The sequence below is a fragment of the Pituophis catenifer genome, unplaced genomic scaffold (assembly GCF_029215685.1).
Source record: "Pituophis catenifer annectens isolate HBS135680 unplaced genomic scaffold, rPitCat1.0.hap2 SCAF_1, whole genome shotgun sequence".
Taxonomy (NCBI): domain Eukaryota; kingdom Metazoa; phylum Chordata; class Lepidosauria; order Squamata; family Colubridae; genus Pituophis; species Pituophis catenifer.
Window position 1 is genome coordinate 243446753 of NW_027256881.1, and position 55941 is coordinate 243502693.

At 39.5% G+C, this 55941-nt stretch overlaps 2 protein-coding genes across 2 annotated transcripts; both read left to right on the top strand.

Annotated features, from left to right (window-relative positions):
• Positions 1-354: 354 nt before the first annotated feature.
• Positions 355-33570, top strand: PHRF1 (PHD and ring finger domains 1). The gene is given in 19 exon segments (XM_070932639.1): positions 355-430; positions 2864-2978; positions 4812-4925; positions 5520-5743; positions 6280-6363; positions 6851-6972; positions 8234-8334; positions 8710-8882; positions 10616-10745; positions 12129-12253; positions 12444-12631; positions 14812-14934; positions 21823-21977; positions 24696-27383; positions 28343-28494; positions 28908-29171; positions 32222-32350; positions 32578-32670; positions 32672-33570. Coding segments are annotated over 18 exon segments (5004 nt in total). The 5' UTR covers positions 355-430; positions 2864-2887; the 3' UTR covers positions 32720-33570.
• A 4229-nt stretch (positions 33571-37799) lies between these two features.
• LOC139308800 (malignant fibrous histiocytoma-amplified sequence 1 homolog) lies at positions 37800-53072 on the top strand. Its single transcript, XM_070932651.1, has 11 exons — positions 37800-37818; positions 39058-39925; positions 42352-42643; positions 43001-43190; positions 44974-45155; positions 46455-46939; positions 48212-48369; positions 49290-49449; positions 51123-51193; positions 51843-51943; positions 52985-53072. Exons 1-11 carry the CDS (start codon positions 37800-37802, stop codon positions 53000-53002), a joined length of 2544 nt encoding a protein of 847 aa, XP_070788752.1. The 3' UTR covers positions 53003-53072.
• The last annotated feature ends 2869 nt before the right edge of the window (positions 53073-55941 follow it).

Genomic DNA, 55941 nt, shown 5'->3' on the forward strand with positions numbered 1-55941 from the left:
GGCAAACGCCACGGCAGCAATCCTATGGGTAGCCCTATGGCCAACTTCACGCCGAGATCGTCTCCTGAGCCACCTGCGGCGGGAGCAGATTCGAAACTGCAGCTTGAACGCGAATCTTCCATAGGAATTGGTACAGCCGGAACAACGATCCATGCTTTATCACGATCCGCTCCTCCCCCGAAGCAAATGGAAGAGTCCTATAGACTTTCTCTTCCCCGCATCTGGCGGATTAAGCAATGTGACCCCGGAAGAGAATCCATCCTCTTCCGGGTCAGCGCAGCGATTGGAGGCGTTTTTTGGCCTTCAAAGGAGGCCCAGCTTCGCGTCGCTTCGGTTCCTTCCGTTTACCGACGGTAGTAACGGCAACGGGCGCCCCCGCGCACCCTCCGTCCGCTTTTCGACATTATCCCTCGGGGTCGCCTCCTGGCAGGTGAGTGGAAGTCAGCCGTCCGGGTAGTGGTGCGTTAGTGCGCCCACCCATCCCCGGATACGACCCCTCCAGGCTGTCCGGGAGGAGAAGCAGCCAGGCGGCCCGAAATTAAAGATGCGGGCAGGTTCCCTTACAGATGTACAACCGGCGACGGGCTTTGGGAGCCTTGCGAGGTTGCAATCGGCGGCTGCTGGCCCAGAAAGAGCTGGGAGTGGGGGGGGGGGGTCGAATCTGCGAGGACTTCCCTTTCCGTGTCGTTGTGTTTTATTGCCACTCGTGTTTCTGAGCCCGGCGTGGATTGGAACTTGGGCGACCGCCCCCCCGTCCCTCCCTCCCTCCCCCACTTTTCCCTCCGCGTTTCCCTCTTGGGCAATGTTTTCGTCTCGCACTTAGTGACGTGGCCGCAACGCTTGTGCTCTGCCTTGTTTTCGCCTGGGAGTATCGGCCACTCGTGCCACGGAACTCTCCATAAAGACCGAGCTGAAACAAATGGAGCGACTTGTTCGCTCCTCAGTCGAGTGTGTAAAACGTGCGCACTTATTATTTATCTTCGAAACGCTCCAAGGCCGCTTACAAAAAAAATGGTAGGAAAAAAAAGAAGAAGAAGAAAAAAAAAAAAGCGGCAGAGATACAAGAGTCACAGCGGCGGTTAATAAAAAATGCCAGGGAAAATACCAAAGGTCTCAGTTTGGGGCAGGAAAAGATGTTAAGTAGGAAGGGCAGTGTTGACTGGGAAGGTCTTAAAAGCTTCTATTCCTGGAAAATGTCTTTTAGCTTCGCTTGGCAAGGAGGGGTTTGCTTGAAGGTTTCCGAGGATGGTTGGAGAGCCTAGGCAAGCCCATGTGGTCCCTTGAATGGTCATTCAGGGCTTTAATATACCATATGTTTGCTCCATATGCCGAACAGATTCGGTATAAATTACAAACAATTTTGGACTGAGATTCTTCAATAAAGATTTAAATATGAAGATTGATTTGTGTTTGTGTAGGTCAGGACAAAACCAGAAGGCTTCCAGTGTAGCAGGAAGGGAGTATGTTAGAGGAAGGTGTTAAAATATTAATCAGCAAGGACACATAATTTTTAAAATAATTTTGCAACAAAATCCTAATGTATATAATTATCTGAAAGTATATTATGAGTAGATTCATACATGTGTGTACACACATATAATCCCCATTATGTTCAGTAGGACTTCCAGATAAGTCAGAGCACCAACAGATAAGCAACAAATATCCCCTGATTAATATGGGTTTAGATGAATTGATTGTGGCATGCTGTTTCTTAGCATACACTTTATTAATTTTTAACTGCCTTGCACACACAAAGAATTTAATCACCTGAAGTTTTCATGTAAAATCCTTGCAGCATTCTAGTGTATTAGTATTGTATTTGCAGGCATATCTTTTCCGATATTTCATTAAACTGATTCCTGCAAATGTGAGTAAGAATCTAATATGGACATACAAATGTATGCTTTTCAAATCAACAGTTAGAAGCTACTTTGTGTGTTTGTCTCTGTGTGTGTCTTACTTTTGTTCAACAAAGTTGAAACCTGCATTTACAAGGAAATCCTGAAATAATGTGTATTAGAACTGAGGAGAGTTCAGTTTTTAATTTTCATTCAACATATTTTTGAAAATTTGGCTATTATAATCTGGTGATGTAACTGTAGAACTGAAACAGAAAATCTTATTGTTGGGTTCATTTGCCCCTCTGCTATATTTTGAACTAGAATCCATAAAATTAACATGTTCTTTGTTGCTTTTGAACGGTCCTCTTTTTCAATAGAAAAGAATGTGTCTGGGTCATGGGCCTCAAATGTGTGAAGGAACCCAAGTCCTGGCTGTATGAGTATTGTTGGCTGAAATATTTCCGCAGCAGCTATGCATTTTAATTTTTGTATTTATAGCTATAATTGCTGTTAAATAGATTAGAAATAAGGAAAAATATGACATTTGCTAGATTTATATTCTGCCTTTCATTTAAGGTAGCAGACATATTATTCATTCTTTGTATTTTTCTTCACAATTGTCCAAAGGCACCAAATGAGCTTCTGAGGACGGACTAAAGCAGCGGTCCCCAACCTTTGTGGCTTGATGGCCCAGCAGGAGTGGGGGAGTGGGGAACCAGTCTGTGCAAGTGGTGGGCTGGTGTGCGCGTGTGAGAATGCAATGCCGATCCACTACTTGTGCAAGTCAAGCTGCACGCACATGCGCCAGCCCACCACTCAGACAGCACAGTTTTGAATAGGCCATGGCCAGTAGTAGGCCATGGCCCAGAGATTGAGGACCCCTGGACTAGAATATGGGTCTCCCTGATTTCAGTTCACCACCCTAATCATTGCTCTACAGCAGGGGTGTCAAACTCGATTTCATTGAGGGTTGTGGAAGGTTTTTTTTTTACAAATAATTTCATTCTGCTCTACGCTTGTAGGAAGCCAGTTCCAAATGCCCTGCAATGGATGAAGACAGCCAGGATGAACTCATAAACAAGAATGCTGCAGTAGGCAAAGTTAAAAGAACAAATGCGCTGCTCTTTAGTGATGCAGGTAAATGAAATTACTCGGTGTGCATTCCAACTTTCTGGTCTTTTATCAACTAGTATTTATAATAAAATATCTCCTAGTGGTTTTGATAATTCCTTGGCTCCATGGTTGTAAACATTTGAACATAAACATGATCTTGTAAATGTTTAAGAGGTCAAGGAGCAATTTGCAGTACAAAATTCATACTGTATGACTCCTGCCTATTCTTTTACTCTAGGCCTTAGCAGCTTTATGGGTTAAGTCTCTTAAGGTATTGACATAAACGCATTCTTGATCAGACTGGAGTCTGAGGAATTTAGTGCCAGAAATTATGATATACATCCAATAATCTCTAGCACTCTCCTAACTTGGCAACCAATCTCCAAACCATCTTAAAAGTGGTAAAATTACTGGAAGGGACTTCATCTTCCCACAAGTATTGAAAGAAAACCCTAATTGGTGGGCTGCTGTTTTGACCCCCTCTATTTACTAACATCAACATCTCTCTGCAGATCTCCAAAGAATGGACAGATTCTTTTATTTTTGCCCATTCAGTCATGTCTAATTTTCAGAGACTGCCTGGATAAGTCCCTGCAGTTCTTGGCCTGATTTTCAGAAGTGGTTTGCCATTGCTTCCTTCCGAGAGCTTAAAGTGAGAGGCTCAAGGTCACCCAGTTGGTTTTGTGCCGAAGTCCTTCCTTTTCTAGCCTTGTGCCTTAACCATTACACCAAACTGGCTCTTAATTAATTAATTATAATACCTCACAAAAAGGACAACAAAGCCAATCTAATCACCATCCTGTCGGCTTACTATGTATAATTAGCAAATTATATTCTAAACTTCTTTTTTATAAGCTTGCTGATTTACTGGTCGAAAAAATAATCTTAGCAGTGCAGCAACTCAGTTTCAGATAAAGTTTTTCTATTGTGGTTCAGTGTGTTGCTCTGCAAAGTGTATTAATCTTCCTGGAGGTTCTATCTTACTTTCATTGATCTGAAAGAGGTATTTTTTCAATCTTTACATTCATGTGAGAGGTTGTGGCAAAAAGTAGCAGCATAATCTCCATTGACCAGTGGCTCCTGCAATCAATTATGATCTTGCATGAATGGACTACAGTGCAGGTCCAATATTCAAAAGGAGAACTGACCGACCCTATTCCAATTTTTAAGGAAGTAAACAGGGATGCCTCTTGTCCCCTCTATTATTTAATTTATGCATTATTGATTTTGTTCAAGCCCTTACTAAAACCAAATTTCACCCCTCTGCTCTGACCAGTAAACCAATCTCCATTCTGTTATATGCCTATGCTGCTGCAACCTTGTCTGTTTCCCAAGTAAAGCTGCAACATAGCCTTTGGGCCCTAGGATCCTACTTCCAATCTGAAATGCTAGAAATCAACCATGTGAAAATTAAGGTCCTTGTATTCACCAAACTACCTGGAGGATCAATAATGATCAAACTGAGGAGATCAAAGCTTTCAAATGTCTTGCCATCTATTTCCAGTCATTTTCCCAGGAAGCTTCCCTTTCAAACCCTTCTTTGCGATCCCAATCAGCACTAATGCAATCCTTAGATATTCAACCCACAAGGGTAACAACTATGTGCCCACAGCAATTAACCTTTTTGAACCCAGAGTGCTAAGTGTTTTGTTATACGGCATACAATATTGCATTTTCAAGGACATTGGTGGGGCCTTAGAAGCTGTACAATCTTAATTTCTGAGATCCTTACTCCAGATTCTCCATTTGGTTGCTAACACCCTTTTCCAGGTAGAATTCAGTCAAAGCCTTATTTACTACTTTACAGTCTAGTTGATAATGTCCTTTCTGGATTTTCTTTACTCTGTTTTTCAAAAGAAAGCAGCGATGGAAATAGCGGAGATTCTGATGACACAGGAAGTGAGGATGAAGGTGATACTGATGAAGATGGAGACGAAGAGAATGAAGAAAGTGAAGATGAAGATCTAGAAGGTGATTATAACAACTCTTTCAGTAATATTAAAGAAGTTTTACATTCAATAGGTGAGCTATTTTTAAAGCTACTTCAGATGAGAGTTGTTGCTAACTTGCCTAATTTGCATCAAATCACTATAATTGAACTGTAGACAAGCACATTTCTCTTGTAACTGTTTTGTTGCTTGCTAGTCATTCATAGTATTGCAGGTTGCCATCCAGGCATGGAGTACATATGTTTTCATGCATGCATGCGCACACACACATACACACACAGAGATATGCTCTTTGTCACATACAATGTGAGTCTTATACCTTGGCCCTCATCTTTGTTATTGGCAATCAGGATTTGGGAGGAGATATAAATGTTACACCTGATTCAATTATACTTGATTTGTGCATTTCTTGCTAGTAAGTCTGGGTCACCAATGACAATGGAGATACCTAATAAATATGTATCCAGTATTACACAGATAGTTTTCAACTATTGTATAAACTGCCTTACTCTTTTCTACTCTCTCATGTTCCAAATAAAATAATTTTCCAGCCTTCCAGAACAGGTTTGGTGATATGTATGTATGAGATTTTTTTTTTGGTTTTTTTTTGGGTAAGATACTGAAGAGGAGGAGGCAGAAGATGACATGGAAATGACTTCTGAGCAACCAGAATATTCTATTAAAACAAAGCCCGAACTTAATGGAGAAATTAATTCTTCTACTGATGAAGATGCTGAAAACTGCCCAATATGTCTCAATACATTCAGAGATCAGGCAGTTGGAACACCTGAGAATTGTGCCCATTATTTCTGCTTGGATTGTATAGTTGAATGGTCTAAAGTAAGAACTCATTTAATTGATAAAATTATGCTAGAGTTGATGCTATTTTGTGAGCACTGTGACTGTTTCATAATGTGTCTTTTTACAGGTCATATTTGGTTGGTAGCAAATAATCATTAAAGATCCTCTAAAGTTCCCCCAGAAAGCTAATTTGTATATACATGAACTTGGATTATTTTAATTATCATTCTTTTTCAATTCTTATGATTAATAATTGCTGTCTGCTCTTAAAATAGTTTACCGTTCTCTGGTTAGAATTGAGAAATATAAAGCCAGATGTTATAGCAATGAAACAAATGCTGACAATGTACACACAATTATTTCAGTTCAGACTTGTTAAGCTATGAAAATAGAAATATGTCAGGTTTTTAAGGCAGGTCCTCAGCTATACAATCAGTAAGAATTGAATCAGTTCAACATAACCAGTTGAACAACTATGAATGTTTAATTTATTTAAAAATGGAGATGCTTTTGAAATTGGTAACACTGTCCCTTTCTCCTCCTCCCGCCTCCCCCCCCCCCCCCGTTTTTTACAGAATGCCAACTCTTGTCCCGTGGATCGGATCATTTTTAAATCTATTTGTGTTCGTGTGCGCTTTGATGGAGAAATTTTGAAGAAAGTAGGTATTTTGTTTTCTTAAAAATAGCAAAAATCAGAGTGTGTTTTGCAAAACATAAACAGCGTTTTTGAAGTTCTTTTGAAATATATATACAATAAATACCTTACTGCTCCTTGTTTAATTTACTTTCATTGACCCATTCATGAAATAGAAACAAGCAACAAGTAAGAATATGTAGAAAGAACACTTAACATTTGGAAACTCTGATATTTAAACTGAAAATGCTTTAGTTTAATTTTTTTTAATGATAATCTTTGGGCACTCTTGAGAAAAAAAAATCCTTATAAAATGGAAGGAAAAAAAATCCATATAAAATGGAAAGAAATTAACTTTATAATGTGGTGACATCTTAAATCTGACATCATGATGAAAGAATACACAAAAAGTTCATGTTTGGACAGAATTAAACAAAGATGAGTTGTGGCTACATGAACTGTAATTGTTTTACAGTGAACAATGCAAAATTTCCTTAAAATGTTTTCTTTAGATACCTGTTGAGAATACAAAATCTCAGGAAGATGGTCTGGAGGAAGATCCCACCTTTTGTGAAGTGTGTGGTCGAAGTGACAGAGAAGATCGCTTGCTGCTTTGTGATGGATGTGATGCAGGGTAAAGGAGTCCTTGCCTTTAAAAATCTTTCTTGATTGTAACATTTGTCAAATGCTTCTTCAGATTAGGATTCCACTTGAGGGTGTTAGTTTACTTTTAATATAGACAATATCAGATTTTTGCTGACATACCTGACCAGGTGTCTCCTTTAGATTTTTCCAGCTATTCATAATTTGTATGTTTGAAGAGTGACAAGGATACCTTGCTGTATCACTGGAAACCTTAGGCAGAAATGTAATTGCTTTCAGGTGAATCTGGTTATAAAGCTTCACACTTGCATTGTGATTTCTGATGAAAGGGCACTTCGTACTTACTTGTCTACAATTATAGTTTTACTATTAGATCTTTTGACAAAGACGGGTTGCTCAAAGATGGACAGGGTGCAACCACAGTGAGCTTTCTTGTTTTACTCTGCAGTTAGAGGTCATGAATATCTAAAGAGGTACCCTCATACAGAAAATTTCAAAATATATTTTATCTCTTTCCTTAGCACCGCTCCTAGTTAACATACCTTATAAATGTGTTATGTTTTAAGTAAATGATCATTCTAATTGGAACATACAACTTTTTCTGGTTTCTTAGATTTTTGGTGTTTTTTTCCGGTGAGACCGGTCTACCAGGGCAACCTGATCTACCCAAATAACGGACGGAACATACTGCTTCCGCTTTCACCTTTCGGCCCCAATCCAGGAATCTTCGCAGGTAGTAGTTTTCCCAACAAACCATCAAAAATAGCTTGTCGTGAAAGCGACTGCCTGCGAAGGCTCCTGGATTGGGGCTGAAAGGCAAAAGCATAAGCAGTATGCCCCGTCCCATATTTGAGTAGATCAAGTTGCTCTGATAGATCAGTCTCGCCATAAAAAACACTTAATCTCTTCCCTGGAGTAGCCGACAAAGTGAAGAGACCCCGTGGCTTAGAGGTTAATACATCTACCTAATATGTAAGTAGCCCAGGTTCGAATCCCAGAAGGGTATGGCTTGCTGATGAGAGCTAAAAAGCTTGAAATGGATCTATACTAGCCTCCCTTTATTTGTCAGTAAATATAAATTCAACACAAAAATAGATTTTTGGTATTTTGCTAGCTCTTGGAATATTTGTTAATTCCGATATCAATGAATGTTATGATATGGTTTGAGTAGGAAATTGTGCATGTACATCACTCTCTGTATGAAGGATTAATCTGCATAATAGGCAAAAGGGCCTGGTGTTCTCTTCTACCTTTACAGTTTTGTAAGAATCCCTTGTATACTCTTTCTTTAGTTACCATATGGAATGCCTTAATCCACCTTTAAGCGAGGTACCTGTGGATGAATGGTTCTGTCCACCATGTGCACCTGCAAATGCTATGCCTGCTGAGGCTGGCAAGTATTTTCTTTATAACATATTTTTAGTTTGAATGACAGAGATTTGGACTTTTTTTACCATTACAAAACATACTGGAATTTAATTTTAATGTTACTGTAGTTTTATAGAAGTATGCTAGCATGAAAAATCTTGTGAAAAGATTCATTCTATGTAGTGCTGTTATATGGCAGCAAAATTCAGTAACCAAATGTTGTTGCTTAGATATAGACAAAGTTTTCAGAATGGTTGAATGTCTTGCATACATAAATTGTTAATATAAATATCTATATATCATCTCATTTATTTGTAAACTGTGTAGCGCTTGGTCTCTGGAAAGGTGCTCAAGTGATGGTTGAAATATAGCTGAAAACTGACACAGATCTTCTTTTAAGAAACAGATCAGGTGAGCGAAGAGGAAGTTGCTTCACTCATCGCTGATGTAATCCCTACCACCAGTCGCCTGCGCCCCAGTGCCCGGACACGAGCTATTGCTAGAACACGTCAAAGTGAGCGTGTGCGGGCCACGGTGAACCGAAATAGGATAACAACTGCGCAGAGAATTCAGGTACAGTTTAATCTGATGGAATTATATAGACTTCAGACATCTATTCTGTAAATGACCAAGTGTACGCAGCGTAGCACTGTTTGCCCATAGGAAAGGAATGGGGTGCAATCATTTCTGGCATGTAAATCAAAAGTGTGAAGATTCCTGGTAACAGTTCATTGGTCCCAGTGATTTACGTACAAGTTTAACAAAAAATTAATAATACTATGTTGGTATTCAGTACTCATCTGGTTCTGTAGATTTGTATAGAAAACATAGAAAATCATTCCTCTGATTTTTTTTTGTACTTTTCTGTCCTTATATTCTAAAGTACTTTTAGAATGGGATAGATTTTACAAGAATCTTGAAGCTCCTAGGCTGGCTATAACTTTGCAGGACTAAGGTAATATGTACAGGTAATCCTTGAGTTACAACCACAATTGAGCCCAAAATTTATGTTGCTAAGTGAAACGAGTTTGTCCCATTTTACAACTTTTCTTGCCACATTTGTTAAGTGAATCACTGCAGTTGTTAAATTAGCAACACTGTTGTTAAGTGAATCTGGTTTTCCCACTGACTTTGTTTGTGAGGTCACGAAAGGTAGTCACATGACCCCGGGACACTACAATTGTCGTAAATTTGCATCAGTTGTCAAGCATCTGAATATAAATCACGTGACCATGGGGATGCTGCAATGGTCATAAGTGTGAAAAATGGCCAGAAGTCACTTTTTTCAGTGCCGTTGCAACTTTGAATAGTCACTAAGTGAACTGTTGTAAGTTGAGGACTACCTGTATTTGTGTCACTGCAGACATTCAATATATAAATATATTTCTAAATCTATAATTTCATTTAAATGTAGGCGTGCACACTGAACAAACAGTTGTAATTGATCATGTTGTGCGGGTCACCACATAATTGTGCCTGATTTTACAACCTTTTTTGCAATGGTTGTTAAATAAATTACTGCAATCATTAAGTGAATTTATTGTCTGCAGTATTTTTTTCTGGAAGCCAGGAGTAAACACCAGTTACCAGTAAAAAAAAACCCAACCCATAAATTGTGGTCTCATGACTGCAGAATAATACAAACAGCAGTAAATGTGGGCCAGTTGTTGAGCACCCAAAATATGATCACATTATAACTTTGAATGCTATGTGAATAGTCTGAGAACTGTGTGTGTGTGTGTGTGTGTGTGTGTGTGTGTGTGTGTGTGAGAAATCAAATGCCTACAATACTACCTAAGCATCCAGAGCTGCTCCACTTCTAAAATTAATCATGCAGTCAAACTTAAAATACTTTAAAATGTCAACATTGGCAAAAGTACCACAATGGTCTAAAGGTAACTTTGGTTAAATTGTAGAAAGAGAGACTGTTTGCCTTGGGTTTATATCTTCTTCCTGCAGATCAGTGCAGAAGGTCAAGAAATGCTTAAAATATTTTTCACACAATCGTTGTGTGGACAGGACATTATGTTCACTTGTGTTTCCTAATGGAATGATTGATACATTGACCTGATTCACCATTCATTTGCTTTACCAATAATTTATGGTAGAGACAAATTTATGGCTTCCTGGGCTGAAGGACTTTGAAGTGATTGAGAGGGAAACACCTGCTGGTAACAAAGAGATGACATAATTTGGGAGAAAGGTTAGAGGGGAAAGGTTTTCTCTTCCATCTTTTCAAGCGAGATTTACAAATTTAGCATTAGTTAGCTTCAGCCAGTAATCAAAAACATTTGTCTTGATTTTAGCATGTACCAAGGTACCTTATGTCTTCCTTTCTTGACGAAGCAATTGAGGCAGTTGCGGCGGGTCTGAGTACAGCTGTGTACCAGAGACCATTAACTGCTCGGACCACAACCAGGAAGAAACGAAAAGGAGGTAATTCAGTCATAATGATGGCACTTAGTCACATTTTCTATGGAAGCTTGTCATGCATTTCCCTCCCCCCGCCTGTCCTGGAAAATAGAATTGGAGGAACGTGCCTGACTTGTCCACCCATTGTGCCAGTACAGTTCTGATTGAACTCAGATCTCTTTACCCTTAAACTCAAATGCCCCCCTCCCTGGTAGATTTCATTATTTATGTAATGTTTTCATTCTACAATGTGTGTCCCCAGTGTAAGTTAAATAACTTCCATTTAATAATGCAGAGGTTGAACAAACAAGACAAAAACATTCTCATGAAACATTCTTTTGGGGAGGGGGGGGGGAAATAGCAAACGGCTCAGGATGGTAGAACAGGTAGAAAAATTTTCTTCCAAAATTTTACAGCTGAAAAATACATGCGAGCAGCAGACTTTCTGTGTGATGACCGTAGCTTTCAGTAAAGAATAAAGCAATTCCTGTATACAGAAGCTTATTAATTAATGGTGATAAGCTTTTGATAACCATACATACGTGGCCATAGATCTAATGAAATCTTCACATCCCTATATTAATGCATTATAGAATTGCTTTTGATGAGAAAAACCATTCAATTGGAGATTAATGTAGGTTGAAGATTTATAAGGAGTGTGAAACTTGTGCTGCTTGGTAAATATGGGAAATGTGGCATGAGCTAATATTTTGCATTATGCAGTCAGTGAAATTGTCAATGCACTCAGACGATCAGATATCTCAATCCTCCTAATAGTTTTGGGCAAATAGATGTTCCCTGTGGGAATTTTAAGCACACATCCTGTGTCAATGGGGATGCCATAGAGACGTGGCTGATCACAATGCATGTGCTTGTTAGAACACTGTGTAGCTGATGGGGATAATAGTCCCTACCATTCCCTCTAGCTCCGATTTATATTTCTCTTCTCTCTGAGGAAACTGGCACATTTTTAAACTAAAAAGTGCACAGCAGCCACCCCCGTTTTTCTTTTCTAAAAGAGACTGTGAAGCATTCCTGAAAATAAAATGAATGCTGGCGTTGAGTTCTTTGTTTTGCATCATAGTTTAACTAGTGGGTAAAGAAGAAATCTGTGAGGGTATGTGTTAGCACAACAGCCTGTTGGGGACCTTGAAATTTTCTCACTCATGTAGATATCCCAGAAAGTCTGTCTGAAATTGCCAACTGGGGTGGTGCAGTATAAGAGTCCCAACAGAGCATCATCTCTTTATTGTAATTTCCATTTATTCTACATTGAAGTGTAAGGCTGTTTAAATTGAAGTTGACATCTAATTGTATATTGTATATTATTTTAAGCATGGAGATGTGCCAAGCATCCGTGTTTGCGGCTACTTAATATTAAAATCTTTGATATTTTGCTTAATTCAGGCAGGAGAAGAAAAGCCACCAGTAAAAAATGGCGCACAAAATCATCTGCTGGGAAAAAAGGCACTGGAACTTGGATTAAGAGACGCAAGCATCGGACAAAGCGGAGAAAGGGGAAAAAACCCCAGGTATTCTCCCACACTGTTTTCAGGAGTACAGAAATATAGTTGATAAATCAAGTAGCATGTTTTATTGGGATTTTTAAAAAAAATCAGTGATAATTTTTAAGAGGATGTTGGTGGCTGCTGTTGTGTATTTTCTGTTTTGCTTCTTAAGTTAACTGGACATTTTTAGCTTAGCTAACAATGTTCTATCCAGGTGAAGGCTGAGGTGACAGCTCGTTCTCGAATAGCAAAAACCCTTCATCTTGGCAAGCCTATACGTGGTACTTCAATCCCTTCCATCTGCAAGCCGATAGAACCATCACTTGGGTTTATGAGAGCTGATATTGGAGCTGCCTCCCTCTCTGTCTTTGGGGATCCCTTTGAACTAGATCCATACAACAGGTAAGCATAAGATAAGTGGGAAAATGAATGTTTAAAGAAACCAGAGTAAGACTCCAAGTGATGTCATGTTTGGAATTGCTTTGAACACATCAAGGCTATTATCTGATGTTCACTTTTCTTTAAGAATTTGCAATGCCTTATTAAGTTACTCATTTTGAAGATTAATGTTTTAGTTAATGGAATCTCTCTTTAAAGAACAGTCAAGGTTGCTCAAATTCTAGCATAAAATCTGAGTGTAGCAATAGCAATGGCACTTAGACTTATATAGCGCTTCATGGTGCTTTACAGCCCTCTCTAAGCAGTTTTCAGAGTCAGCATATTACCCCCAACAATCTGGGTCCTCATATTACCGATCTCAGAAGGATGGAAGGCTGAGTCAACCTTGAGCCATTCAGAATTGAACTGGAGTGAGCAGTGAGTTAGCCTGCAGTACTGCATTCCAACCACTGTGCCAGCACGACTATCTCTTCTTTTGTGTATTTTGATATTTTCAGTGGTACATATTTCACGTCTGAGTATATTACACATTTACTTCTCTTCCTTTGAGAACCTCATACTGATGCTTCCCTCATATTGAACATTTTACTTGGCATTTTCTTCCTCTTGAATTTTTTTTTACTTTGCTTTACTTTACTTTTATTAGATTTCTATACCGCCCTTCTCCCGAAGGACTCAGGGGGTGTACAGCCATATTAAAACAGATAAAATTTACAAAATTTAAAAACCATTAAAATCAAATATACAAAAATTTGGCCCACAAATTAAAAACTAACATACACTCATTAAAATTCATATTCATATTAGGCCAGCCCGGCTTGTTGAAACAAGAGGGTCTTCAGGGCGCGGCGAAAGGTGCGCAGGTCGGGGATCATACGCACATCTAGGGGCAGTTCATTCCAGAGGGCTGATGCCCCCACAGAGAAGGCTCTCCCCCTGGGTGTCGCCAGTTGACATTGGCCGACGGCACCCTGAGGAGCCCCTCTCTGTGGGAGCGTATTAGCCGGTGGGAGGTTGTCGATGGCAGAAGGCAGTCTCGTATATACCCCGGTCCTAAGCCATGGAGCGCTTTAAAGGTGGTAACCAACACCTTGAATCACACCCTGAAGACCACTGGGACCCAGTGCAGCTCGCACAGGAGAGGTGTCACGTGGGTGCAACGAGTCTTTTTTCTTCCTCTTAACACAATGGCTTGTTAAATGTTTCATATCAATACCTCCAATGTAATGGGTTTTCTCATTTTGTTTTGCTTGAAACTGAAAATTTGTAGAATGTTCCATTTCCTACTTGGGCCTTGCCAGTATGACCACTCTAGGTGTGATCTGATGATTTTCCAGAAATTAATTGTCCAACTGGAAGCACTTTGATGTTCTGAACATGGCTCCTCCTTGAAGCAGACTTGTTTTATCAAAACACTATGTCTGGAACACCATAAGCTATATTTTGTTCAGAAAATTAACTTCTAGAAAAATGACAAAACTCACAAATAGCTCAATCAGTATGCCAGAGAAAAAATGTTATGTTCTAGAGTTTTCCAGAATGTTTCACTCTCTAAATGTTAAATTGTGTACATTCCTATTTGGGATTCTTAAAAAAAGTTTAATGTATTCCTTATGGCAATTTCGACAGTTCTCAGAAAGAAATATTTGTGTCTTTTTGAATACTTAACTGCTAATACAGCGCTGGTTGCACGTTGCATTGAACGTACCAGGAAAGAAAAAAAATTGGGTCTAGTGCCAAAGTACATCCTGAAATTTACTCAAGAGAAATTAATATATTGCACGTGTGCTTTCCCTCAATTACAAACATTTTCCATCTAATTATTTCAATCATCATCATCATCACAACAATAACAACAACAACAACAATAATAATAACACCACTTGAACACCATCGGCATTGACAATCACCATCAGTCAATTGCAGAAGGCAGTTCTACTTAGAATAGCTGACATCCTGCAACAATTCCTTGAACAGCATCAAACAATACCTATCCAGGTCCTTGGGAAGGACTCCATAGGTGGGTCAAAATCACCAAATCCAATCTAAACATCTGGTTGACTTGGGACTCACCATAATAATAATAATAATAATAATAATAATAATAATAATAATAATAATAATTAATAAAAATGAGCTATGATTGGACATTTTCAGTGATTTTTGAGTTTTTCTCTCCTTAGCAATGAAGAACTTCCTGTTGCTAACTCAGCCTCACCAATGAGCACCAAAAGAAGAGGTCTTTCCCAGTCAGCACTTAGATCACATCGTCCTGTTGCTAGGCCAGTGGCTGTTGGGCTCCCAGGGTAAGACTAGTCAGAGAAGATGCTTCCTTCTATAAAGTACTTGCTTGAGCTTTCTAACAAAGTTTTCTTCTGCCTGGTGATCTCTTATGATTTCTTTGCGTGCCACATTGAAAAGCTACCCTTTCCTCCAGTGCAAGTAATATAAGCAGAATATATACCTTGACAGTCTTGATGGTTAATCGTCTTTGGGTAAGATATGGATGGTTTCGTTCCATTTTTCTTCTGCTGAAAAGATCCCAACTAATATAATGGAAGAATTGATATACCTAGCTAATATTACAAAAGGAACATTTTCATTGAATTCTGAATCAGAGGGAAATTAATGAGGAAGCAGTGCAATAATAATAACTCTCAAGTGTTGCATTTATTGTGCTGCTTGCTAGCAGTTTGTGTTCCAGGATAAAGCCTGTTTGGCATAACGAGTATAGGATCCCATTGTAAACTTTTTGTAGGGTGTTCAGTTAAAAAACATATACTTCCAAGAATATTGGGAAAAGCCAGCGTGATGTAACAATTGAAGTGTTGACTAGGAGAAAGGAAACCCAGAATCTAGTCCACCCTCAGCTACAGAAGCTCATTGAGTAACTTTGGGCCAGTCATTCTCCCTCAGCCCAACTGATCACACAGAATTGTGTTGGATTGAGGGGAAAAAAATAGGAGAAAGCACTACAGGTACTAATTTGAGCCCCTGAATTAAAGATGTGACATAAAGTGAATGAAAGATACGTGTAGTAAGCTCAGAATATTTAATTTAGAATACTTTTTAAAATACTGAGAAGAATATTGAATTAAAAAGTGAATTTCCTGACAGAGTAGCCAAAGTAGATCTTTTTGCTGTTATTTTGTACATTCATGTATGGCTTTAGAATTAGTTGAGAAATACTGTTTTACAATTCTGTTTAGCTTTTAAAAAAAGCTTAATGTGCCTGTACTAAAATTGAGTTTAGCAAAATGAAAATGTTCAGTGTGTGCCTAGGTGATAATCATTAATATTAATATATGGTTAATGTTTACATGAATATATGCATATATACTAGCTTCATACTAGTTGATTCTGTTTTTGTGGGACTATGAAAACATTTAATAGTTTTCTCAATATATGGAAGGTATGGTAGTTGAAATAAATGTAGCCTAAGAAATTGCATTCTTCTATAGAAAATCTTATAGGTACTCAAAACAATTACTAAATAATTGATGGTCAGAATGAGGCAATTCTGTTTGCAGCCTGGGGAATGTATCCTAAAGGATGCAGGAGATATTTTTCTGATGTACATAAAATAAGGTGTATGTATTTCTGAAGGCCACTGTCATCAGTATCCTCTGTTTTGATGGAGATAGCCGAGGAAGGGAAAGGCCAAAGCCCTATTCCTTTCTTTGATACCCAGTTCTGCCTTTTTTGGTGTGTGGGAGAGGGGAGGAGGAATGGGGATGGAGGAAATGTTACAAACCAGATTTATAGACCACAGAAAGTTCATTTCTGTTTTAGAGAAATCAACTAAGCCAGAAAGTAGCTTTATGTGATGTGTAAATCTTTGTTTATAAGCCATAGTTTTTGGCTCCATGTACTGGGAAAACGCAGCATGGGTTGTTTAACAAACCATCTTCAAACAAGCCATGGTTAGTATATACATTTCTTGCTCTCAAATTCTATTTTAAGCATACTCTGCATTTCACTATAAACATTTTTGTTTCTTACTTTATAATAGAAAATGTAAAGGAAATGTTTTTGTTCTTGTGTAAGCATACTTCTCTTGCATACAGGCAATCCTCAGTTTATAACCACAACTGAGCTCAAAATTTCCATTGCTAAGCAAGGCACTTGTTAAGTGAGTTTTGCCCCATTCTGTGACCTTTCTTGCCACAGTTGTTAAGTGAATCACTACAGTTGTTAAGTTAGTAACACGGTTGTTATGGGAATCCGCCTTCCCCATTTTGGTGATGTTTGTCAGAAGGTCACAAAAGGTGATAACGTGACACCAGCAGCCATCATAAATACATGCCAGTAGCCAAGTGTCTGAATTTTGATCACCGGACCATAGGGATAGATGCTGGCAGTAGTTGTAAGTATTAAAAATGGACATAAATCATTTTTTTCCAGTGCTGTTTCAACTTTGAATGGACTCAAATGAATGGTTGTAAGTCTAAGACTACCTATATTTATTAACATTTTGAATGTTTGCTTATTTAGATCAGGGTTAGATACCAAGCATTTTATAAAAAATGCAAAACTTAAAAGGATGCAGTGTTCCATATATTCAGCATTCTATAAAATAAAATGGTAGAACAGCCAATCACAAACCCCTGAGTTACCTATAGATCTTTAGAGTAACCGCTTCTACTGATGAGTTTGTAGGATGCAACTCGTTTACTTCCTTTTAAATAGTGACCATGTTCCTTTAACAGGCATATGAGAAGGAATGTTGGCTCTGGGGGTGTTCTTTTGCAGTTGGAGGCAATCCCAGTCAGGGATTGGGGATTTGGCCAGACAGGACGATTACTTGTGGGTATGAGAGGAAAGGGCAAAAGGGGGCTTACTTCAAGTTTTGGAGGAATGAGTGAGACAGTTCTATATCATCGGCCTAAAACTGTTGTTTAATTAGATATGGTACCAGCTACGTCTTTGGTTCTACTTACAGGAAGAGAAAACAGGCCCCTGCTTTAAAAGAGCTGACAACTGACATATAGGGAGATAAAAGTCACGAGCTAATCAGAGGAAGTACCTGAAGTGACTGTGATCAAGAACTTGAGAATACAGCAGTAAGAGAAGTGGCGTCATAGATCTTGAAGGCTCAGAGCGAAGAACTGTTTCTGGATCTTCGCTACCCTACGTGAAATCTTTCACTCTTGGTTAGGAAGAATAAAAGGGGAGGTTGTAAGTCAACCAGCAAGTCCAGAATTTGTGGCTCCAAGCCATTCTGGAAAGCTTTTTTCAACCTAATAACATTTTTATCCAAAATCCAAGCCACCACGGTTGCAGTTGAAAATGCCATGTTGTCAAAGGCTGCTTTCTGCCAACCAGCTTTGAAGAGAGAGTTTGGATATTACGATATTATGAATGGGAATTCAGATAGAAGCAAACTACATCTAATGAAAAGCAATCACGCTTATTATTCTTTCCTGTCCACAGTCAATATGGGAGTCAGTGAAGTCAGTTTTCCATATCAGGAATACTAGAAGATATATTTAAGGAAGAGCTTTTGCTCTTCTCTCTTGCATTTGGCTCTTTTTTCCTTCAACATTTTAGTAAAAGTGGCTAATTCACAATTCCTCAGTGATATTGAATATGCCAGATTATTTTTTAAAAAAATTACTTGGTATTATTTATTTTGCCTGGCTTTCTTTTCAGTCTCCTCTTCCCCCACAAATTACTATCATATGTATGCTGTGAAATAAGTAGTAGAGGGTGAGAAAGAGAGAAAGCATCCTAGAGTTTTGACTAGTAAATTGGCATACAAGAAATAGTTTCCATGTTTAGGATTTGAAGAGGGTCATTTGGCTGGATTCCTGCTCCTCTCCCCAAGAATTATATTAAAAAAATGAAGCTTCTGTCATGTGGATCTATGCCTGTAAAATACTATTACTATTAATAAATATGCTTTAAAGTTTAGGGAGCTGTCTGCTTCCTTTTTATTAGGAGCCATACTGTAAGCCGAATACACTGAGATGTCCCCTCTAGAGCCAGAGGGCCAAAGCTCATTGAGATTTAGGGGAGAATCTACTAAAGAGCAGGAATGCAGCCAAATGTTAACCTCCAAGGAAGGCAAATTGAAGGTGAGTTTCTACAGGTAAGGTGAAACCAAAATGGCACCAGTAGGAATGCCATAATGACATTCCAATTTGGGAGCAATTTATTGGTTTTGTTGTTTTTTATTTTGTTCCAAAATATGCATTGAACTTTAGTTGAACATAAGGGTTTCAGAATTAAGTTCTTGGATGCCGGGTATTTTTTTAAAAAAATAGAAATACAGATAGTCCTCAATTAGTGACCACAATTGGAACTAGTAACTCTTGCTAAGGACCACGGTTGCTAAGCAAAACATCCCGTGACCATGATGGACTCTTGAACTCACTTCCACTGGGTTTGTTAAACAAATCACCTGTGTTTGTTAAGCCATCACTTCCACTGGGGTTGTTAAACAAATCACCTGCAGTTGTTAAGCAAGACATCACATGACAGTGACTTGCAATCTTGATTTCTCCCTTGACTTTGCTTGTTGCCACCCAGTTGCTAACCAAACAAATAGTGATCCCATGACTATGGACACAACTGTGGTCATAAACACACACCTACAAAGCACTCGGATGTCAATCATATGATCTCTGGGATGCCGTGATGGCCATAGATGCAAAGATTGGTCATAAAGTTACATTTTCAGTGCTGTTACAGCTTTGAATGGTTGCTAAACGTGGTCAGTAAGCAAGGCCTACCTGGATAGTTTTAGATGTCACTTGTTCAAAGTGATTGCCTATCTAGCGTCAACTCGTGATGTATTTACATAGCTGTCTTTCATTATTTCGGCATTTCCAAGAAATATTTGTAGTGACAAAATGGCCAGATAATTTAAACCAATAGGTTGCATGGAGCAAAAGCCTCTCTTGGCTGGAAAGATGCCTTCAGTTACCAGGAAACGTTCAATCTGGTGCAGTTTTGCTGTTTGCTGAATAGGAGTTATGCTCTCAGGTTTCTCCATCTTGTTGTGTGGTATGGATCACAGATCAGTGGGAGTGTCGCTGGTGAGGAACACAGAGAGGGAAGAAGGATGGATTAATATCACCTCCTCCCATTCTGCCGGTTGACATGTTTCGAGATGATCCCATGAAGTTAACATAAATTTTCTTAAAACTGCTTGGTCAAAATAATAGTCAAATAATCCTATTTAAAAAGCAGGTTTTAATTATTTGCTGAAAAAAAGACAAGTTTCCATAGGCAGGGCAAATTATTTGGGCAGGGCTTACTATAGTGTAGGTGGTACTGCAAAAAAATTTTTTTTTGGTATGCTCTGAATTCATCATATTTCCAGTCGAGAACACAAAGCAGGGCCTCTTGTGTATATTTTAAGGTTCAGACACATTTGTATAGATAGAGGAGGATTTAAGGTGCTCCATTATAGATTTTAGGATCACTTGTTAATCAAAATGGAGGTTATAAAATTGAAGATATATATTGCATTTGCCAATTCCAAGCAAATGCTCATTTTGAAAGAAAGAAAAAACTTCAATCATTCTAAGATTTATTTCTCCTTTGTTTTTTCTTCCTTTCTACATATTGCTGTTTTGCAATTTCTTTTCTACTTGTTTTTCTTTATGAGGAATGGGATGTGTTTTAGATTGTATTATGCATTGTTATAATTTAAAAGCCCATTTTGCAATTTTTTAAAACAGAAACTGAATTGTTATATCTGATACTTACATTGAATTCTTAAACTTGCAACACAACACATTTAATTCAATGAAATTAAAGAATTGTGGCTTTTTCTTTTTACATTTGGTTGTTTCTAACCATTGTATTTATTTGGGCATATAATTCATTAGTTAAAACACAAATGCATGGATAAAAAACAAAACTTCACCTGACATTGAAAAATAAACAATATATATAGCTTAACTTCAGGATTGAAAAAAACAGTCATAAGTCACTTTTTTCAGTGCTTTTGTAACTTTGAATGGTCACTAAATGAACTGTTGTAAATCGAGGACTACCTGTACAAAATCTGGAGCAAGGAAGGCCCACTTCTGCATCTTTATATAACATGCTAATCTCAGACTCTTAATTTAAAATTTGAAGATTAGTTGTTACTGTGTGCTCCTTTAAAACCTGTGTCATATGTTTTCTGGAAAATGTTTCAAACAAGACTATTCTGCATTTTCCACCAGCTGCATTTTCAGTTTGTCTTCAAGGACAACCCTGCATAACACGCATTGCAGTAGCCTAACCATGAACCTAGTAGAACAGGTTTCAAACTGGATTTCTTCAAGGGCTGGATCAGCATTGTAGTTCTCTGCGGGCCAGCCGGGTGCGGGGGGTGGGTGGGAGAAGGGACACATGCCTCCTGCAGCACCCTGCTGGCCAAAACGGGGTGTGGGGGTCCCATGCGGGTCCCTCGTGCCCCAATTTCAGACTGGACGGCCTCCTGAAGCACCCTGCTGGCCAAAATAGGATGCTGGGGGGGGGGCGCATGCAGCCCTCCTGCGCCCCGCTTTGTTGCCAGAGGCACTGCAGGCCGGTCCTTTGCTATTTCTGGGCCAGCCCCGTGGGCTTGATTTAAGCACCCTACAGGCTGGATCCAGCCCGCAAACCTTGAGTTTGACATCCTTGTAGTAGAAGATAGACTACTTTAACTAGGCTATTATTGCCTAGAAAAGATTGCACTTCATGGGCCAATTGCTCAAATGCATTCCAGGGAACTGAGGCCAATTGAGTGCTGATGAGAGAGAATACTGGCCTGCTCTGCACTTGTCCCTTCCAAATCAGTGCCACCCCATTCAGAGTTTGTGATCTCCCTAGTTCCCAGAAACACATGTTGCCCATCTCCAGCCCTTTCAGGATTTTCATTTTCTTGGCCTTCTTCCAGTCCATAGCTAAACTTGCATGGACCTATGGGATACAACATTGCATTTTTTTCAAACACTTTCTTTTCAGCAGTCTAGAGAGAAAAAAACTGTACTTTATCTTTTGTTTCCTTATTGTGTTTTATTTCATTTTTTGTGCTGCCTTTTTTTTTTTTTTTAGAACAGGTAGCAGTCATTTAAAATAAATGTTGCCTGTGTAAAACCATATCATTGTGCTGAGTTCATGAACTATACTTCTGAACTTCTAAGGAAAGCTAATGTACTAAGTTGATGCAATTGGTGTACTTTTGTGCAATACAAAAACATTCTGATTTATAGGAGGGGTGTTCCTGCCTTGATACCGGAGCCAGAAGCTGAATCAGCCCCTGTGCCCGACTTGTTGGGGAGCATCCTGACTGGACAGAGTCTCCTTATGATGAGTGGTTCTGATGTTGTTATTAATAGAGATGGATCCTTAACAGCAAAGAAAACTGGTGAGATCTAAAGCTTCTAACAGCCTTGTTTTTTTAGTTTTATTATTTAGTTTTATTTTATTTTATTTTGATTCATATAGCCACCCATTTCAAAAATATGGCTCTAGGTCAGGGGTGTCAAACTCACAGCCCGTGGGCCAGATGCGTCACGTGCTGGCCATGCCCACCCCCATTTTAGCGAAGGGGAAAGTTGTGATACGGATGACAATGTGTCGTTGTGAGTTTGACACCCCTGCTCTAAGTGGTTAACAAACTGTAGATAGCAACTAAGGGAAAAACAAAATCACACAATCCAAACAACCAGAAAACGGGCTATATCACACACACACACACACACACACACACACACACACACACAAGCAGAGAAGCAAACCTTCAAGGCTTTGTGGAATGCCAAAACGTTCAGAATGCCATTCTGCTCTCCAGACGGATGACATTCCAGAAGGCATCTATGCCATGGAACAAAAAGCTTTTCTTCCTGAGCGCTACCAAACAACACTTTGGAGCTGACAGGACCCAAAGCATGCCCCTCCTGCTGAACCTGATGGGAATGGGTAGAAATATCCAGGGAGAGATGGTTCTTCAGGTGGCTTTCCCTCAAGCCATGAAGGGTTTCAGAGGCAACGCCAGCATCTTGAATTGCACCCGGAAGCATATTGGTAGCCAAGGCAGCTCTTGGATCAAAGGTGTCACATGTCACATTCTGTACCAGCTTCTGATTACTCTTTAAGGGCAGTCCATGTACAGTGTTTTACAGTTGTCGTATCAAGAGGTTACTAGGGCATGAGTGACTGAACAGAGTCTCCTGGTCCAGGAAAGGATGTAACAGACATATGACCAGGAGCTCCTGAAGCAAGAACTTTGAGTCTAGAAAGAACCACAGATTGCACAGTGGTTTTGTCTGAAGTAGCGCCATCCTGTTCAAAACCAAAGCTGAAATGTGCCCAGAGCCGGGGGGTGGGGGGGTGGGGGGGTGGGGAGGGGATGTTCAAATACCCAGAGCCATTTGGTCCCACTAGGACTGAGTATTGTCAATACAAAGCACTGAGTCTAAATCTATACACGTGTTTTGGGCTTGAGTTTTTTTTGCTTAGAAGAATATTCTAATTTTTGTAATGTAATATAATATTTTTGTAATATAAGATAATTGTTACATTCACATTCTGCTAACATTAAAATCTTGTGTTGGAAGCAATTAGAGAATATTTATGCTTATTTATTTCAAAAGAGGAACTCAGTATATGATATATGTAAAAGGAGACAACTTACTTTTAAATCTGGAAGCAATACAAATAGATGTTTTGAATTACAGTGAAATTGTTTTTAAATAGCTTATCATATAAGAGGGATTTTCTAAAATTAAGATCAATTTTAGAAAAAGAGCACTGATTTGAGCATGAGCAGATCACTTATTCTGTATTAAAAGCTACTAAGATTGAATGTAGCATTTCAATATGTGGCAATTAACTTTGATTATATCATGAGCAATTGCCAAGAGAAGTATTTGAGAAATCATTTCCCATTAATCAAAAATAATGCAATATGTTCCTCTTTGTCACAATTGCATATTTTACAAGAAGAGAGATTATTTTTAATTTGAAATTTTCATACATTGTTTAACACTTAATGTAAAAGTGACTTCTCTATATAGTCCATATTTTTTCCTTTTTTATTAATTATACTAGCTGATAACCTGGCGTTTCCAAGGTATTTATTTATCCCAATCCTGTATTAGACAGGAAAAGCCATTGCTCACTGTGGTGAGAATTAGAGACCTAATTGCCCTGGCCAACAGTCTGGGAAAAATTCTACAGGCTTCGAGGTGATTATCTGAATTAGCAGGCACCTCCTCCCCCCCCCACCCCCCAACTTGTCCTCTTTGCTTGAAGCTGAGGGCCTAGGGGGTTTATTGTTTGTTTGTTTAAGAACCAATCCCCCTTATCAGAGGGAGCCCCCTTGTGGAGTACTGTGAAGCCCTTACTATGGCAACTCCATTGTGATGTACATTAGAAGCCATTTTAAGGCACAACAGACTGTATCTTAACAGAACTTGAATACAAAATGCACATTATCACTGTCAAAAGTACTGTGATTTGACACTATAGATATAATTCATTCCTTTTCATTTCAGCAGCCCAGGCATTCCAGAGTTATGCTGGAAACACACACACACACACACACCAAAGGGTGTTAGGGGTGTCTTTCCCCACAATATTTGTTTCCAGAGGGTAAGTCATCTGTATACCAAGTTTGGTTAAAATTGCTCAAGGTGCTCCAGTTATGCTGGATCGTGTGTGTGTGTGTGTGTGTGTGTGTGTGTGTGTGTGTACATACATACATACATATACACACATATATACAAACTCTGAAATAAGCGCTTGGCCTTATTGCCATGCGCTCAAAAGCCCGATTGGCCTTATTATCAGGGGATGTCTTATTTTGGGGGAAACAGGGTAGATCCTTTTTTATATATTAAGGTTCTGTTTTTTTATTTTTGTTTGTAGTTCTTGGGGGTTTTGTAGCTGGCCAGAATTTTTATATTTTTATCTAATATAAAAATACTTGCAATAAAATAATTTTCTAAAAACATTTCAGTGGTGGCTCATTTCATAAGGATAACGGCTGCTCAAAATAATTTTCTTTCATTTTAACATTGTAATGTTTTTTGTATTAATATGAGCACAATTGAAAACTTATTTTTTTCTTAATTGTTTTCAGTCCCATTACTGCGTGGCAGTTCACAAGCAGACGAAGCTTTGGAGGACAATTCCCAATCAAGGACACCAATTTTGGAGACCTTAATTACAAACTCTGGCACTGATCCTTCCAACTCTAAAACTCCTATCTCAAAGCCTTGCTTGTCATCGCCATTCTCACTAAGCGTAACAAACAGAACAGTGACTCCTCCACATGCTACAATTGGGAGGACGCCAATTCGATTTGATTACTCCATGACTCCAAGATCTGTTCAGACTCATAATTTAGCCAATCTGAATAGAATCGGGAGCAAACTAGGTGACTCATTCAAATTTAATGGAGGCTCTAAATTACCGGTGGGCCCTCTTTCTGCACCTCCTAAACTAAACAACAACTCCAATTCCATTTCAAAAGCAATTTATGGCAAACAGCCTTTGAAATCTTCTCCTAAAAGACCCGATATCTCTGAACTTCCAAGAATACCAAAGATTAAGAAGGAAGCAAACAGTGGACACCTGGGACTACAACCTGCCACTGACCAAAATAATAACATTCCCAGCTCCTGTATAACACAGTTGACTGGCAAAGGAAACACAAGCCAGCCAATCAAAAGCAACAGAATGGAAACCAGCAAACCGCAGGCTACTCAGCAACAAACCCATTCAACCGGGGCCACTTCTGCAAATACTGTTGCTCATGGCAGTTCCTCGTTTTCTTCAACAAGAGGGAAAGTTGGAAGTTCTTCCTTTGAGAGCTTTAAAATCAACATCCCTGGAAATGTGGCTCATTCTAATAGACTGTCTAATCCCGGATTTTGCAATACGTTTCGACCGGTGGACAATAAAGTGCAACAGAAAGAGAATCCTTCACCCCTTTTTTCACTGAAAAAAGCGAAACCCGTCAAAAGTGAAATATACGATCCTTTTGATCCTACAGGCTCTGACTCAAGCTCGACACACAGTAGCCCTGAAAGGCTACCCCTCACTAATATTACCAGAACAATATCCATAGGAAGTTCAAAAGTTCAGACCTTCCAAACCGTGCGCCGCATTACTCCCTACCCGCTGGAAAATATCTTTGAATCTGAGGTTGATTCCTTGGAGGCACCTTCAAGTAACGCAGAATCTCATGATGATATGGTAATAAAGGAGAGATTTGTGGAACAGGTTTCTGATGCAGAAGAAGATAAAGTTGATGATAAGGAAGACTCAGATACACCCTGTAGCTCCTCCGCTATTAAGCAGGTTATTGATGCAGAGCAGATAAATGACGATGATAAAGATAGCCCTGGGGTAGATTTTGAAGATGATTGGGATACAGTTAGGGTTAGCCCCTCAGTAGAAAAACAGCAGCAAAATGTTAAACGTGAGCAAGCAAGAAAGCGGTCTTTTTCGAGATCCCCATCAAATTCCAGTTCTCAGAGTCACAGAGAAGTTAAAATTAAAAAGATAGACATGAAGGAAGGCAAACCTACTAAATCAAGATCTAGATCAAGGACACATTCAAGGGACAGAAATTCCAGATCAGCATCCCACTCAGTTGAAAAGAAATATAGCAAAAGCCATGGAGTTAAAGCAAAAACCCGTCGGTCATCTAGTGATTGTTCCAGTAGCCACGAGCGATCGAAAAAAAAGAAAGCAAAAAGTAAAACTAAAGATAAAAAACCAAGTGTCTGGCCCAAAGAGCATAAGAGATCTCGTTCGCAATCTGGTAGTCCTGGCAATTCTTCTTTTGAAATATATGGAACCAAGAAAAAGAAAAAGCACTCTAGAGCAAGAGATCCAGAATGTTCCCGATCAAATAGTGCTGAGAGAGCTAAAAAAAAGAAACACAAAAGAGAGAGGAGCTATGATAGGTATGAGAAGGAGAGGACCTCAAGCTCAAGAGATACAAAAGGATCTAGATCTCGGGAGAAACATAAAAGGCATTCAAGATCACCTCCTGAGTTAAAACCCCATGAATCAAAAGGATCTAAATCTAAAGAAAAGCCACTACAATCTCAATCCTGCTCCAAAGAAAAGAAACGCAAACCAAAAAAGATGTCTCCACAACCTCTTCAAGAAAAAGAGCTCAGATCTTTTGATGACCAAATCAGAAATTCTGAGCATTCTCTTTCTTGGGGACAGGAGTTGGACAACACAGAGCAAGAAGCGACAAATATTTATTGTGATCTAATGCCTGAACAAGAGATTTCTTCAAAGGATAACATAATTAAAATTGCATTTGATGACTCTACTAGAGTGGATGATGATAAGTTAGATAATGAAGTACTTCCTTCCCAACTGGATTGCACAGATTTTGAAGCGTTGCCCGATAATATAGATTCCCCCATTGAGAATGAATTGACAATAGACTATGATTCATCAATATTTGATAACCAAAGCAGTGAGAGACAGGAGGAAATTGAAATTAAACAAGACGACGATGATATATGTCCTTTCTTAATAGATTCTTTTCCCGAAAAGGAGGTGTATACACCAAGCTGTGATGAGGCAAGTCCATCTCAAACTATGCCTGAAAGCAAAATGCCAGTACTATCAAAAGATGTGGAGCCTGTATTAGTTGAAAGTACAGTTGGTATAAATAAGACTGAACTGGAAGCAGTAGCTCAGAGTCCTGTGTTGAAATCTAAAGCATTAGTGAAGAGAGTTACGTGGAATCTTCAGGAAGAAGAAGAAAGTGATGTGGTGGTCGTAGATAAAACAGCAAGTAAGTAAGATGAATTTTTTTTAAAAAAAATTTGATCACAATTAAGAATAAAATCCAATTTTTCAATTTTAAAAATTATGTCCATCTTGATTCAAACATCAGCATCTTGTGAGATTCACCGCTAATGAGATTTCTGATACGCATTTAGAGTGCGTAAGTGGGAACTGTGCAGATACACATTGGGAGCTTGGGGGAGACACATGTGCCCCAGTTCCATGCATGCAGCGTTTTTGATTCCTGTCTCATATGATTGTTCTGAAAACTTTTCAGATATGTAGTCTGTAAAGGAGAAGGTTGAGGATTATTGTGATAGACAGGTACAGATCAGGTATGTGCTATGTTTAGGAGGGTAATTACAGATCTCTGAGAACATTTCCTGAATAGTAATCCCTCTTGGCTCTATTTATCATGTCTTTTGTGTATTGTACTGTCATATGATGGATTTTTAATTTTTAGTCAGTATTTTTTTCCTCATTTGGTCTCCCTCATTCTTTTGTGTTTTATGAACTGGCAATTGACCTCATAGCCAGTATTGTAAACCAAAGTTTGACTGTAATTTGGAGGCAATTGCAAATCATTACTTTCTAATTCAGATATAAGTGCCAAAGGTAATGTCAGGCACAGTGTTAACTGACCCATGTTCCCTACACCTAATGAATACGCGGTATGTTACTAATCAGTAGGAAAATTTCATATCTTTAGGATTTAGTTATCTTCACCCTTATTCTGGAATCACACCAGGTGTGCTAAGTATCACTCAACCTAGCATGTAATATGCTAGTCAATTTGAATGTAGAGGTAATTATAAAAACTGAGAATAGCCTTTGTGCTAAAATAAGATTTGCTTCAAATATATTCTTAAACAGTTCTAGTGTTGATTAGATGAAGATGTGTTATCTGCTGTGATCATCTGGATATATTGCTATGTTGAAATTTTTCTTCTTTTGGGGAATTTTTAGGGACGCCATTCTGTAAACAGCAGAAACCGAAAGAAGGGGTCTGGAAAGCTGAGGATTTGACCCAGTCGTTAAATCAGGTGCAGTTAACTGAGCCTCCTCCAACCAATTATATGATTCCTGAGCCTATGTTTCCCGATCTAGATTCCTCTCAGGTTGGTTCCCACTCCAAAAGTTGAGCATGATGGAAGGCCATTCCACTCCCATCTGTGAATTTGTGTCCCGCCCAATTTCATTGCAGAATGCTCTTCCTCCCCTACCTGCAGTACGTTTCATATTGCCCAGACTATTCCGTGACCTTTGGATTACAACCTGTTCTATTTATGATCTCTTCCTTCCCCTAATTCATTGGATATTTCAGAACAACATTTTAAATTCCATAAAAACACTTTTTTTTGAAGTCAAGGACCATTCATTGTCCATCAGTAGTAGGAGTGAGGCCCTTTTGAATTGGCAGTAGGTCATGCAAAGCTCTGGTGAAGACAGCCCTTCTTGAAGTGTTGGGAAAGGGTCTGCAGACTTGGTGTTTGAGCATAAATGGTGACTAACTACTGTTTCTCTTCTTCAGGTTTACAATCAGAACCTGGCGTTGCCCGTACCACTTCCTTCAGTTCTCCCTCCTTACGCACCAGTCAGTCAGCCCACTGTTCAGTTCATCATACAAGGGAATCTTCCTGTGCTGACCTGCGTGGCAGAGCAGGGGTTAATTCCAGAATCTGGGGGCAATTTGACCACAGCTTCAGAACCAAGTATTCAGGCGGCTTCCACAGGAGATGAAGAAGAAAAAGTCAAAGCATCTAAGTCTCCAGTGGATAAAACAAAAAATGAAGAGGTAGGTGGCTAGCTTGATGATGTCTTTAAGGTCAGTTGATCCATTTTTAAGGATATAAAATCTGATCTTGAATGTCTTTGTTGATGGTTTTACCTGTTATTTGGTTCCAGACGGAACACGGCTGACACATGTTCATTGGGGAAACAATTGTTGAAGGCATCCTCTATGAAAGTGCCACCTTCTTTAAGGAATCTTAAGTTAGTTGCTATAACCCATGGTTGTGGCCAGGAGCTGCATACATTAATGTTGCAGTTCATAATATTTCTTGTAAAATATTTCTGAACAGTTTCATTGGATGATCTCGTATTCTAGCTTCGGTCCATTCAGTATTTCGTCTGCATCATGTTCTTCCTCTTTCTAAGAAAAAATATCCTGAGCGCAGAGTCACCCCAGTCACTCTCAAAGTCAGCTGGGGACTCAGGTCTTTCCAATCTAATATTCTAAATTCTGTATTGCAAGGATGTTTTGTTTAGGTAGGAAAGTGTGCAGTGTTTTTTATTTATTTTTATTTTATTTCGAATTTATATACCGCACCTTCTCTCGAAAGACTCAGGGCAGTGTACAGCCAGATAAAAACATACAATACAAACATTAAAAAACAATTAAAAGGATATATATTAATTTGGCCCCAGATTTAAGATAACAAACCAATTAAAAATTAAAAATATGTTAAAAAATATGTTAAGCCAGCCCGGCTTGCTGAAAAAAGAAAGTTTTAAGGGCACGGCAGAAGGCACCGAGGTCTTCGATTCTCCTTATCTCTGGGGGCAGCTGATTCCAGAGGGTAGGTGCCCCCACAGAGAAGGCCCTACCCCTGGGGGTCATCAGCCTACATTGTTTGGCTGATGGCACCCCGAGGAGGCCCTCTCTGTGGGAGCGCACAGGTCGGTGGGCGGTCATCGGTAGCAGCAGGCGGTCTTGAAGATAACTAGGTCCTAGTTCAGTTTAGTGTTCACACTAAAGCCCTTGTTGGAATAGGAAATCCTGCCAATGTTTTAACTTTCTTTCTTTTTTTCTTTCTTTCTTTCTTTCTTTTTTTCTTTCTTTCTTTCTTTTTTTCTTTCTTTCTTTTTCTTTCTTTCTTTCTTTCTTTCTTTCTTTCTTTCTTTCTTTCTTTCTTTCTTTCTTTCTTTCTTTCTTTCTTTCTTTCTTCCTTCCTTTCCTTTCCTTTCCTTTCCTTTCCTTTCCTTTCCTTTCCTTTCCTTTCCTTTCCTTTCCTTTCCTTTCCTTTCCTTTCCTTTCCTTTCCTTTCCTTCCTTCCTTCCTTCCTTCCTTCCTTTCCATCCATCCATCCATCCATCCATCCATCCGTTTTTATGCCACCCATCTCCCCTACAAGGTGGTTCTGGAAGGCTTCTTACTGTCTAAATGTACTTATCTATCAAATGTTTCTGCAAACTCCACCACTGCAGCTGCAGCTGAATCTTATGGGGCTGCTTTCATTGAATGGCCAAATATGGTAAAAATATATAGCATTTGCTGTTGCAAAAACAGAGATGGCTCTCAAGTTCTATATTTTAAGACAAAGCGCTCCATGGCTTAGGGCCAGGGTACTTACGGATCGCCTTCTGCCACCAATAGCCTCCCACCGGCCGGTTCGCTCCCACAGAGAGGGCCTCCTCAGGGTGCCGTCGGCCAGACAATGCCGGCTGACGACCCCCAGGAGGAGAGCCTTCTCTGTGGTGGCACCTACCCTATGGAACAATCTACCCCCAGAGATACGAGTGATCTCCGACCTCCGGATTTTTCGTCGGGCCCTAAAAACTTATTTTTTTCAGCTAGCCGGTCTGTCCTGATTTTAGGGTTAGTTTTAAAAATTTTAATATTTATTTTAATTGACAAGTTTTAAATTATGGGCCAAATTTATAAATTATTTTAACTTTATTTTTTAACTGTGATGTTTGTATAGATGTTTTTTTATCTGGCTGTTCACCGCCCTGAGTCCGAAAGGAGAAGGGCGGTATAGAAATTCGAATAAATGAAATGAAATGAAATGAAATGAAATGCATGCAGTGCATTAATGGCTACTGCTATGGTGGCAGTATGGCCCTTAATACTAATTATAGGAAAAGTTAAGAGAAGACAGTATTGTTGTGCTTATATGCTGTACATCCAGGGCCATTTAGAAGTCACTATAGGGAAAAAATATAGGTTTGGCGTCTGATCCAACATGACTCTTACCTAGTATAGATAGTCCTCACTTAATGACTACAATTAGGACTGGCAACTCAACACTTAAGTGGTGCAGTTTTTAAGTGAAACATCACTTGACCGCACTGACTTACAATGTCATCTCTGGTCATCGTATCACAATGGGTCATTAAGCATGACATCACATGATCTTGACTTCTGACTTCTTGTAAGCTTCCCCATTGACTGAGCTTGTCAGAATCTGGCAGGGAAGGTCACAAATGATGGTCACAGGACTGTGGGGTACTGCGGTCATTGCAAAGGCATGCTGGCTGCCCAGTGCCCAAATCGGGATCACGTGATCGTGGCGACACTGCAGCAACTGCAACTTCAAGGTCTGGTCATAAGTCTCCTTTTTCAGTGCTATCATCACTTTGAAAGGTCACTAAATGAGTGGTCAGTAAGAGAAGACTACTTGTACAACAAAGCTAAATTAATGAAGAAATTGGTTCTGAGCTTCTATTCAGATCACACTTAAAATGCTTTTTCTCTTATGAAATCCAGCCTCTTATCTTTTCCAAAGAATTTGAAGGAAGAACCGTTTGTGCTATTAATCCTGAGAAAAAAATGTTCATGTTATACATAATATACAGAACCTTATTGATATCTATACTGTAGTACCTCTGCTCCTCTCAACAAAGGAGAGGAGTAACATCTGGAATGATCTCAAAATTCCGACTTCCGTTGTGTTGCATGTTGATGCTCAGTCAGTAAAATAACAATTTTGTAAAAAAGAAAAAAAAAGGCAGCAAAAAAATTTACGTGCCAAAATTTATGTAACCAGAAGATGTTTTGACTGAACGTTGTGAGATGCTCATTGCACAGAGGTCACTGAATGAGCCTTCCGTCTGTGCTTGCAGTACATGAAGAAGCTTCACATGCAAGAGAGGGCGGTGGAAGAAGTGAAACTCGCAATTAAACCCTTTTACCAGAAGAGGGAGATCACAAAGGAGGAATACAAGGACATTCTTCGGAAAGCTGTGCAAAAGGTTGGAATTGTGGAATGGTTATATTTTCTTCTTTAGAGGGTGGCTGTTTTAGCGCGTGTGAACGAGACAGAAAAGAAAGGTAAGTAAATAAGTCTGAGTGTGGTTGTCTTGGTGGCTGGTTTTTAGCAGCTGACACAGCAATCTCCTGCTAGTCAATCTTAAGAAATACAGAAAGTGCTGCTTGCATTAACTCCTGGAACTGACCTACCCTTTGGGTCTCTCTACAGATCTGTCACAGCAAAAGCGGTGAAATCAATCCCATGAAGGTGGCTAATCTCGTGAAGGCATACGTGGAGAAATACAAACATATCAGGAAACACAAAAAAGACTGATGCTGAAGAAGAGCCTCATGACTCAACCAAGAAATGAGAAGCAACCGTGGGAGAAGCAGAAAAGCTTCTCCGGATGACAATGTTTTCCTTCCCTTCGAGGGAAGCAGAAATACACCATTGCATGTTGCAATCCCTTCTCACCCCCACCCTGGAAACTGGATGCAGAAGACCTTCCTGCAGCTGGGCACACTTTCACATAGGAGCCTGCCTTTCTTGGAGTTGGTTGCTGATGAGGAACCCTTGGGCTCCTTAACCTCTGAGGAAACACTGGGGAAAGGATGCGTGTGTGCGTGCGTGTGTATGGTGGGGATGGCCTAATTATTTGTCATGGTTTTACTTCAGCCTCAGTTTTTTTTTTTTTAATTTCTGCACCACTCACCAGAGTTTAACACAGACACTTTTATATCCGGCATACGACAGTGTGTGCTCCTCCCATTGTTGTTCTTATTTATGAAAAATACAGATTCTTTTGTGATTCTCAAAAATTGGTTTCATACTTGAACCGTGATATTTTTTTCCCTTGTCCTATGAAAGAAATATTGGACTTGTTCAATCAAATGGGACATGCAGATGTATGTTAACCTTTATAAATTTTTTCTGAAAATCCTGCCATGGAGATGGTGATTATTTACATTCTGTAACAATGTCGTGATGAGGAACTTTATTTGGGGTCTCTGGGACAGCGTGGCAGTGAACTGAGTTGTGTCATGCTCCCTGTGAATAATGTACTGAAGGCTGGTTCTGAGTCCATCTTGCATTCAACAAGCTGTCTTTGAACAAGAGAGATGGAGAAGACCAGAGTTTGGAAAGCAAACACAAGGAATGCAACCAGACCATGTATACAGCAGAAATCTTACAATTTATAAAATTATTTTGAATTGTTTCTTATTCATACTTGTTTATTTGTTGATTCTGGTCTTATTCCTGATTTCTAGTGTTAATCAAGGTCAAACGGGCAGAGTTTTCAAGAATTTCGCTTTCTTTAAAATATTTAATTTAAATAAAAAGTTATAGAGAAGGAAAGGTAGAAGTCATATAAAAAGAAAAAAACTATGGTTGTAAAATACAAATAAGTAAAATAGAATCTAAAATGTCACAGAGGTTACAGTTTTATTATGTATCCTTAGTTACTTTTTATAAATTATGAAATATATGACTTTTTAAAGAAGTAAAAATCACCATTAAGCTTTAAACCGGAAATTCATTAAGCTTTAAATTGGAAATGCATCCTGGTTAATACAGTACAGATAATCAACTAAAATTGCAAACTATAATAAATTAGATAAAAATAATATACTATAATAAATTAGATATTAAAAATACTCATGAAAATTGAAATATAAATGGCATAACTAGAAAAAAAAACATTGGGGTATGGTGCAAAATACATGTATCAAATTGCAACACAGGAATGGTTTCCATTTAGAATTGAATTCTGCATCAGATTTACTTTTTAGATAGGAAGTTATTCTGGAGACAGGTATATTGCCACAAGTTGGTTAACTATTCTTCCAAGGAAGGAACCAAGCAACCTTATGTATAAGGAATATATCCCTGTGGCAGTTAACATATTCAAAACTGGTTCATTTTTTTCTTTCATTAGAAAGCAAAAAGGAGAACTCGTTCACCCCACTTCCCTCTAGTCTTCTATTATGTTCTGTCTCCCTCAGCTGAACATTGTGGGATTTTTTTTTTAGGCAGCTAAGCACATATTGAAAACATAAAATGGGCTGTCACAAGTGACCATTTTATTATCTAGAGATATAGGTCCTAGAATCATTCTTAGAATAGAATAGAATAGAATTTTTATTGGCCAAGTGTGATTGGACGCACAAGGAATTTGTCTTGGTGCATACGCTCTCAGTGTACATAAAAGAATCAAGAATCATAAGGTACAACAAGAATCATAAGGTACAACACTTAATGATAGTCATAGGTTACAAATAAGCAATCAGGAAACAATATCAATATAAATTGTAAGGATACCAGCAACAAGGTTACGGTCATAAGTGGGAGGAGATGGGTGATGGGAATGATGAGAAGATTAATAGTAGTGCAGACTTAATAGTTTGACAGTGTTGAGGGAATTATTTGTTTAGCAGAGCAATGGCATTCGGGAAAAAACTGTTCTTGTGTCTAGTTGTTCTGGTGTGCAGTGCTCTAGCGTCATTTTGAGGGTAGGAGTTGAATAATATTTTTGCATTTCCTTTAAAAAATTAAAAATCCATAAGGCTGAAAATTAGGTGGATATCAAAAAAAGAGGATTTGGCAGACATCGTATTACTGTCTGTAATATAACATAATTTTTTGTTTAGATGATGACCTAAATCACTTGTAGTCATCAGGAGCACTGTGCAGATAATTCTGGATATTTATTTCCCCCTACAATTTATTATTGGACATCCCAAATTAACAACACCTGTAAGTGTCATCTGCTGGAATAAAGCGGCACAGTCTTAAGTACTCTGCTGAAGTGTCAAAGAAATTGGAGAAGAGGGTATGCTGAGATTGCTGCTGTCAAATTGCCAGTTCTGGTGAGAGTAAGTTTTAGTGTAAATTAATTAATATAAAGCGTAATCAAGATGTACTGTTTTTGCCCCTTTTCACTTTAAAAGTTGGGGATAGGCACCAAATACATCATTAAATCCAGTGAAATGATTTCTAAAACCATTTAGAACAAAATAAGTGAAAAGATTCTAAAAACTAAGAGTAAGAAATGTGCTCTATGAAGTACTTAATGTTGCACCTTCCACATACAGATTACATTGGTTTCATGTGTGCCCTTCATAGGGACTTGTAGGAGTGTTAGCATCCTCACAAGCACTCTGCTGCCATTAAGAAAAGTAAGTCATGGGGAAATAAATTAATGTTCAGTGGAGGAATTGTTTACAGTGTTAGTAATTAAACTATCACGTCTGGAGGACATTTGATTCCCTGAACAGTTTCGAATATTTAAGAATACTTAAAAATTCTTTTTTCTCTCCTGTGAAACAAAATAGTGCATTTCTGACCTTCATTTGGATTATCTAATGAGAAAGTGGATTGAATTAATATATAATCCAATCCAATCCAAAAGGACTTTGGGCAGGCAACAACAAGGCACCAAATTTAAAATGTACAATAAAGACAACAGAAACCAAAAATCATTGGTATCATTAATAATACCTATGACAGTCATCCACAATCAGATGGGTTTAAGCATGTTGGAACATTTGAGTTTACTTTCCAAAATGTAAGGAGGATAGTGGCTGCCTGAAATACTACACAGGAGATGTTTCAAAAATTGGGGGTTACCAAAGGGCTGTCCACATCTTATGTACAATATCTCCAAAAGAGGAGACTCTTAGAAAACCATGTCTAGATGTTTTTTGCAGGAACAGGATCAGGCATGGCTGTAGACATTTTGGTGCCCTAGGCAAAGACATATTCTGGTATCTCCTATGGTTAAACTCATCTTCTAATTTTGTTAGGAATTTGAAAAATGCATCCCCCCCCCCAATTTTTGAGCTTAGAATTTTCTGTGAAATTATGTTTACCCCTTGAACAGATCCACTGACACCGAGTGCACTGTTTACTGCTTTTTGCTTTTTAATGGGTTTATTGCAGTTTGTTAGAAACCTTTTCAATTTTGGTGTTCCCCAAAATTTGACATCTTCGTTGACTGGTTACCTAGACCCAAATCGGGTTGTTGCATGATGTAAGCAGATAATGAAGTTTTAAAAAATGTTTGTGCTTGGCAAGATTGCAAGTCGAGAAAGATGATATAGACAATAGATAATAAGGTGGAGGGAAGAGGTCAAAGATCATATTGGAATGTCTTTTAGTGACTGCTAGAATTAAGTTTGAAGTGGCAAGCTACAGTCACCAGAAATGAAACCCAACTTCTAGCATTTAAAATATTACTTCTTTGTTTGGTTGTCCCATTATTTTTGGAGCTCTCATTCTTACCCCACTCCCCCCAGATCACCAACTAATTAAACATAACAAAACTCTCACAAGCAAGTAAGATAAATAATTTAATCCTAAATCATGTATTAAAATACAGTAGTTAAATTTAGATCTGCAAATAAGCTTTTAGATGTTTTTCATTTTACTGATATTTCAGTGATGCTAAATGAGCTATTTGCTAAACATTATGGACACCTACAGAAAGTTCTCATCTTGCCTAGCTGAGATTTGGAACCCAAATATTCTTTGTTACTTCTGCTAATCAAAATAAATATCTAGTTTAGCCATTTTATCCATTCCTACCTGGAAACACATTCGATAGTAGTCTTGGCAAACGCTCATAGGATCATTCTTTAAATTGTTCATGTTAAAATGATGCCTCTAAAGTGGAAATAACAAGTCCCATGTAGGCATTTGTTCTAAAAAATGGAGTTGACACGAGAAGAACCTTACTTTGAACATGTTATTCTCATTGTCCTTTCTCCCCGCTGCACATAATAGATTCACTGTCTTCTGATTGACGAATTTCAGAATTTTGATACCGCAATTAATGGACACAATGCAAGTGGAGAATACCAAACATAAGAGTTGCATCTAATATCATCTGTCACATCACTAAAAGAATCCACCTATCAAACACTTATCATCCCTCCCCAAATACTCATACACCCTGTATATACAAACAATCTGTCTTCTGGGATGTGTTGTCAAAGCAACTACAAAGTTAAAAGTAAAACCAAATTCTACTAAGAATATCAACAGATTCTCACCCTAGGTCAGATGATCTCTGAAATGCCTCAATTTTCATGGCATTAGCTGAAATTGGTAAGATTAAACATTTAAAAGGACACCAAAGCTTTAAGAAAGAACAGTGTTACAACTGAATATATGAAATGATGCTTTTTTTTTAAAAGTTTGTAGGCATCATTTTTCTGGAAGTGGTGGGAGCATTTTATTAGCAGAGAGCCTTCAATCTGCCCTCTATGGGGAATCCAGTTCTTCCTCTTTCATTTCCCTTGGGTTGCTCAAAGAGAAGGGAGGGGCTATATACAGTATTTAGAAATGGGGGGGGGAGCTCAAGCCTTTTCAAAATGAAAAGATTTCAGGAAATGAAAATAGAAGGCAAGGACACAGTTGCTGCTTGACAAATAGGGAGCAGAGGCCAAAATATGTCTGAGCACAGACCTAGTAAGTATCAATCTTTAATTCCTATTAATTGCTATGTATAGTTGAGAAGATTAGGTGAGAGGTGATTTAGGTGTCTGCAGCCTTATACTACCTGGGTACTTCCACTAAGGCACACATGTGGGCAAGGGTTGCCCATCCCTTCTTTTTACAGGCTGGGCTGTAGCAGCTTTTATGCAACTTTTTTTAAAAAGTGATTTTTTTTCCCAATTGGATTCATGCAAGTTGCTAAGCCACACATCATGGTTTACATCACGTATTAAGCAGTAACTTTAATCAGCTGTCCAACAATGGGACCTGCTCATAACTTACTTATCATTGACCTGCATTTTTGAAATCAGGCTGCTAAATTATGGTACAAGATTGTATGAATCACAGCAAAGTCAATCCTTTGCCTCACATTTTTTGCAATTGTGAGATGATCCACATAGAAGTTATTCCTTAATATACTATTTTGGTTTGCACTGTCAGAACTGGGATATTATTTCCGTGTCTATAGTACAGAATAAATTATTTCCAGTGTTGTTATACAGAAATAATTTAGATTATTATTATTTAAAAAAAAAAATAGAAGGAATGTTTGTGTTTTGTGAAAGTAGATGCTCTATTTTTAAACTGGGTAGTATCTGCCATTTTTACTATTGTTCTTATCCAGTGGTGGGATTCAGCCAGTTCGCACCACTTCGGGAGAACCGGTTGTTAACTTTGTGAGCTGTTTGGCAAACTGGTTGTTGGAAGAAATCATTAGGGCGGAGAACTGGTTGTTAAATTACTTGAATCCCATCACTGTTCTTATCCCTCCAATTTTGGGGACAGTCCTGAGTAATCTGAAATTATCTCTATCTGCAGTTTTTCCCCCATTCTGTTTGAAGCTAAATATGATACATTTTTCAAATACTGTACTGTCCTATTGCTCTTCTTCCTACTATTTATGTTTTCCCCATCCCTTTCTCTGCCCGCTCTATGTAGCATTGGCTTAATCATGTATTTTAGAAAACTTGAAAGTTTAACCACTTTTCCCCTCCTCCACTGCCACTACATCATCTAAATGGGCTTCCCTAATATAGACCATTTCTAATAATGGGCATGTTTCAGTCTTTTTCTTGGCACCAACATTGATGATGTTACCTAGTTTGGGTAATGAAACGTCTGCAAGAAAACAACCAAGTTCAGAGACCACCAAGGACCCCTCAATCTTTTTTCCTCCCTTAATGACATCATCTTGTGTTCTTTGTTCCCCAGAGCAAGAGGTCAACGAAGTGAACCTTTCCAGGTTAAGACTCCGAGTTCTTCCACTTGAAGTGCTACAAAACAATAGTATAGAGAGTCTGAATTTGGACCGGAACAAGCTGAAACATGTCACTGGGATTTCACGTCTTTACAACCTGAAAAAATTGATTTTGTCGAAAAATGCAATGACGGATTTCCCAGTGGAAATCGAAAACCTGATCCATCTGGAGAAGCTGGAGCTCAATCAAAATCAAATCCGAGATATCCCCGAGGGGATCTTCTCTTCTCTCCCTAAGTTAAAACATCTTCGACTTAACAACAATCATTTAGACAGTCTTCCTAAGGATTTAAGTTCCTGTCGGGACTGTCTCCAGTATCTGAACTTGTCCACAAATGTATTTCAAGCCGTCCCTCAAGTAGTCTTGGAGTTGAAAAACTTGCAAGAATTCTACATACAAAATAACTTTTTGCGTCAGCTCCCTAAAGAGATGTTCACCGAGCTGTCCCTGAAGATGTTCAAAGTAAATGGGAACTCACTGAGGGAACCCCCAAACGAGGTATGTGCAGGGGGTATCAAACAGATCATCAGTTACTTCAATCAGCTACAGAACGGCCAAGCTGAGGAGGACAAGCGTGTCAAGACAATGTTTTTGGGGACATCCTTAGCAGGAAAGTCTACAGTGTGCAAAAGCTTAAAGCAGGGACAAGTTGTTCGACTATCCATGGAAGAACGCACCGTTGGGATTGAGATAAGCGAGTTCCACATCCAAGGCTTCACCTTTCTCTTTTGGGATTTTGCTGGCCAGCTGGAATACTATGTGACCCACCATATGTTCATTACTTCACAGGCCCTTGTCATCTTGGTCATTAACCTTCACCAGTAAGTGTTCCCTGGCTTTCTGTGCGAACATGTATTGTACTTATTGAGATTTATAAGAGCCCTGGTGGCGCAGCAGACTAAAGCACTGTTATTAACATCAGCTGCCTGCAATTACTGCAAGTTCAAATCCCACCAGGCTCAAGGTTGACTCAGCCTTCCATCCTTTCTAAGGTAGGTAAAATGAGGACCCGGATTGTGGGGGCAATAAGCTGACTTTGTATAAATATACAAAAGTATGAAGGCTTAACGCGTTGTAAGCCGCCCTGAGTCTCCGGAGAAGGGCGGCATATAAATCAAATTTAAAAAAAAAATGGTCACTCAAATTATAAACTGTAATTTAGGACAGCTAGTGTGTGTTTTAGGGCACACAACAAAAAATAACCAATACATTTAACAAAACACAAAGATAGGATGCAATATAATCAAGGCTGAACAGCAATCATATTTATATTCTTGACACCATCAAGCTGGCTCATCCAACATCCTAGCCAGTGGTGGAATTCATTTTTTTTTTACTACCAGTTTTGTGGGCATGGCTTGGTGGGTGTGGCAGGGAAAGGATATTGCAAAATCTCCATTCCCACCCCACTCTGGGGCCAGCCAGAGGTGGTATTTGCCAGTTCTCCGAACTACTCAAAATTTCCACTACCGGTTCTCCAGAACCTGTCAGAACCTGCTGAATAGCACCCCTGATCCTGGCCCTAATACCAAGAAGCGTGAAATGTTTTTCAGTGACAGTTCCCTTTAATTTAAGCAGAACAGATAAATCTAAATCTGCACACATAGTTCTAAATGAGTCACATTTAAATGCTTAAAACTTTGGCTGACTCTTGGTGGTAATATAGAGGCAACAATCACCGTTTTTATCCTGCTTCGCTGCAATCTGATAAGTGGGGCATCTAAGGCTAAATGTCATGCCAGTCCATCTCAACTCACTTCCAATAAACCAGCGTAGGGTTGCACTGCACTGTTTCTGAAGAAAATACACAATTTTTATACTAAAAATTAATTCTTGTAAGATTTTTTGACCCAGAAGGAACTTTACCACACACAAAAAAGTATCCCTTTAATCAGTCCTGCCCAGAGTTTTGAATTTTCAACAATGGATATCAGTTGAATTCCCAGCAAGCCAAATATAGCAATCAAAAGATCGATTCCCTGTTGTTTCTGTCTAAAGTTGAAAAATAATAGATCACACACAGAATGTGTTTCTCATATTTAGTTACAGATACTTTATACTTTTCTACACAGCTTTTTTAAATGGTTCGTTTTTGTTGGCTTGTCTTTTGCCTCCAATGATGGATATATTAAATAATGTTACACTTCAATTCATCACTTCAATTCATTTTGTAGTATGCCGAGATCATACGTTTGATACTCTGGGCCAGCCTTTTTTATTTCAGCAGAAATGAACTGCTTGTAGTGTCACTGATGGGTAAAGCTTGGCAGATGGCTGTTTAAGGTAGTGTCTCCTTGCTTTGAATTTTTACTTAAGGAGCTCTGCCCCAGGGGTGAAATCCAGCAGGTTCTGACAGGTTCTGGAGAACCGGTAGCGGAAATTTTGAGTAGTTTGGAGAACCGGCAAATGGCTGGCCCCAAAGTGGGGTGGGAATGGAGATTTTGCAATATCTTTCCTCCCAGGAGTGGGGAGGGAATGGGGATTTTGCAGTATCCTTCCCCTGGAGTGGGGTGGGAATGGAGATTTTGCAGTATCCTTCCCCTGGAGTAGGGTGGGAATGGAGATTTTACAGTATCCTTCCCCTGCCATGCCCACCAAGCCATATCATGCCCACCAAGCCATGCCCACAGAACCGATAGTAAAAAAATGTGAATTTCACCACTGCTCTGCACTATTTTACAAGTATTAGTATATAACTTTAATGAGGAAGTTGAGGAAAAAAAGAAACTCCAGGTGAGTTGCCAGTATTACATGACGATTGGGACTACAGGTAGTCCTCGATTTACAACAGTTTGCTTAGTGACTGTTCAAAGTTACAACGGCACTGAAAAAATGTGAGTTATGACCATTTTTCACACTTATGATTGTTGCAGCATCCCCATGGTCAGGTGATCCAAATTCAGATGGTTGGCAACTGACTCATATTTATGACAGTTGCAGTGGCCTGGGATCATGTGATCCCCTTTTGTGACCTTCTGACAAGCAAAATCAATGGGGAAACCAGATTCACTTAACAGCCGCGTTCCTAACTTAACGCCTGAAGCGATTCACTTAACAATGGTGGGAAGAAGGTAGTAAACTGGAGCAAAATTCACTTAACCAATGTCTCACTTAGCAACAGAAATTTTAGGCTCAATCGTGGTCATAAATGGAGGACTATCTGTATTGAAAATATTTGCATTTAAATAAGCTATTTTATGAGCACGTTGGCAGGTCGGTTGGCTCAGTGATCCGTTACTTTCCATAGGTATCAGTTTACCAATGACTCCTTCAAGGATCTTGTTGGATTTTGGATTAGCAACCTCTTTATGCGAGTGCCAAATTCTGTAGTCCTTCCTGTGGGAACTCACGTGGACGCTTGTTCAGAAGAGGAGGTTGAAGAAAAGAAAAAGGATATCATGTCCAAGATACAGGCCATGCTGGAGGAGAGAAAGACCAACTTAACTCACCTCATTACTAACCTGGAAGACAATGAGGAATCAGAGTTCTATGAAGACCAGTGGACTCGAGTGAAAGAAATGGAAAATTGCACCCTTACAGTAAGGAATGTTGTCATATATATTTCATATACAATTATCTCGACCCAGAAACTGCGGGCATGCAATTGTCCAAACATCTTGGGAAACAATCTAAAGCAGCGATGACATGGGTCCTTTTTTTTTGGGCCAAATCTTTAGCCAATCAGATGACATTCCTACTTTTAGGAGAGAGGGAGAAATTTTACAATTGTTCTAATTTTGTCATGCTATACATAAACATGTATGATATCTCCTATTCCACTCCGTTCTCCACTGAGCTTCCACTAAGCTTCCACACCAAGCAGTATGTTAGTAATTCCCCTCTTCTCCACTTGCTTGTTTGAAGCTCTCTTTGTCCCTATGCGTTTTCTGTTCTAGATTCTAGATCTTGTTCCTGTCAACGGCATGGATTACCTAGACATTAAAAAACTCGAAGAAACCATTTTGGAGCATGTCAAGAATGAAGAGCTCTTCCCCAATGTCATCCAAGTGCTGCCCCCTATCTATAAACGAGTAGAAGCAGCAATTGTGGATATGATGCAAAATAACGAAGAGATGACTGAACATGGCAAGTAAATATTATTAGTGGCATTTTATAGATTTCCTCTTTGTTTTCTTTACTGTGTTGTTATTAAGTGGGAGCAATCCCTTTGGGAACATGTGCAATGGAATATGTGTATTTCACCACAGCTGTATAGCCACCACTAGCTCAGAACAATTATTTGGGGCCTAGTTCCTAAACTCTTTGCCTGGGCCTAAATTAAAACTCTGAGTTCATTTGGATATCTAGAGCCACTGAGGCAATTGGTCTTCTGGTGCATGCCTCCTCTTTGTGCAAATAAATAAATTTATTTGGGTGCTACGTTTCCTGATTATTTAGGGCAAGTATTTATTTAAAAACATAAAAATCCACATAAATCAATGTTTTAATTGATTTATTACATTAATTAATTAATTATAAGCCTATTGGATAAAAAAAGTTAATTGACTGGGCTTAAAGATTTGAAACATTAGAAAGAGAAAGAACCCTTTGAATGAAGTTCTCATGGAAATATTCTTTGTGTACGTGTATGTACCTTTCAGTCATTTTTTTTTTTTTTTACTCCTGGTGACTGTATAGTCTTGGTAGTATTCTTACCAAGGTTTTGGAACTAGGTGGCGCAGTGGTTAGAGTGCAGTACTGCAGGCTACTTCAGCTGACTGCTAGCTGCAGTTCAGCAGTTCAAATCTCACCCGGCTCAAAGTTGACTCAGCCTTCCATCCTTCTGAGGTGGATAAAATGAGGACCCAGATTGTTGAGGGCAATATGCTGACTCTGTAAACCGCTTTGAGAGGGCTGTAAAAGCACTGTGAAGCGGTATATAAGTCTAAATGCTATTGCTAATGCTAGTTTGCCATTGCCTCCTTCCTAGGGCTGAGAGAGACTAACTGATCCAAGGACACCCAGCTGGCTTTGCGCCTAAGTCACCACCTCTCAATTTCTAGCCTGATGCCTTAACCATTACAACAAACTGGCTCTCTCTCCTTAATTTAGGCAGCCATAATAAATTAATCATGGTGTGGAAAGAAAAAAAAAATGAGACCCATATTTCCCACTTAAAATTATAAATTCAAACTCTTACATTAAGTTGTTGGGGATGACAGCATCCCATCTTCCCCGAAGGCATATAATTTCAACAGCAACAAGACTTCAATAAAAAAGCCTTATCCTAAATGTTCAGAATTTAATGCATAGATTGATAACATTATCTTATGATTCTCAAACCTGTGTTTATTACTGGATATCAGAGAGCAAAGCTGGGCAAGCTAATTTAAATGCCAAAATAATGTTCACCTAGTAGAATTGGCCTTATTTATTTTTCTTTTGATTTTGCTCATTTAGAAGTCCAGGTAGTTCTCAATTTACTAACAGTTTGTTTAGTGACCGTTCAAAATTACAACGGCACTGAAAAAAGGGACTTATGAACGTTTTTCACACGTACAACTATTGCAGCATCCTTATGATCACATGATCAAAATTCAGCCGCTTGGCAACTGACTCACATTTATGACGGTGGCAGTATCCTGGGATCATGCAACCACCTTCTGACAAGCAAAGTCAATGGGGAAGTCAGATTCACTTAAGAATCAACAAGAACACCGTTGATTCACTTAACAACTGTGGCAAGAAAACTCATAAAATGGGACATTGTTCATTTAACAACTGTCTCACTTAACAACACAAATTTTGGGCTCAATTATGGTTGAACTTTGAAGACTACGTGTAGCTTGGAGCATAGAACATAGTGTTTGACTGCCTGAGGCTGTCTTTCTCGAAGCAGCCCTCAACAAGTGCTCTTCTATTATTTTAGGGATGGTGAGTTTCAATCTTTTACACAGCAAGCTCTCCTACCAATATCATTTGGATATAGAACTTCTGCGGGATATTTTGAGATATCTTCATCGCATTGGATTAATTGTATGGTATGAAAAGATCAAGCAGCTGAAGGACACAGTGTTCTTATGTCCAACTATTCTGATCACTCTCTTCAAAGTGAGTACCTCCTTGATTCCACCTTAGCACCAGGAGTTCTCTGCTTCTCTAAAGTTAGCTAGAAGCCAAATTTCCAGAGACCATAGGTTTTAAAAAAATGGTTCTCGTATGTATAACTTGCTCCCAATCATAACAGACATTTTGCGGGGTGCTACAAAGGCAAAACAAAACAAAACAACAAATTTAAACCATTAAAATAATGGCATAAACAATCTTCCATAGACTCAACAGTAGCCGCCAAAGCTTCCCCTTATGTTTTCTCCCAAGTCCCATTCAGCAAAGATTATTATTGATATTAATGAAAAGTGCTGGATTTTGGGAAAGGGGTGGGGTCATTCATGAACAGTCTCTACATTTTCTTCTGTATTGTCTCTGATTTAAACCAATGGTGTATTGGTAAATGCTTTTATCCCATTTTCAAGCAAAATAGAATGAGAACCAAACTGCCCATGAGGTGACTTTCACATAGAAAAATGCTTCCATTTGGGTGGTGGGGTGGGAGGGATCCTATTTTTCCTGTTCTACTCTTCTTCCTTGTCTTTCTGACAGCTATCTGAGGGTTGAGAGACACCCCTCTCCCAGAACAGAATAAAATATAATGTGAAGTAGGAGAGGCATATTGAAGTCAAGTTGTATAAATGCAATGTATTAAGTTCCTATCCAGTATCTTTATCTAAACAAGATCAGTGCTTGGGGTTCATAATTTTGAAGTATGGATAGTCACTTGGCATTCCGACTGTATTTTACTTCAGAAAAACAATGGTTTGTTACTAGTCAGAATAGAAGTGGATATTCTGTCCAGAAGCACCAGCTAAATGGTGCAGCCATCCAGTTCGGTGCAGGAATTCAAAATACTATATACCCTTACCACTTACTGAGAACTTTTGAATGTTCTTTGTATGTTTCAGCTTAACTTAGTTAGACACCATGTTTCCTTTACTTTCCACTTCCAACAAGTATTAAAAGGCAGTGGACTATGCTTCAGACCTATGGGACAGGTTCATGTCCTGTTCAAATCCTAAGGGTCAGAAAGAAAAGCGTGGTCTGAGGGTGGGAGTACAGGGAGAATGGAAGAGTAGCCCAATTATTTCTGTTTCTGAGTTGAGATTTCAATTTATAAAGTTTTAAAAGGAGGTAGGACAGGAGTTGTATGGTTTTATTGTTGGTATGATTAATCATTTAGGAATCAGAAAGATACAAGACACCAAGAGGTTTACTTGTAAGTCTTGATTTATCTTCAGTCAACTCCACTAGCAAAATTGTGAGCCTACTTAGGCAAATATGTTTCTGTTTTTGTAGACTCTTGTGAGGTATGGCCTAATGCAACAGCTGGAGAGCATTTCTGTGGACATCTTGATAGGAGAACATGCCACCATCCGAGACCGGGCCAATTGGGCATTGACGTTTAAATCCAAAGCCATCCTATGCCAGAAAGCCATGAGAGCTTTGCTTAAGCAGCAGCTTACTTTAGACAACATGGTAGACATCTTTGAGGAAATGGTGGGAAGCAGATTCCAGAAGGGGAAACTCTTCAGCCTACTTGAGCACTTTGAGATCTGCCTGGAGATCAGAAATGTAGAAGGACTTAATCCTAGAGCCAGAACATTTGTACCTGGGGAGCCATGGGAAACTCTGCCAAACCTGGAGAAGGACACACACTACTTATTTCCTAACTATCTCAATCAAAGTCAGGAGGTTTCAGCAAGGTGGGGAGAAGATCACAAAGAGGACTTGCATATTCGCTTGTATTTTTCTCCTGAGATCCCAGAGGGCTTCTTCCAAAGGTATTGAATAGTATCTGCTAAACGTCATAGATAATGACAAGCCGTCCTGTGGCCAATATCTACAACTGAGGGCCTCTTTGAACCCGGAGCCAGTTGATTTGCCCAAGCAAAGGTCAAATATAAGGATGAGGCCACCACTATTCACTGGATAATGTCTGACAATTTGCCACTTTTATCTTTACAAAACTGTGAGGCTTTTGTTGGGTATTGGTAGTTTGACTGATACTCCATTGTCTTTAAAGTAATCTGTTCTAATCCTCTGTTAGAGTATTTTCCTGCAGACTGTCAAATGGAGACCCACTCTAATTTGCAGAAAAGTAAATTTATGACAATTTTGCAAATACAAAAGTGGAACATGCAGTTGTAACCAAGCTACTTAATTCTGCAGTCCGACTGCAGGCAAGAAGCCTCAAGTCTAGGAATTGATTGCAGCATGTTTCTGAAAGATACAATAGCCTTCATCACACAGTAACCCCACTTCCTTCACAGAACTCAAAGCCACCTACAGGACATTTCTACCTCCGGTTTTCTTCTCAACCCTAGGCATTTAGTGACTAGACCAGAATTCTTCAAGGAGCTTCCATGCTGAGTATGAGCTTGAATCTGATCTCTCATGGCCAAACCACCATTAATAACTACACCCCACTAGTTTTAAGCATTAGGGACTCTCTAGAACTGTGATGGCAAACCTATGGCATGCGTGCCATAGGTGGCACACAGCGCCCTCTCTGATGGCACACAAGCTGTCGTTCCAGTTCAGCTCTGCTGCGCACCTCCTGCCGGCCAGCTGGTCTTCAGGTCTCTGCTGCGCATGCGTGGGGGCCAGGGCACGTGTAGGGGACGGCTACATGTGCATGCCCGGGGGGCTGGGGTACATGCAGGGGAATATGTGTGCACATGCGGGGCCGGGGCGCATGCGAGGGGCCACGTGTGCATGCATGGGGGGCAGGGCCATGCAGGGGGGTGCATACACAGGTGCGGGGCATATGAGGTCATGTGTGCATGTATGGGGCGGAGTGCATGCACGGGAGCCTCACACGCATTGCATTTTGGGGGTTCAGGTGCCCGCACGCTTTGGCCAACCCGTCTGGAAAAGGTTAGCAATCACTGTTTTAGAATATGGGCTGTTTAGTCCCCTCTTGAACTGATTATTGCTGCAACTGCCTGGGCCCAATTTAGCAGTACTAGTAATGCTGGGGGGAAAAGAGAACATCTTAAAATATGATCTGAAAGTATTGACTGTTTCCCCCTCCCCCCCCTCTTTCTTCCCAGACTCATGGTGAAAGCTTGTTCCTTCTTTTCAACTCACTGGGTTGCTAAAGCCATCTGCCTGCTCATATGCAGTGGCAAACCTTTACTGATCAAAGCAAATAACCAAAAAGGTTACAGCTACATTGAGCTCAGGTGCAGAAAGCCAGGAGAGAGGGCTGGTATGTACACAGGCATTGACTGCTTTTTTGGTTCAAATGTAATGTAAATGATAGAGAACAAAACAGTATACAGGTAGTCCTCAATTTACTACCAAAATAATCCAAAATTTATGTTGCCAAGTGAAATATTTGTTAAGTGAGTTTTACTCCATTTTGCGACTTTTCTTGGCACGGTTGTTAAATGAATCTGGCTTCCCTGTTGACTTTGCTTGTCAGAAGGTTGCAAAAAGGGATCACATGACCCCAGGACACTGTAACTGTCATAACTATGAGTCAGTTGCTGGGTGTTTGAAGTTTGATCACATGACCATGGGAATGTTGAAATGGTTGTGAAATGTGAAAAATGGTCATAAGTCACTTCCTGTTGACACGCAGTGACCAAGATAAACTTTGTGTGTCTATGGAGATTCTCAGTCATCCAAGTCATGGTTGTCCCAAAGGTTTCAAAAGGCAACTGGACTTTCTTGTTTTTTTTCCCTTGAAAACGTTTCACTTCTCATCCAAGAATCTTCCTCAGTTCTTCAGAAATGTTTTCAAGAAAAAAAAAAAATAACAAGTAAGTCCAGTTGCCTTTTGGAAAGCACCTTTGTGCACAAGATGTTTAATCAGCAAAATTGCATCTGCTTTAAAGCATCTTTTAAAGCAGGGGTCTCCAACCTTGGCAACTTTAAGACTTGTGGACTTCAACTCCCAGAGTTCCTCAGCCAGAGACCCCTGCTTTAAAGTTCAGGCCAGCCTTTTGCAACTTGGGGCTCTCCAACAGCATCAAATATCAGCTCCCCCCAAACTCACAGCCTTTGGCTGGACTAGATGATGACTACGGGAGTTGAAATTCGACCCATCTAGGATTCATTAAGTTGGAGAAAGCTGGCCGCTCTGAATGTATCTTAAGACCGCACTCCCTGTTGCCTTTCTTTCAGGATTCCAGTTAACCTGGGACTTTATTATAACAATCATCTTCATCAACCAAAAACTCCTGGAGGAATGGCCTGGGCTCCATCTTTGCATAAAGGCTCCTTGCCGGACAGTTGAATGTCCTGCTGAATTTGTCTGGCCAGATCTGGATGATAAGATGACTGTGTACGTATTTCATGCTATGCACCAGCAAAAAATAAGACTGTAAAGTTTTTCAGAGTTTGCTGTTTAAATTACTTCGTTCCCTCTATATTGGCCTTTATCCAGAAAATATACACTATAACATTTGTCTTTCCAAAGCAGATCCTCAGCTGAGATACCTTGCTAGGAATCCTTGTTTTCTTAAGTTTAATTGAGGGATGGCTCTGTACCCTCTAATTTGACTTTTAAAAAGAAAACAAAACCTCCAAAATATTTAAAATAAGGCACTTGTTTTTATTTAAACATTTCTTCTGATAGCATTACTGAGGGTTTCACTTCTGCCACTTTTATAGTCTCCCTCATTTGGTGCATCAATCTCCCTAATCTGCTGCCTTCAAAATGTTTTAGGTCTCCTCTCCCATGGTTCCCAGCCAGCACAGCCCATACTAGACTGGAGATTAGGGAATGTGGACGGCACTAGATCAGAAAAAGCTGTGCTGAAGGATGGCTATTATGTCAGGTTCTTTCTTCAGTTTATAGATAGGGCTTCATCATTTTTTTTTTTAACCTTGTTAAACCTAAGCTAGAGAATATATTTATAGTCAAGCTAAGAGACTAATGTTTTTATATTTTTATTCAAATGACTTATTTGGAGATGTTATGTTACTAATACAAGGTCTCCAAAGGGATATTCTTGAGAAATCAGCCTGAAATCTGAGCCTATCTCAAGGGGTCTACAGGAGGCTCAGGCTGCACTGGGGATTCAAGCTTAAATCTTTCCTGTTCTGTCCATCACCATACCACAAAATTGGTGTGTACAATTAAGACTAAGCCACACTATTTCTGAAGGATTTATACTTATCCAGGAATAGCAATAGGAAAGAATAGTGGATCATTGCTCAAATGACAATTTCTTTCCATTTTCGTTTGCATTTTTTCCAAATTACAGCAGTGGGATTTTAAATATCCCTTTGTACTTCTATAGCATTTCAAACTTTCATGTTTAAAGCATTCACAAAAATCACTGTTGGTAACCGAAGCAAACTTGACTCCAAACAAAGAAAGCCACCCATATTTTAAGAATTATTTTAATGCCTTTTTCTTTGAAAGTTCAAGATGAGGTACATCAGGGTCTCACTTCATTTTATCCCAGCCTTCATCTCAGTGATAAGTTGGTGTGAAATAGGTGTAACTGGCCTAGATCAATCAGTAAATTCCATGCTTGTATAGTGATTTGAACTTTGATCTTGTCCTTAGTCCTTAGATACCTTAAAGGTAAAGGTTCCTCTCGCACATATGTGCTAGTTGTTCCCAACTCTAGGGGGCATTTCAAAGCCGAAGAGCCAGCGCTGTCTGAAGACGTCTCCGTGGTCATGTGGCCGCATGACTAAACACCAATGACGCATGGAACACTGTTACCTTCCCACCAAAGGTGGTTCCTATTTTTCTACTTGCATTTTTTATGTGCTTTCGAACTGCTAGGTTGGCAGAAGCTGAGACAAATAACAGGAGCTCACCCCGTTACACAGCACTAGGGATTCGAACCGCTGAACTGCCAACCTTTCGATTGAAAGGCCCAGCATCTTAGCCACTGAGCCACCGCGTCCCCTTTTAGATACCTTAGTAGCAACCTATCATACTAGAGGCCAATCTGTTTAGTGATGCTTGGTCCTGTTTCTCATCCAACTTCCTTCCAGGTTCAAAGAAGACATTAAAACTTGTGGAATTTGTGCCCATCGATTTGAAACAGAGCTCCTCTTTCCCAAAGGTAAGGTTGGAATATTTGCCATTAATGTCAATGCTCTGACTTAATTATATAAATACCAATGTTAATGTTGGCAAAATTCCATGGTGCTGTCTGTGTTTAGATTACTTGTAGTATTTTATTGCAATTCAGGTATAATGGCTGTATAGCCCATCGGTTTTGGAGGGTTAAAGTGCGGGGACCGGGGAGGGAGCGGCACGCCCCCCCATTTTGGGCCTAGCAGGCCTGAGATAGACCCAAAATGGGGCATGGGGGGGTCATGCTCACGTCTGTGGGGGTGGGAGGAGTGGGGGAGGTGCACATGTGCAGGGGGGTGGGGGTCGCATGGGGGGTCACACGTGCATGTGAAGGGGCGGGGGAGCACAGCGGGGGTCGCGTGTGCATGCACAGGGGGGCGGGGCATGCAAGGGGGGCATTGCATTATGGGTGTGGGCACACATGTACGCACTGTCGCACGTGTGCACATGCTTTCGGCACCTGAGAGAAAAAAGGTTAGCCATCACTGCCCTATGCATAGCCCGGTGACTTGATACTTCACTGAGATAACCATAAACTTGGATGATAGGGAGGCAGCTTACCACGTGTCTGCCATAGCATGCCATAACATTATTGCAAAGGCCTAATATTACTAAGCATTTCACTTTTTCCACAGTTCCAAACAAACCAAGCAGAACTGAGGTTCCTGCACAATATTATATCACCAGCTATGGGAATGCTACCTTTGGAACCAGCACTGTCCATGTGGAAAGACAGGTTTGTTAATGTGGCAGTCTAAAGCATCCTTCCTTAAACTAGCTAGGAATTATGAATTCTAGTCCAACATATCTGGAGGACATCAAGTAAGGGAAAACTAGCCAGAAAAATGGAATGTAAGTTTGACCATGATGTCAAAAGCGCAGGTCATAACTGTCATGTACAGCATTTCTGGTACAAATTGGATGTCAGGTGTCGATGTCATCTCAAATAAATTGAAGTGCTGACATTCAACCTGCATTTACTCTAGTGCTGACATTGGACCCTTCATCTACCACTATTCTAGCATCAGCTATACTGCTATGAAACAAACAGTAAGATTTCATCCACTTATTCAGTATGATGCAAAGAAACCTCACTCTTTGCTTGAGACATGTCTACAATACGGAATCTCTGTATTATGGGCAGCCCATTGCTGAGGCAGGCTGAAATTGGTTCAAGGAGTAACAGCCTGGAAATACATAAAGTTTTCTCTGGAAAAACAGAAGAGAACCTCTCATCTGATAGGGAGATGACTTAGTGGTTAATTGACCGGTCCATAAGGATTTGGGAGAAATGGTGGTGGCTTTACTCTGGTTGATGACATTCAGCCAGGGAAAATTGCCAATTACTGTTCTTACAGGGACATGTGAAGTTGTATAGGTAGCAGCAGGGCATGGTCCCATTCCAGGGACACGTTAATAGCAAGATATGGGCACGTTATGATTTTTGCCAATATGATTTTCTCCCACTATTCTGGGTAGAAGCAATATATGGTAAAATGGATTGGGGGGGGGAAGGGGTTAAATGTAAAAACGAAAAATTCTGCAGGATTTGGGACTGGATCTCCAAAAGCTGCTTTGGACGATGCAAGAGGGCAAACACAAATACCTCTTTGCAAAAGATTTGTAAACTGTTCTTGCTAAGAAGTTCCACACTGGGGCTCCTTATATCCTCGAAAGCAATAGAGAACTTTATTCTATCATTGTAACATTTGGCTTTAGATCTGTTTAATTTGTTAAACAAAATCTGTAATTCATTTTCTGGTGTTTTTTGTTGTAGAACATCTTGGATAAATGAAAACAGCCACAAAGGATAAATCACTAGCCAACATCATTTCTGTCTATGTTATTTCATGATCATTTCAAATAAAAGAAAAAGACGTACTTCTTAAATTTACATGGAATGTCAATTTATTTCCATAAGATATTATTGACTAACGTTGTACCTTAGTGAGCTTACACAAGTCACAGGAAGACTTGATTTCTCATTACAAGTTCTCATTAGACTTTTCACAGTTTATGAAATAAATGTTTCCGTGAGAAACCTAAACAAAATATATATATATATTATTTTTTTGCTTTAATTTATATGCCGCCCTTCTCCGGAGACTCAGGGCGGCTTACAATGCGTAAATATTAAGACTTAATATTAAATTCTAACATTACAACATGCAGGTAGTCCTTGACTTACCACCACAATTGAGCCCAAAATTTATGTTGTTAAGTGTGACGTTTGTTAAGTGAGTTTTGCCCCATTTTACGACCCATCTAGCTACAGTGGTTAAGCGAATCATTGCAATTGTTAAATTTGTAACCCGGTTGTTCAGTGAATCTAGCATCCCTGTTGACTTTGCTCATCAGAAAGTTGCAAAAGGGGATCCCGTGACCAAGGGACACTGCAACTGTCAAATATGAACCAGTTGCCAAACATCCAAATTTTGATCACACAACCACAGGAATGCTGCAACAGTCATAAGTGTAAAGATGGCCATGTCACTTTTTTCAGTGCCATAACTTTGAATGGGCACTAAACGAACTGCGGTTAAGTTGAGGACTACCTGTAATTCAGTTCAGTAAAAATAAAATTTTCAGACATTCATAGTCTAAAAAGATTCTTGAGATCCAAAGGCACAGTAAGTGGCTTCATGTCTAGAAATAGTGACTAACAGCAAAATTTGAAAAAAATGTACAATAAAATTCACAGCCATTCCAATAATCAAAATGTGAAACTAATAAAGGATTCTAAGCCGCTTCCCTAAAAGCCCAATCAATGTATCACAATGTTTGGTATTTTGCCTGAGTAAGACAAAATACTGTCTTATTAATTACTGTCAGATTTAAAGCTGACCAGCCGCTGTAAAGCTGTCAATCAAGATGATAAAATGAGGATTAGTCAGCAGGGTTACTGCCACCTTAAGAAGCTGTCTATATAAAGGAGGCCATTAGAGGGCGTCTCTCTCTCTCTTCTCGTATATCATTCTCGTGTCTCTGCGTTGTAGTTCTCCGTGTAGAGTTGAAGACTGATTGCTTGTCTGGTATGTGCCTACCACTTGTATGTCTGTATATAGAACTCTATAACTTGTAGATAAACCACTGCTTGTAAGGCAAACGGCTGTGTCTTGTATTTTGTTCCTGGGTGGTCTTAAAATAGTAGTCATGCTGTAAACACTGACAAAGCCAATGCCCTTTTACAGATAATCAGTTGGACTTAATGGAGAGCTAGGTCAGGTTTGTGGAAGATTAGCCCATAGACGCCCTCCAACTATTGCAAGCATTTCCAGGAGCCTTCGACAATAAATTTTTATTAGGGTCACAGACTAGGATTAAAAACAATAGTAATAATAAGTAAAAATAAATGGCAGACAAAATAATATATTCCAATTGGAAGTGGATTATGAGTGGGCAAGTTAGGTGTCTGTCTAAATTTGCATACAGGATACCACAATTTGGCCACATTCAGAGAAACTACTTCATACGGATTTGATAACAGTAGTTGTACATAGAAGAGATCCGTAGTTCCTGGATATTTTATTAGATGGGGTGTTATAAATACAGACCTAGACATCTTGGCTGAATGAGGGAGCTAAACTTCAGCAACATCCAAGCCCAAGTCCCCCTACTCTGCTTTAAAGTTATCTTTATAACTTTATTATTATCTACTAAACATTAGAAAATAAATTTCCAATCTCCTACACCAGAGTTCCCCAACCCTTCTGGCTTTGTGGACTGGTGGGTGGGATAGGTGGGTGGGAGGAAATGGTTCCGCGTGAGAGGCCGGCAAGCGTGCATGAGCAGCTCCATTTGTGCAAGTGGCGTGCATGCAGGCCTGCTGCTTACGCAAATGGAGCGTGTGTGCACACGCTCGCCCACTGCTCGTGCTGCTTCCGCAGCCCGGTTCCAAATGGCTCACGGCCCAGTAATGGATCGTGGCCTAGGAGTTTTAAAATATCAGTTTAAACGTGCCTCCATTTAAAATGGACTTTAGGTACGGTTGACAAAATTAGGGACTAAATTTCATCATCCTGTAATGCAGGGGTAGGCAATTAATTTTCCCAAGGGGCCACATAAGAACCTGGGATTGTGGGGGAGGGTTGCTCCCGCCACTGCGACCCCTGCTGCTGCTGCCCCCCCTCCAAATCATTCAGCAACTGGAAAATGTACTCTATGCTTATAGCCCTTCCTGACCTGAAAGCATTGACTTAAAAAAAAAAACCAAAACATTTAAGCTTTTCTTCCCTTAAACAAGGAAAGCTGTACCAAAGATGAATGTAATCTGATCTGTAGGTCTCCTACTTTAGTTAATAAAAAGTGCAGGTCTTGCTTTTGAGACAAGCTACCCTTACTTAACTCTGAGCATGCGCTACCATCAACTCCATCCTGGCTCTTTCCAACCTTGGATTTTGGAAGAAGGAGAGGTATTTACTAGTTTGTCCATTTCCTCTGACCTACTTACATATGGACATGTTGCTGCTTCGGATGGATAGTTTAAATATAGGTAGTCCTTGACTTACGACAATTGAGGCCAACATTTCTACTGCTAAGCAAGGCAGTTAAGTGAGTTGCGCCCCATTTTACGACTTTTTTTTTTTGCCACAGTTATTAAGTGAATCATGTGGTCCTTAAGAGAATCTGGCTTCCCCCATTGACTTTGCTTGTCGGAAGCTGTCTAGGAAAGTCACAAATGGTGATCATGTGACTCTGGGACAGTGAAACTGTTATAAATACATGCCAGGTGCC

Excerpts from the sequence above, each read along its gene's own strand:
- LOC139308800 (XM_070932651.1), top strand. Across the intron at positions 39,926-42,351 it reads TTGGTCATTAACCTTCACCA|GTATCAGTTTACCAATGACT; the intron begins GTAAGTGTTCCC and ends TACTTTCCATAG. Across the intron at positions 45,156-46,454 it reads TTCTGATCACTCTCTTCAAA|ACTCTTGTGAGGTATGGCCT; the intron begins GTGAGTACCTCC and ends CTGTTTTTGTAG.